Source organism: Bufo gargarizans, chromosome 1, assembly GCF_014858855.1.
Source record: "Bufo gargarizans isolate SCDJY-AF-19 chromosome 1, ASM1485885v1, whole genome shotgun sequence".
NCBI classification, from domain to species: Eukaryota; Metazoa; Chordata; class Amphibia; order Anura; family Bufonidae; genus Bufo; species Bufo gargarizans.
Window position 1 is genome coordinate 249,331,755 of NC_058080.1, and position 72,089 is coordinate 249,403,843.

The 72,089-nt window shown below is 51.6% G+C and overlaps 4 protein-coding genes across 4 annotated transcripts in view; 3 read left to right on the plus strand and 1 right to left on the minus strand.

Annotated features, from left to right (window-relative positions):
• The first annotated feature begins 26,284 nt into the window (after positions 1-26,284).
• On the plus strand, positions 26,285-27,858 carry FBXO46 (F-box protein 46). Its single transcript, XM_044276337.1, has 2 exons — positions 26,285-26,442; positions 26,520-27,858. Exon 2 carries the CDS (start codon positions 26,532-26,534, stop codon positions 27,810-27,812), a length of 1,281 nt encoding a protein of 426 aa, XP_044132272.1. The 5' UTR covers positions 26,285-26,442; positions 26,520-26,531; the 3' UTR covers positions 27,813-27,858.
• Positions 27,859-34,394: 6,536 nt separating this feature from the next.
• Positions 34,395-56,509, plus strand: QPCTL (glutaminyl-peptide cyclotransferase like). The gene is made up of 7 exons (XM_044276348.1): positions 34,395-34,610; positions 36,957-37,097; positions 38,296-38,583; positions 39,433-39,588; positions 55,685-55,784; positions 55,860-55,976; positions 56,053-56,509. Exons 1-7 carry the CDS (start codon positions 34,422-34,424, stop codon positions 56,196-56,198), a joined length of 1,137 nt encoding a protein of 378 aa, XP_044132283.1. The 5' UTR covers positions 34,395-34,421; the 3' UTR covers positions 56,199-56,509.
• A 5,467-nt stretch (positions 56,510-61,976) lies between these two features.
• On the minus strand, positions 61,977-69,658 carry LOC122924860 (peptidoglycan-recognition protein SC2-like). Its single transcript, XM_044276365.1, has 6 exons — positions 69,459-69,658; positions 69,319-69,379; positions 65,940-66,141; positions 65,740-65,858; positions 62,510-62,706; positions 61,977-62,044 (listed from the first exon to the last, which is right to left on the minus strand). Exons 2-5 carry the CDS (start codon positions 69,365-69,367, stop codon positions 62,528-62,530), a joined length of 549 nt encoding a protein of 182 aa, XP_044132300.1. The 5' UTR covers positions 69,368-69,379; positions 69,459-69,658; the 3' UTR covers positions 61,977-62,044; positions 62,510-62,527.
• Positions 65,729-72,089, plus strand: part of LOC122924862 (peptidoglycan-recognition protein SC2-like) — a 31,715-nt gene continuing 25,354 nt past the window's right edge. The window contains exon 1 of the mRNA XM_044276379.1: positions 65,729-65,863. The gene's annotated coding sequence lies outside the window, so the exon portion shown is untranslated. The remainder of the gene's footprint in view (positions 65,864-72,089) is intronic.

A 72,089-nucleotide genomic window follows, 5' to 3' on the forward strand; every position in this document is an offset into this window, starting at 1 on the left:
ACTAATACGGTATTAATACATACACACATATACAGCCCCTCACTGCAATACTAATACGGTATTATATACACACACACATATACAGCCCCTCACTGCAATACTAATACGGTTATATAATACAACACATATACAGCCCCTCACTGCAATACTAATACGTATTATATACACACACATATACAGCCCCACACTGCAATACTAATACGGTATTATATACACACACATATACAGCCCCTCACTGCAATACTAATACGGTTTATATACACACACACATATACAGCCCCTCACTGCAATACTAATACGGTATTATATACATACACACATATACAGCGCCTCACTGCAATACTAATACGGTATTATATACACACACACATATACAGCCCCTCACTGCAATACTAATACGGTATTATATACATACAAACATATACAGCCCCTCACTGCAATACTAATACGGTATTATATACACACACACATATACAGCCCCTCACTGCAATACTAATACGGTATTATATACATACACACATATACAGCCCCTCACTCCAATACTAATACGGTATTATATACATACACACATATACAAGCCCCTCACGGCAATACTAATACGGTATATATACACACACACATATACAGCCCCTCACTGCAATTACTACTACGGTATTAGATACATACACACATATACAGCCCCATCACTGCAATACTAATATGGTATTATATACACCACATATACAGCCCCCTCACTGCAATACTAATACAGTATATATACACACATATACAGCCCCCTCACTGCAATACTAATACAGTATTATATACACACATATACAGCCCCTCACTCCAATACTAATCCGGTATTATATACATACACACATATACAGCCCCCTCACTGCAAATACTAATACAGTATATATACATACCACACTATCTACAGCCCCTCACTGCAATACTAATACGGTATTATATACATACACACATATACAGCCCCCTCACTCCAATACTAATACTGTATTATATACATACACACATATACAGCCCCTCACTGCAATACTAATACAGTATTATATACATACACACATATACAGCCCCTCACTCCCAATACTAATACAGTATTATATACACACACACATATACAGCCCCCTCACTGCAATACTAATACAGTATTATATAACATACACACATATACAGCCCCTCACTGCAATACTAATACGGTATTATATACACACACACATATACAGCCCCTCACTGCAATACTAATACGGTATCTATATACATACACACATATACAGCCCCTCACTCCAATACTAATACGGTATTATATACATACACACATATACAGCCCCTCACTGCAATACTAATACGGTATTAATACACACATATACAGCCCCTCACTGCAATACTAATACGGTATTATACACACATATACAGCCCCTCACTGCAATACTAATACGGTATTATATACACACATATACAGCCCCTCACTCCAATACTATACGGTATTATATACACACATATACAGCCCCTCACTGCAATACTAATACGGTATTATATACACACATATACAGCCCCTCACTGGCAATACTAATACGGTATTATATACACACATATACAGTCCCCTCACTGCAATACTAATACGGTATTATATACACACATATACAGCCCCTCACTCCAATACTAATACGGTATTATATACACACATATACAGCCCCTCACTGCAATACTAATACGGTGTTATATACATAGACACATATACAGCCCCTCACTGCAATACTAATACAGTATTATATACATACACACATATACAGCCCCTCACTGCCAATACTAATACGGTATTATATACACACACACATATACAGCCCCTCACGCAATACTATACAGTATTATATACATACACACCTATACAGCCCCTCACTGCAATACTAATACGGTATTATATACATTACACACATCTACAGCCCCTCACGCAATACTAATACGGTATTATATACATATACACATATACAGCCCCTAACTCCAATACTAATACGGTATTATATACATACACACATATACAGCCCATCACTGCAATACTAATACGGTATTATATACATACACACATATACAGCCCTCACTTCAATACTAATACGGTATTATACCTATACACATATAAGCCCCTCACTCCAATACTAATACGGTATTATATACATACACACATATACAGCCCCTCACTGCAATACTAATCCGGTATTATATACCTACACACATATACAGCCCCTCACCGCAATACTAATACGGTATTATATACCTACACACATATACAGCCCCTCACTCCAATACTACTACGGTATTATATACACACACACATATACAGCCCCTCACTGCAATACTAATACAGTATTATATACACAACACTATACAGCCCCTCACTGCAATACTAATCCAGTATTATATACATATACACATATACAGCCCCTCACTGCAATACTAATACGGTATTATATACATACACACATATACAGCCCCTCACTGCAATACTAATACAGTATTATATACATACACACATATACAGCCCCTCACTGCAATACTAATACAGTATTATATACACACACACATATACAGCCCCTCACTGCAATACTAATACAGTATTATATACATACACACATATACAGCCCCTCACTCCAATACTAATACGGTATTATATACACACATATACAGCCCCTCACTGCAATACTAATACGGTATTATATACACACATATACAGCCCCTCACTGCAATACTAATACGGTATTATATACACACATATACAGCCCCTCACTCCAATACTAATACGGTATTATATACACACATATACAGCCCCTCACTGCAATACTAATACGGTATTATATACACACATATACAGCCCCTCACTGCAATACTAATACGGTATTATATACACACATATACAGCCCCTCACTGCAATACTAATACGGTGTTATATACATATACACATATACAGCCCCTTACTGCAATACTAATACGGTATTATATACACACATATACAGCCCCTCACTGCAATACTAATACAGTATTATATACATACACACATATACAGCCCCTCACTGCAATACTAATACGGTATTATATACATACACACATATACAGCCCCTCACTGCAATACTAATACGGTATTATATACATATACACATATACAGCCCCTCACTCCAATACTAATACGGTATTATATACATACACACATATACAGCCCCTCACTGCAATACTAATACGGTATTATATACATACACACATATACAGCCCCTCACTTCAATACTAATACGGTATTATATACATATACACATATACAGCCCCTCACTGCAATACTAATACAGTATTATATACATACACACATATACAGCCCCTCACTGCAATACTAATACAGTATTATATACACACAACATATACAGCCCCTCACTGCAATACTAATACAGTATTATATACACACACATATACAGCCCCTCACTCCAATACTAATACGGTATTATATACATACACACATATACAGCCCCTCACTGCAATACTAATACGGTATTATATACATACACACATATACAGCCCCTCACTGCAATACTAATACAGTATTATATACACACACATATACAGCCCCTCACTCCAATACTAATACGGTATTATATACATACACACATATACAGCCCCTCACTGCAATACTAATACGGTATTCTATACATACACACATATACAGCCCCTCACTGCAATACTAATACGGTATATATACATACACACATATACAGCCCCTCACTCCAATACTAATACGGTATTATATACCAACATATACAGCCCCTCACTGCAATACTAATACGGTATTATATACACACATATACAGCCCCTCACTGCAATACTAATACGGTATTATATACATACACACATATACAGCCCCTCATTGCAATACTAATACGGTATTATATACACACATATACAGCCCCTCACTCCAATACTAATACGGTATTATATACACACATATACAGCCCCTCACTGCAATACTAATATGGTATTATATACATACACACATATACAGCCCCTCACTCCAATACTAATACGGTATTATATACACACATATACAGCCCCTTACTGCAATACTAATACGGTATTATATACATACAAACATATACAGCCCCTTACTGCAATACTAATACGGTATTATATACATATACACATATACAGCCCCTCACTGCAATACTAATACGGTATTATATACATATACACATATACAGCCCCTCACTGCAATACTAATACAGTATTATATACATATACACATATACAGCCCCTCACTGCAATACTAATACGGTATTATATACATACAAACATATACAGCCCCTCACTCCAATACTAATACGGTATTATATACACACATATACAGCCCCTCACTGCAATACTAATACGGTATTATATACATACACACATATACAGCCCCTCACTCCAATACTAATACGGTATTATATACACACATATACAGCCCCTCACTGCAATACTAATACGGTATTATATACATACACACATATACAGCCCCTCACTGCAATACTAATACAGTATTATATACATATACACATATACAGCCCCTCACTGCAATACTAATACAGTATTATATACATATACACATATACAGCCCCTCACTGCAATACTAATACGGTATTATATACACACATATACAGCCCCTCACTGCAATACTAATACAGTATTATATACATACACACATATACAGCCCCTCACTGCAATACTAATACGGTATTATATACATACACACATATACAGCCCCTCACTGCAATACTAATACGGTATTATATACATACACACATATACAGCCCCTCACTGCAATACTAATACGGTATTATATACATACACACATATACAGCCCCTCACTGCAATACTAATACGGTATTATACATACACACATATACAGCCCCTCACTGCAATACTAATACGGTATTATATACACACATATACAGCCCCTCACTGCAATACTAATACGGTATTATATACACACATATACAGCCCCTTACTGCAATACTAATACGGTATTATATACACACACACATATACAGCCCCTCACTGCAATACTAATACGGTATTATATACATACACACATATACAGCCCCTCACTGCAATACTAATACGGTATTATATACACACATATACAGCCCCTCACTGCAATACTAATACGGTATTATATACACACACACATATACAGCCCCTCACTGCAATACTAATACGGTATTATATACACACATATACAGCCCCTCACTGCAATACTAATACGGTATTATATACATACACACATATACAGCCCCTCACTGCAATACTAATACGGTATTATATACACACATATACAGCCCCTCACTGCAATACTAATATGGTATTATATACACACATATACAGCCCCTCACTGCAATACTAATACGGTATTATATACACACATATACAGCCCCTCACTGCAATACTAATATGGTATTATATACACACATATACAGCCCCTCACTGCAATACTAATACGGTATATATACACACATATACAGCCCCTCACTGCAATACTAATACGGTATTATATACATACACACATATACAGCCCCCTCATTGCAATACTAATACGGTATTATATACACACATATACAGCCCCTCACTCCAATACTAATACGGTATTATATACACACATATACAGCCCCTCACTGCAATACTAATACGGTATTATATACATACACACATATACAGCCTCTCACTCCAATACTAATACGGTATTATATACACACATATACAGCCCCTCACTGCAATACTAATACGGTATTATATACACACATATACAGCCCCTCACTGCAATACTAATACGGTATTATATACATACACACATATACAGCCCCTTACTGCAATACTAATACGGTATTATATACATATACACATATACAGCCCCTCACTGCAATACTAATACAGTATTATATACATACACCACATATACAGCCCCCTCACTGCAATACTAATACGGTATTATATACACACATATACAGCCCCTCACTGCAATACTAATAAGGTATTATATACATACACACATATACAGCCCCTCACTGCAATACTAATACAGTATTATATACATATACACATATACAGCCCCTCACTCCAATACTAAAACAGTATTATATACATATACACATATACAGCCCCTCACTGCAATACTAATACGGTATTATATACATACACACATATACAGCCCCTCACTGCAATACTAATACGGTATTATATACATACACACATATACAGCCCCTCACTGCAATACTAATACAGTATTATATACATACACACATATACAGCCCCTCACTGCAATACTAATACGGTATTATATACATACACACATATACAGCCCCTCACTGCATACTAATACAGTATTATATACATACACACATATACAGCCCCTCACTGCAATACTAATACAGTATTATATACATATACACATATACAGCCCCTCACTCCAATACTAATACAGTATTATATACATACACACATATACAGCCCCTCACTGCAATACTAATACAGTATTATATACATACACACATATACAGCCCCTCACTGCAATACTAATACGGTATTATATACATACACACATATACAGCCCCTCACTCCAATACTAATACGGTATTATATACATACACACATATACAGCCCCTCACTGCAATACTAATACGGTATTATATACACACATATACAGCCCCTCACTGCAATACTAATACAGTATTATATACATACACACATATACAGCCCCTCACTGCAATACTAATACAGTATTATATACATACACACATATACAGCCCCTCACTGCAATACTAATACGGTATTATATACACACATATACAGCCCCTCACTGCAATACTAATACGGTATTATATACACACATATACAGCCCCTCACTGCAATACTAATACGGTATTATAGGGACCAGGCCAGGTGGTAGGTGAGGTGCCCTGGGTGTTGCAGGTTTAATGTGCCGGTGGCAAGATCCCTTTAAATTCGTGATGCCAGTGCCGGTAACGGTGGCACACTGATTTATAGTAGTAATAATTGAGGAACAAGAAGTTGCAGTGAACCAGAACTTCCTTTACTGAAAACAGTTCAACTATTTACAGTCTTTGGTCAGTTCCACGTGTAAAGAGGTTGTCACAGGCAGGCTTGATATAACAATGGAAGGCAATGTCTTTGCAAGATGCTCAGAGGGAATAACACTTACAGATCAGGCTGCACTTTTCCTCAGAATCCTGTCTGTCTTTCTCCAAGGCCCGTATGCCCTATAGCTGGCTTTATCCTTGGGTGGGGAAGACTTCCTCTGGTATATGTCTCCTTGCTGTAGAAATATCTTTCTGCCCTTCAGCTCTCTGTTTGGCTGGGAATACACTTGGCTCTGCACTGCACCTTTAAGGGAACTTGGTTTTCTCAGGAGGTAAACCCTTCTCTTGGTGGCAGCTTCTGAGCTTTTTTTCCTCAGGACCCTCAGGCAGGCTAGACTGCACTGACTAGCCTCCTGGACTAAACTACACTCCCCCTTTCCTGTCTGGACCTGACTATATAAACTAGGGGTTCCCTAGCTCCCTCTACTGTCTAGGAGGAGGAACTACACCCTACCAGGCCTGATACACAGATAACAGGAAAAACACATACAAACATCATATAAAATACAATGACCATGTTCCACAGGATGTGGACAATGACGTGGCCATACTGACCCTTGTGTAGTGCCCATATTTACCTAGTGGGACACTACACTTGGACATAAACGGGGTCCCTTGGTCCATCAGAACCTCCTTAGGCAGACCCACGCGAGAAAACATCTCCATTAACACCTTAGCTATGAGTTTGGCTGATGTATGCCGTAGCGGCACCGCCTCCAGGTACCGAGTGGCGTAGTCGAGGACGACCAAGATGTGTTGGTGCCCTCTAGCAGACTTCTGTACTGGGCCTACGAGATCCATAGTGATCCGCAATAATCGGGAGAGGTACTAGGGGACTACGGAAATGTGGCTGGGGGCTGGTTATCTGGCAGGTTGGGCAAGACTTACAATACTCTTCCACCTCTCTGAACAAACTGGGCCAGTAGAATCGCTGTAGAATCCGGTCCTGGTTTTTTTTCATCCCCAGATGACCCCTGAGAACATGTTGGGCTAACTCTAACACGAGTTTGCGATAAGCCCGGGGCACCACCAACTGTTCAATGGATTCACCTCGCAGCTGAATTACCCGATACAACATATCCTGATGGACCACAAAACGGGGGAACACCGACTCTGCCCCTGGTTGTTGTGGTTCCCCATCTACTATTAATACATTTTCCCAGGCTCAGGATAGAGTCGGGTCCTGGTGCTCTGCAGTACTAAAACTATCCCCGGAGACATTGAGGTCGGCCAGCTCCAGATCTGGCGGCAAGTCCTCCACGTCTCCCACCATCACACTTAGCGGGGTTGTCTCCCCCTCTTTCACCGAAGTGGTGGTCACCCCTACCGCTGGCCCTTCGGACTCAGGTTCCCAGGGTTCTGGTCTCCCCCCTGAGCCAGGCCACACTGGTAGGGTCACATCTGTCTCGCAGGTATCGGTAACTTTTATATCCAGCTCGGAAACCGGGGAAGTCTCTCACAATTATGAGTTCATACTGTAATTTTGTGGGGACGGCCACCTCATTAGTCCACCTGCCGGCCATTGTTGATATAGAGACCAGGGCGGTGGGATAGTCCTTTAAGTCCCCATGAATGCACACAATGCCGATCCTTCGGCCAGTAAATTCGTCGGGCCGCACCAGGGTAGCTTTTACCAGGGACACCAGACTCCCTGAATCCAGCAGAGCCACCGCCAGAGTGTCCTCCACTTCCACCTGGCACAGGTGGCTATTGTCTATAGTCTCGGAGGTTCCTGTGGCACACAACTTCCCGGCATACAATAAGTGGCGGCAGCCATAGTTAGTGTCCATGGGTTCACCCTGATGGGGACAGTCGGCCCTTATGTGTCCCGGCTTGTGACACCGCCAGCAGACCACCGGGGCTGGGTCTACAGGGGCTACGTCTAGGCTGGGACTGGGGTGGAGATTTCTGTGGTTTGACTGGCCCCCATCCAAAAGATCCCCCCTGCAGATTTCTGGTGGCCTCGTAGCGCTCCACCAGGTCGATCATCTCCAAGGCATTACTGGAGAAACCTGGCTGATCCAGTGCTGGAGGGGGGACGGCAAAGCCCTCCAAAACACATCCACTAACAGACGGTCCAGCCCAGCAGTGGGAGTCAGTACGTCAGGCTGCAGCCATTTTTGCAACCGGTCTAGCAGGTCATAATATTGTGGTTTGGCGGGTTCAGCCGGGTTAAATTCCCACTGATGCACCCGGACCAATACATTCATCCCCTCGTCTCGCCAGGATCTCACCTTTTACGGTCAGGTAGTCGGATGCTTGATCATTGGGGAGATCGAAAAACACTTGCTAGGGTCCAGACGCCAGGAACGGAGCGACGACCTCAGCCCACTGGTCTTGGGGTAACTTCTCCCTCACGGACACCTTTTTAAACACCGCCAGATAGGTCTCGACGTCATACGAGGGGGAGATCTTGGGGATCGCTGCACGGACAGCTTTCCGGGCATCGTGGATGTTCTGGGATGCTCCAGCTGCCTGCAACGCCATCACATGTTGCAATAGTAGCTGGTTAGCCTCCCGCTGCTGCAAGTTAGCCTCCACGAGGGCTTTCACGACTGCCTCCATTTTGTCAGGGGACACGGGTCGGAACCTTGCCGGCTTGATATAGGACATGCACTTGTGTCGGGGAAAAACTTTTCGGCCTTCAGGCCTGTCTCACTGCGTTTGCCCACATCTGACACCAATTGTGGGGTTTCGCTCTGGCAGACAGGCTGCGGACGCAGTACAGAGGCAACCACAATGTCTTTAACAGTTCAGTGTTTTATTCACACATAAGGAAAAACAAAAAGTAACGGTTCACAGTCTTGGTGTTTGTTCCCACCATGAAATGTTCACAGAACAAAAGCCGCCACCTGGTCGGCAGTTTTTCCACCCGCAGTCCCCAGCAGGCGTCTCTCAGGAAAGTTCTCAGTTCCCAAACACACAGAGAGGAGAAAACCACATCCCGCTGATACTGCTGGCCCGGTTTAATATAGGCGAGGAAAGACCCAGCCTGGAGCGTGGGGAGGAGCCACCCACCCAGCACTTTGGCTGCTCCCAGTAAGAGCCGGCCCGGATCAGCTTTACAGCCACACTAACAACAAACAGTGTCAGTCAGCACTAGCTGCCGCTGACACTCGGAACTACCGGCTCTTACCTCACCGAGGCCAGGAACCTCTGCGACACGTACCTTCCATCAATGACGGACCCCTGCGCCTTCCTACACACCCTACACCAATTATATACAACTGTACATACACAATACCCGCCCCACCATATAATATACATACACCGGCCTCATCATATTATATACAAACACCGGCCCCATAGTATTATATACAAACACCGGCCCCATAGTATTATATACATACACTGGCCCCATAGTATTATATACATACACCCGCCCCATAGTATTATATACATACACCCGCCCTATAATATTATATACATACACCCGCCCCATAGTATTATATACATACACCCGCCCTATAATATTATATACATACAGCGGCCCCATAATATTATATACATTCACCCGCCCTATAATATTATATACATACACCGGCCCCATAATATTATATACATACACCCGCCCTATAATATTATATACATACACCCGCCCTATAATATTATATACATACACCCGCCCTATAATATTATATACATACACCGGCCTCATATTATTATACACATACAATAATATTATATACATACACTGGCCCCATAATATTATATACATACACCGGCCCCATAATATTATATACATACACCCGCCCCACCATATAATATATATACACCGGCCTCATAGTATTATATACATACACCGGCCCCATAGTATTATATACATACACCCGCCCCATAGTATTATAAACATACACCCGCCCCATAGTATTATAAACATACACCCGCCCCATAGTTTTATACACATACACCCGCCGCATAGTATTATACACATACACCCGCCCCATAGTATTATACACATACACCCGCCCCATAGTATTATACACATACACCCGCCCCATAGTATTATACACATACACCCGCCCCATAGTATTATACACATACACCCGCCCCATAGTATTATACACATACACCCGCCCCATAGTAATATACACATACACCCGCCCATAGTATTATACACATACACCCGCCCCATAGTATTATACACATACACCCACCCCATAGTATTATACACATACACCCTGTGGCAAACATCGCCACTTATCGAATGTCTTTCTTGTCTGTACCTCTTCCTCCCCCCCTCAACCTCCCATCGGCCCTTGCTATTGTCTGACCCCACCTCTCCTTGTACCATAGTAATCTATGTATTGTATGTAAATGAGGCTGTTGGGGGTTTGAATCCAGGTGCACATGCCTAGTGACGTCAGTGACTCCCAAACTGTGTGTCGTCCAGTCACTGGGGAAATTGTCTCTTGAATATTGACCTGTTTCTTCAGCTACAAGGGGATTTAAGTGAAGATATTGAGGGTATATCTTCAAGCTCCGCAACAATTGGTGGCAGCGGCGGGATTCAAACCGCACAGCAAAGCAGCAGTTCGTTGAAACAGCCATTCGGATATACCGGAGTTCAAGAATATGTGCAGTCATTCGAACGAACGGTGAATGGAGACGAATTATGCAACATTGAAACGAACTGCGTTAAAGGAATTATTGGAAGCAAGGGGAAGAAAAGCCAGCAACAAAACCAAAGCTACTCTTGTGGCCGAACTCATGGAGGGGGACAGAGCGACCACTGCGGCAACTCCACAGGAGACAGAGCCAATGGAATTTGCAAGAGAGCTCAATAGCAGGTTAGCTTTTTACCCAAACACCCCCTCCGTGGAGACACTAGAAAGACTGATAGCAGATGTACACGAGTACATTGTAGCTAAGCAAAACGCTATTCAGCGAGTCGGGGAAGGAGCCCCAGCGCCCACCAGCACTACCCAGGGAAAAGCTAAGATTCCCTACCAAGCTTTTAAAAATTACACAGAAGGAGAAAGTGATATTGACGAATACCTACAGGATTTCGAAAGGTTGTGCCAGCTACACGACATCAGCCCAGCCGACCAAGTACCCCTGCTGGCAGGTAGATTGTCAGGCCGCGCCGCAGAGGCATACCGAACCATCCCAGACGAAGACATCAGGAATTATCACAAAGTCAAACAAGCCATCCTAGCACGGTATGCCATTACCTCTGAGGCATACCGACTCAAATTCCGGGACATCAAGAAACAAACAAAAGACACACTGAATGGGCACACCAACTACAACGAGCCGCCAAGGGGTGGATGGAAGCGACACGGGTCACCACTATGGAAGAGATGTTTCAGTTAATAGTAATGGAGCAGTTTTTTAATGGACTAACCACAGAACTGCAAAATTGGGTACGAGATCGCAAACCCCGTACCCTACCAGAAGCAGCCAAGCTAGCTGACGAGTTCCAAGACACCAGACGAGACCAACGCACACCACACCGGACCACGTATGGATCTACCACCCCTCTGCCAGCAGTGACTACCTTGGCTCACCCACGACCAGCCGCGAGCCACAACCAGTACCCTCCTAGGTACAATACCCGACCACCGATCCGCTGCCACACCTGCAACCAACAGGGGCACATCCAGAGAGACTGCCCACGTAACCGACCTCGCCAGAACTGGAACTACCAGGGTCCTTCTCCCCCCAATCGGGCTGCAGTACACTGCTGCCAAAGAGAATCTGTGCTCCCAACATCCACAATCACCTCAATAGAAGAGCCTCTGGGGATCCTACACGAGGTAAACCCCATACAAGCCGCCTCAGACAACCGTCAGGGGCACCGCCAGGTGGTACACATGGAGGGGAAGAGTATACAAGGATTACGTGACTCTGGGGCCACGTTAACCCTGGTCCGAAATCATTTGGTGCCTAAGCACACCCTCACCGGAGACTGTGTAGCTGTACGGGTGGCAGGGGGAGCAATTTACAAAGTTCCCACTGCCAAGGTGCATTTGAATTGGGGGGCAGGGCATGGAAACGTGGAGGTGGGAATTATGCAGGATTTGCCCGCTGATGTTATTTTGGGCAACGACTTGGGGGAGCTCACCTCTGCTTTTGTCCCTCAACCAACTATCCAAGAGGCCTACCCGGTTGTTACCCGGCAGCAAGCACGCACCACGGCTCCATCCGATCACTCTGAGGCTCAGGTAAACAATATGCCACACACCCCTCCTATTCTCCCCTGGGATGCCCCCCTGGAATTTGGCAGTGAGGTGGCCCTAGATCCCTCCCTGCAGGTATATAAAGATAGGATTAACAAGGACCAAGGAGGGTTGGAGGGAGAGAGATATGCTTGGGATAAAGGTCTCATATACCGCTATGCAGAGAAGGTAGTAGCAGGGTCCATACCCGTGCCCACTAAGCAGTTAGTGGTACCCCGAAAGTATAGACAAGAGTTGCTGCGCATCGCGCACGATATACCATTATCAGGACATTTAGGAATCAGCCGAACGAAACATCGGCTGACACAGAACTTCTTCTGGCCAGGTATCTCAAAGGATATTAGACAATACTGTCAAATGTGCGATACCTGCCAGAGGGTAGGGAAGAGAGGGGATCGCTATAAAGCCAAACTCAGATCCCTGCCCATAATTGAAGAACCCTTCAGTCGAGTAGCCGTAGACATAATAGGACCCCTAGCGAAACCCAGTCCCTCCGGTAAGAAATACATCTTGACCGTGGTGGACTACGCCACTAGATACCCAGAGGCAGTGGCGTTGACCAATGTACATGCAGAGACTATAGCCGATGCCCTTATGCAAATATTCTCCCGTATGGGATTTCCCCGGGAGATTATATCGGATAGGGGCACCCAGTTCACTGCAGAGGTCACCCACCAACTATGGAAAGTGTGTGGGGTGAAACCGATCTTAAACTCCGCCTACCACCCCCAGTCCAACGGGCTCTGTGAACGGTTTAACGGAACACTTAAACAGATGATCCACACGTTCATAGACACTCAAAAAGACTGGGAACGGTTTTTGCCCCACTTGCTCTTTGCCTATAGGGAAGTACCCCAAGAATCCACGGGATTCTCCCCTTTTGAATTATTGTTCGGGAGGAGAGTGAGGGGTCCCTTAGACCTTATCAGAGAACACTGGGAGGGAGGGGTAACTACGAATGGTACCCCTATTGTTCCATACGTGCTGGAGTTTAGGGAACGCTTGGAGGCTCTGACCCAGGCGGTACGTACTAACCTCCAAGCGGCCCAACAACGACAGCGCAGATGGTATGATAAGGGGGCCAGGGACCGCAGCTTTCAGGTCGGGCAGAAGGTGTTAATCCTACGGCCAGTCCCTAATGACAAGCTTCAGGCCTCCTGGCAGGGCCCATACAAGGTGGTGGAGCAAATCTGTGATACCACCTATGTGATCGGCCCGTGCGCTGGAGCAGGGGGCAGACGCATGCTCCATGTGAACATGCTGAAGCCCTACTACGAGCGCATAGAAGAGGTGACTGCTATTTGCGCCTCTGCCGCAGAGGACTTTGACAATTTACCTCTCCCAGACCTCCTAGAGAAAGAGGGCCAGAAAGAGGACCTGGAAGAGGTTCAGTTAGGTGAACGGCTGAGTCCCCAGGAAAGGGCGCAGGTTTATAGTCTAATAAGGGAAAAAGGAACCACGTTTTCTAATCTCCCCGGGTACACCCCGTTAGCCACCCACAGAGTAGAAACACCAGGGCAGACCCCTCTCCGCCAACCTCCTTACCGCATACCTGAATCTGTAAAGGATAATATGCGCAAGGAAATTGAAGAAATGCTAAAACTAGAAGTTATAGAGCACTCTGAAAGCCCTTGGGCCTCCCCAGTAGTTCTGGTGCCGAAGCGGGATGGGACTACCCGCTTCTGCGTAGACTACCGGAGGCTTAATGATAAGACCATATCCGATGCCTACCCTATGCCCCGGATAGACGAGCTCCTGGACAAAATGGCCAGGGGCCAATACCTCACCACAATAGATCTTTGTAAGGGGTATTGGCAGATTCCCCTAGCCGAAGACGCCATCCCTAAGTCGGCGTTTGTCACCCCGTTTGGCCTGTACCAGTTTAAGGTCATGCCATTCGGGATGAAAAACGCTCCGGCTACTTTTCAGAGGATGGTGGATCGGCTATTGGATGGGTTCCAGGAGTACGCTTGCGCCTATCTAGATGATATAGCGATCTTCAGCCACTCCTGGACTGAACACCTGACCCACATAGGAGCCGTACTAGACCGTATTAGGGAGGCAGGATTAACTCTGAAACCCAGTAAGTGCCATATAGGGATGGCAGAAGTCCAATACCTAGGACACCGGGTAGGGAGTGGCCAACAAAAACCTGAACCGGCTAAGGTAGAGGCTGTAGCCAAATGGCCAACCCCTCGGACCAAAACTCAAGTACTGCCATTCCTAGGTACCGCAGGATACTACCGTAAATTTGTACCCAACTACAGTACCCTGGCCAAACCCCTCACCGATTTGACCCGCAAGAATCTTCCTAAGATAGTAGTCTGGACCCCAGAGTGTGAGCAGGCATTCCAGCAACTAAAAACGGCTCTTGTGAATGCACCTGTACTTGCCGCCCCTGATCCAACTAAACGCTTTCTCGTCCACACAGACGCTTCTATGTTTGGATTGGGGGCAGTACTGAGCCAAGTCGGAGAAGATGGCGGCGAGCATCCAGTGGCTTACTTAAGCAGAAAACTTTTACCCCGGGAAGTAAGCTACGCCGCCATAGAAAAAGAATGCCTGGCCGTGGTGTGGGCCCTTAAAAAGCTGCAGCCCTATTTGTATGGACAACCCTTTTCCTTATTCACAGATCACAACCCGCTGGTGCGGCTGAACAGGGTGTCAGGAGACAATGCCCGGCTGCTGCGCTGGAGTTTGGCGCTGCAGTCTTTTGACTTTACCATCCACTACCGCCCTGGGAAGCAAAATGGCAACGCCGACGGGTTATCCAGACAAACTGAACTTGAAAAGTGATCTGTGAGCGCTCCTCCGGACATCCCCAAGCCGATCCGTTGGGATCAGACTGTGTATGCCGGCTTGGTTCTGGGGGAGCATTGTGGCAAACATCGCCACTTATCGAATGTCTTTCTTGTCTGTACCTCTTTCCCCCCCCCCCTCAACCTCCCATCAGCCCTCGCTATTGTCTGACCCCACCTCTCCTTGTACCATAGTAATCCATGTATTGTATGTAAATGAGGCTGTTGGAGGTTTGAAAGCAGGTGCACATGCCTAGTAACGTCAGTGACTCCCAAACTGTGTGTCGTCCAGTCACTGGGGAAATTGTCTCTGGACATTGACCTGTTTCTTCAGCTACAAGGGGATTTAAGTGAAGATATTGAGGGTATATCTTCAAGCTCCGCAACACACCCGCCCCATAGTATTATACACATACACCCGCCCCATAGTATTATACACATACACCCGCCCCATAGTATTATACACATACACCCGCCCCATAGTATTATATACATACACCCGCCCCATAGTATTATACACATACACCCGCCCCATAGTATTATACACATACACCCGCCCCATAGTATTATATACATACACCCGCCCCATAGTATTATACACATACACCCGCCCCATAGTATTATATACATACACCCGCCCCATCATATGTTCCGTAGATGAGGGAAGGGAAGCAAACCAAACACAACTAAATTAAACAAAACAGCAGGCCAGGCCCCACAGCTAGGGAACAGGGAAAGGTCTCCTCCTGACAATCCCTGACTGCTGCCAACATGAACAAAGATGAAGGAACCCGCGTCTACCTGAGGCCTAGCCAGTACAAACAGCAGAAGGAGGACTTTACTGAAGACGGACTGGGAGCAGGAGATCCACCAAACACCAGCAGAGATCTCCAGGAGAAACTATAAACCGCAAGGGCAATAGTGAGAGGCAGGAAAAGCATCACTGACTGATGAGCAGAACCTCTGCGGGGTGGGATCTGCTCAAAGCCACAGCAAAGCAATCTGTCAGATAGACTCACGCGCAGCAAGTCTGACAGATCTCCTCAGATCACTCACAGGGCAGGCGTGACAGTACCCCCCCCCCCCCCACGGGTGACGTCCGGGCACCCAGGACCAACTTTATCCGGGTGTGCCCTGTGAAAGGCAAGCATTGACATCAGTCTCCTGAACCCACATTCTTTCCTCAGGACCGTATTCCCTCCAATGCACCAGGTACTGGAGGAAACGCCGAAGAACACGCGAGTTGAGTATTTTGGAGATCTGAAACTCCATATTACCATCTACCAAGACAGGAGATGGTTCAGCAGGTTCCACATACTTCTTCAACAAGGACCTGTGAAACACATTATGGATCTTCCAGACCTGCGGAAGTTCCAGACGAAACGCCACCGCATTAATAATGGCCGAGTGTCACGGAAGGTGTACAGGAAACTAGAAGACACAAAATGAATATTCGACTCACTGGATCCAAAACTAAGGAACAAAAAGGGAGACCCCTGCATCAGACCTGGCTCTCTCCCTGACTGCTCAGCCTATGCGAAAATACCAATGGTAGATGATCGCATATCCTCGTACCTCGACTGTATAACACCTGAACACCCTATAATAGTGAGGGGACACGGCCACCGGCTCCTTACACTTGATACGGAGGGAGTCAGGGTCACCTGGGATCCAGCAAACAGAAAAACACAAATGAATGAACAAAACTTATCTGTAGAAGACTCAGAAGTAGGATCAGCATGCACACACTCCAGGAAGGAATATAAACCGCAAAGTGAAGCAGTCTGGGAAGGGATTTAAAGGGATGCAATCAGTGCAACTACATGACAGCTGAGAGAGGCTAACGAGATGAGAAAATGAAAGCAAAACAAAGGGAAGCTCAAGGAGGAGGTTCTGAAAGGCATCTGTCAGAGCTTCTCAGATGTCTGGTGGTGACAGTACCCCTCCTTCTACGAGTGGACTCCGGACACTCAGAGCCCACCTTCTCAGGATGGGACCTACGGAAAGCCCTGATGAGACGAGTGGCCTTAATGTCCATCACTGGGACCCACATCCTCTCCTCAGGACCATAACCCTCCCAATGAACGAGGCACTGGAGAGAACCGCGGACAACACGAGAATCCACAATCCTAGAGACCTGAAAATCAAGATTACCATCAACCACAATCGGAGGAGGAGGCAAAGAGGAGGGTACAATGGGTTGGACATAAGGTTTTATTAAGGACTTATGAAAAACATTATGGATCTTCCAAGTCTGAGGAAGATCAAGACGGTAGGCAACAGGATTGATGACAGACAAAGATTTTGTAAGGCCCAATAAACTTAGGACCCAACTTCCAGGAGGGAACCTTCAATTTGATATTCTTGGTAGACAACCACACCAGATCACCAACATTCAGGTCCGGACCAGGCACACGTCTCTTATCTGCCACACACTTATATCTCTCACTCATGCTCTTTAGATTATCCTGAATCTTTTGCCAAATAGATGACAAAGACGAGGAGAATCTCTCCTCATCTGGTAAACCAGAAGACCCCTCGCCAGAGAAAGTCCCAAACTGCGGATGAAACCCATATGCACCAAAAAATGGTGACTTATCAGAGGACTCCTGACGATGGTTATTTAAAGCAAACTCAGCAAGGGACAAAAAAGAACATCAATCCTCTTGATTCTCCGCCACAAAACAGCACAGATATGTCTCCAGATTCTGATTGACGCGCTCTGTCTGGCCATTCGACTGCGGGTGGAAAGCAGAAGAGAATGACAACCGAACCCCCAAGCGAGAACAGAAAGCCTTCCAGAATCTGGAAACAAACTGCGTGCCCCTATCAGAGACTATGTCTTAAGGAATACCATGCAATTTAACAATGTTATCAATAAATGCCTGCGCCAGCGTCTTAGCATTGGGCAAGCCAGGAAAAGGGATGAAATGCACCATTTTGCTAAAACGGTCCACCACCACCAGAATTACAGTCTTCCCCGAGGAACGAGGCAGGTCCGTTATGAAGTCCATGGACAGATGTGTCCAAGGACGGGAAGGAATGGGTAAGGGAAGGAGAGGACCTGATGGCCGTGAATGAGGAACTTTGGCACGAGCACAGGTCTCGCAGGCTGCCACAAAACCCTCAACCGACTTACGAAGCGCAAGCCACCAGAATCTCCGAGCGATGAGATCCAGTGTGGCTCTTGCCCCCGGGTGCCCAGCAAGGACAGTATCGTGGTGTTCCTTAAAAATCTTGTGTCTTAAAGCGAGAGGCACAAACAACCTCCCAGGAGGACAAAGATCAGGAGTCTCTGACTGGGCTACCTGAACCTCTGCCTCCAATTCAGGATAAAGAGCAGAGACCACCACACCTTCAGCCAGAATGGGACCCGGGTCTTCAAAATTCCCACCTCCCGAAAAACAACGTGACAGGGCATCCGCCTTCACATTCTAAACCCCAGGGCGGAATGTGACAACAAAATTAAACCTGGAAAAGAACAAAGACCATCTGGCCTGTCTCGGGTTCAGACGCTTGGCTGACTCCAAGTAGGCCAGATTCTTATGGTCAGTAAACACAGTAATAGGGTGTCTGGCTCCCTCTAGCCAATGGCGCCATTCCTCAAAAGCCAACTTGAAGGCCAACAACTCCCTATCTCCCACATCGTAATTTCTCTTTGCGGAGGAGACTTTCTTCGAGAAAAAGGCACATGGTCGCCATTTGGCAGGAGAGGGACCCTGACACAAGACAGCACCCACACCCACCTCAGAAGCATCAATCTCAACTATGAAGGGTAGAGAAATATCAGGTTGTACCAAGATGGGAGCGGAAGCAAAACTCTCCTTGATATTAGAAAAGGCCTTACGCGCCTCTACCGACCAGGAGGAAAAATCTACCCCCTTTCTGGTCATATCAGTGAGTGGTTTAACAATAGAAGAATAATTCAAAATAAACTTCCTGTAATAATTGGCAAAGCCCAAAAAACGCATCAGCGCCTTCTGATTCTCAGGAAGCTCCCACTCAAGCACAGCGCGGACCTTCTCGGGGTCCATGCGAAAACCAGAAGCGGAGAGAAGAAACCCCAGAAATTGAATTTCTGGAACCGCAAACACATTTTTCCAGTTTCGCATATAATTTATTCTCCCGCAGGATGAGCAAGACCTGACGTAAATGTTCCTTATGAGTTTTTAAATCAGGAGAAAAAATCAAAATGTCATCTAGATACACTAATACAAATTTCCCCATTAAATGATAAAAAAATGCTGTTCACAAAATGCTGAAAGACGGCTGGAGCATTCATCAAACCAAAAGGCATAACCAAATTCTCAAAATGGCCCTCAGGGGTATTGAAGGCCGTCTTCCATTCGTCTCCTTCTCTGACCCTGACCAGGTTGTATGCCCCTCTTAGATCTAATTTGGAAAAGACTTTAGCCCCAACAACCTGGTTAAACAGGTCCGGGATTAGAGGAAGTGGATAAGGGTCACGAATTGTGATATTGTTCAGCTCCCTGAAATCCAGACAAGGTCTTAAAGAACCATCTTTTTTCTTAACAAAGAAAAAACCAGCGGCAACAGGTGACTTTGAGGGTCGTATGTGTCCCTTTCTCAGACTCTCAGAGATATAAGCACGCATAGCGATCCTCTCAGGTTGGGAAAGATTGTATAAACGAGATTTAGGCATCTTGGCGTCTGGGGTGAGATTAATAGGGCAATCGTACTCCCTGTGTGGGGGCAAATCCTGAACACCACTCTCAGAGAAGACATCCGAAAATTCAGAGAGAAAAGATGGTACAGTCTTAGTAGAAACCTCATAAACAGATGTCGTGAGGCAATTCTCTCTGCAAAAATCACTCCAACCATTTATTTGCCTCGCTTGCCAATCAATGGTGGGGTTATGTTTAGTGAGCCAGGGCAGCCCCAACACCAGAGGGGTAGGTAAACCGCTAAGGACGAAACATGATACATCCTCAACATGAGCATCACTCACAATTAAACGGATATTGTGAACTATGCCCTTTAATGATTTCTGAGAAAGTGGAGCGGAATCAATAGCAAAAACAGGTATATCCTTTCCCAAAGTGCGCACCTGGAAACCATGAGTTATCGCAAAATGATTATCAATGAGATTGACAGCTGCTCCACTATCCACAAAAATCTCACAAAAAATGCTCTTGCTCTCTAGCACCCCCCTGGCAGGTAGGACAAAACGGGAACTACAAGCAAATGGAAAACCTTCAATTTCCGCCTCAACCCTGCCAATAGTAACAGACGGAACATTTTTAAAGGATTTTTTTCTTTTAGTCTCTTTATTACTCCCAGAAAACTGCCTGAATCTCCTAGAGGGACAAACATTTGCCAAATGATTTATACCTCCACAACAAAAACAAACCTTCCTATGAGGACTGAATCTTCCACTGTCAGAGGCAATCAAACCGAGCTGCATGGGCTCCTGCTCAGAAGGGATTGAGAGCGACTGAGACCCCTGCGCACAGAATGAGACCGCCGCACTGTCCTGGGACTGAGTATGACAGGAAGGAGTGATCTCTCCTCTCTCTGTAAGACGCCTGTCAATACAAACAGCCCGAGACATGGCAGAGTCCAAGGAGGTAGGCCTCTCATGAAAAGCAAATGCATCTTTCAATCCCTCTGAAAGACCATGGCAAAATTGACTTCTGAGTGCAGCATCATTCCAACCAGTATCAGCTGACCATCTCCGAAATTCTGACCAGTATATCTCTGCGGATTGTTTACCCTGGCATAAAAGACGTAGTCTAGACTCAGCCAGAGAAACACGATCCGGATCATCATATATCTGACCCAGGGCTAAAATGAATTCATCCACTGAACGGAGGGGCCGTGCCCCCACCGACAGCGAAAAGGCCCAGGACTGAACGTTACCCCTGAGCAGCGATATAATGATCCCCACCCTCCGCTCCTCATCACCAGAGGAGTGGGGAAGTAGGCGAAAATGGAGTTTGCAAGCCTCTCTAAAACGCACAAAATTCTCACTACCCCCGGAGAACGTATCCGGGAGCGAGATCTTAGGCTCAGAACAAACTCCATGAACGCAAGCTGAACCGGTCACTAGAAACTGAGAAAGAGTCTTACGGAGATCAGCTACCTCCAATGAAAGACCCTGAAGGCGTTCAGCCAAAAGTGAAACCGGATTCATGCTTGAGACGGTTTTGGCGGCTTATAATGTCACGGAAGGTGTACAGGAAACTAGAAGACACCAAATGAATATTCAACTGACTGGATCCAAAACTAAGGAACAAAAGGGAGACCCCTACATAAGACCTAGCACTCTCCCTGACTGCTCAGCCTATGCGAAAATCCCAATGGTGGATGATCGCATATCCTCGTACCTCGACTGTATAACCCCTGAACACCCTACAATAGTGAGGGGACACGACCACCGGCTCCCTACACTTGATACGGAGGGTGTCAGGGTCACCTGGGATCAAGCAAACAGGAAAACACAAATGAACGAACAAAACTTATCTGTAGAAGACTCAGTAGTAGGATCAACATGCACACACTCCAGGAAGGAATATAAACCGCAAAGTGATGCAGTATGGGGAGGGATTTAAAGGGATGCAATCAGTGCAACTACATGACAGCTGAGAGAGGCTAACAAGATGAGAAAATGAAAGCAAAACAAAGGAACCTCAAGGAGGAGGTTCTGAAAGGCATCTGTCAGAGCTTCTCAGATGTCTGGTGGTGACACCGAGATTTTGTAAGGACCAATAAATCTTGGGTCCAACTTCCAAGAGGGTACCTTCAACTTAATGTTCTTAGTGGACCCCACACCAAATCACCCCCACACAGGTCCGGACCAGTCATACGTCTCTGGTCAGCCATCCCTTTATATCTTTCGCCCATCTTTTTCAAATTAACCTAAATCTTCCGCCAGATAGAAGACAATGAAGAAGAGACTCTCTCCTCTCCAGGTACACCAGAGGATTCAGTCCCAGAAAAAGTACCAAACTGGGGGTGAAAACATATGCGCCAAGAAATGGTGACTTATCAGTGGACTCCTGTCTACGGTCATTCAAGGCAAACTCGGCCAAGGACAAAAATGAGGACCACAAATCCTGATTCTCACCGACAAAACACCTCAAATAGGTCTCCAGGTCCTGGTCAGTGCGCTCAGTTTCTCCATTCAACTGGGGGTGGAAAGCCGAAGAGAAAGACAACTCTATACCCAATTATACAGAGTGAAGTACTATGCAGTATTATACACGGTACAGTATTACACAGTATTATACAGGGTGTAGTATTATACATTATTACACAGTGCAGTATTATACATTATTACACAGTGCAGTATTATACAGTATTATACAGGGTGCAGTATTATACAGTATTACACACGGTGCAGTATTACACAGTATTATACAGGGTGCAGTATTATACACAGTGCAGTATTATACATTATTACACAGTGCAGTATTTTACAGTATTATACACAGTGCAGTATTATACAGTATTACACAGGGTGCAGTATTATACAGTATTATACAGGGTGCAGTAATACACACGGTGCAGTATTATACATTATTACACAGTATTATACAGGGTGCAGTATTATACAGGGTGCAGTATTATACAGTAATACACAGGGTGCAGTATTATACATTATTACACAGTATTATACAGGGTGCAGTATTATACAGTAATACACAGGGTGCAGTATTACACAGTATCATACAGGGTGCAGTATTATACATTATTACACAGCATTACACAGTGCAGTATTTTACAGTATTACACAGTATTATACACAAGGTGCAGTATTATACAGTTTTACACAGGGTGCAGTATTATACATTATTACACAGTATTACACAGTGCAGTATTTTACAGTATTACACAGTATTATACACAGGGTGCAGTATTATACAGTTTTACACAGGGTGCAGTATTATACAGTATTATACACGGTGCAGTATTATACATTATTACACAGTATTACACAGTGCAGTATGTTACAGTATTACACATTATTATACACAGGGTGCAGTATTTTGCAGTATTTTACAGTATTACACATTATTACACGGTGAAGTATTCTACAGTATTATACAGGGTGCAGTATTACTCAGTATTATACAGGGTGCAGTATTATACATTATTACACAGTGCGGTATTTTACAGTATTACACAGTATTATACACAGGGTGCAGTATTTTGCAGTATTACACAGTATTATACACAGTATTGCACAAGGTGCAGTATTCTACAGTATTATACAGGGTGCAGTATTATACAATATTACACAGTGCAGTATTTTACAGTATTACACAGTATTATACACAGGGTGCAGTATTATACAGTATTATACAGGGTGCAGTATTATACATTATTACAAAGTATTACACAGTGCAGTATGTTACAGTCTTACACAGTATTATACACAGGGTGCAGTATTATACAGTATTACATGGTGCAGTATTATACATTATTACACAGTGCAGTATTTTACAGTATTACACAGTATTATACACAGGGTGCAGTATTTTGCAGTATTACACAGTATTATACACAGTATTGCACAAGGTGCAGTATTCTACAGTATTATACAGGGTGCAGTATTATACATTATTACACTGTATTATACATTATTAAACAGTGCAGTATTTTACAGTATTACACAGTGCAGTATTACTCAGTATTATACGCGGTGCAGTATTTTACAGTATTACACAGTAGTATACAGGGTGCAGTATTTTACAGTATTACACAGTGCAGTATTACTCAGTATTATACAGGGTGCAGTATTACTCAGTATTATACAGGGTGCAGTATTTTGCAGTATTACACAGTGCAGTATTACTCAGTATTATACAGGGTGCAGTATTTTGCAGTATTACACAGTGCAGTATTGCTCAGTATTACACAGTGCAGTATTATACAGTATTATACAGGGTGCAGTATTTTGCAGTATTACACAGTATTATACAGGGTGCAGTATTTTGCAGTATGACACAGTGCAGTATTACTCAGTATTATACGGGGTGCAGTATTTTACAGTATTACACAGTGCAGTATTACTCAGTATTATACGTGGTGCAGTATTTTACAGTATTAGGGCTCATGCACACGACAGTATTTTGCGTTCAGTATACTGGACGTTTTTTGAGCTCAGTATACGGAACATATACTGAACCATTCATTTCAATGGTTCAGCAAAAAATACTGAAGTGTCTCCGTGTGCATTCCGTTTCAGTATTTCAGTATTTCCGTGCCGTGAAAAGATAGAACATGTCCTATTCTTGTCCGCAAATCACGGTGCTTGGCTCCATTCAAGTCAATGGGTCCGCAAAAAAAACGGAACACATACGGAAATGCATCCGTATGTCCTCCGTATCTGTTCCGTTTTTGCTGAACCATCTATTGAAATTGTTATGCTCAGCCCAATTTTTTCTATGTAATTACTGTATACTGTATATGGCATACGGAAAAACGGCACGGAAAAACGGAAAGGAAACGGAAACACAACGGAAACAAAAAACGGAACAACGGATCCGTAAAAAACGGACCGCAAAACACTGAAAAAGCAATACTGTCGTGTGCATGAGGCCTTACTCAGTATTATACAGGGTGCAGTATTTTACAGTATTACACAGTGCAGTATTACTCAGTATTATACGTGGTGCAGTATTTTACAGTATTACTCAGTATTACACAGTGCAGTATTTTGCAGTATTACACAGTGCAGTATTACTCAGTATTATACAGGGTGCAGTATTTTACAGTATTACACAGTGCAGTATTACTCAGTATTATACGGGGTGCAGTATTTTGCAGTATCACACAGTGCAGTATTACTCAGTATTATACGTGGTGCAGTATTTTACAGTATTACTCAGTATTACACAGTGCAGTATTTTGCAGTATTACACAGTGCACTATCATGTGTCACATGAAGCTCCTCTGACCGCTGGGTGTTGACGGCAGGTGATACATTGTAACATGTGACGTCACACTTCAGTGTCTCAGGGACTGTGGGAGATACAATGTAACCACCGTACGAAGCCCCGCCCCTCCTGTCACACTGTCTGGGCTCCTCCGTCTCTGCGCTTCTCCCAGAACTCGCGCTTTCCCCCCGCTCCCTAACCTTGCCGGGGAGTTTCCATATAAGGAGATGCCCGGATCCGCGGCTGCTGATTGGCTGCCCGCCGCTGCCCGTCACCGGAGCGCATTCAGCCCGGGCTCAGGGGCGCCTGTCCCTTTAAGAGGTCAGGTGACTCCGGGCTGAGCGCCGTCTCCTCGGGTGTGCAGGGCGTCCGCGGGCGAGCGCCGGGGGCTCAGCAGGTGAGTCCGGGCCCTGCACCTGTGGGGTGGCCCCGCACTATCACCCCCATCATTGCTGCCTCTTCTTCTGTTCGCAGGCCTGTGACGTCATGGAGCCCCAGCTTCCGTCCCCGCTTCACCTGTGGAGGCCTTACTCTGAGGGGAGGGGCATGGAGAGCGGTGAGAAGGCCCCGCCCCCGGAGAGCGCGGCGTGCCCCCGCGGCAGCGACGACCCCGTGCTCCTGGACACCTGGTACGTCATCAAGCCCGGAAACACCAAGGAGAAGGTGGCCTTCTTTGTGGCGTATCAGTGCGCGGGCAGCGGCCCCTCCCCCCGCCCCGGAGGGGCCAAAGTCAAAGGTCGCTGGAGCGCGGGGGGCAGTTCCCGGGCCAAGCGGCGTCGGCACACCTTTGATATTGAAGCTCCTCCCTCTGTAGCGGAGATGGTGGCCCGAGCCGAGAGCCGGGGGCCCGAGCCTGCCCCAGCCCGACCTCCGCTGGTCCTGGTGACGTCCTCAGAAGACGGGGGGGAGGGCCGCTGCTGCAGCGTGGCCGAGGCCGTGGCGCAGTACGAGGCGGAGCGGGCAGGCCGGGAGGTCCGCATCGCCTTCCGGGTGGCGGAGAGGCCCGGAGACCCCATCACCTGTGACCTGTACCAGCTGCTGAGTCCGGACCCGCACCACGTCTGCGTCCTGCTGGAGAAGATGGAGGCGCAGCAGGCGGAGGAGGCGCAGGCGGCCGACTCTGGCTTCCACGTCGACCTGGTGCTGACCGGAGCCGTTGACCGCTGTGTCTTCTACGGGGGGGAGGCCGATGAGACGGAGCCGCTCCCCGGACAGCTCTTCTTTCCCGTCATCTCCGCCCCCCCTCCCCCACCACCTCCCCCGCCGCCGGTCCCTCCGCTCTGCCGCCTCTACCGCCACGTCTCCCATGACTTCCTGGAGATCCGGTTCCAGGTTCAGCGCCTCCTCCAGCCGCGACTCTACCTCCCCTCGCTGCCGGACCAGGTCCTCCTGGCGGTCTTCAGCTACTTGTCCACGCAGTCGCTGGCGGCCATAAAGTGCACGTGCCGCCGCTTCCGGGCGCTGATCGAGGACTACGGGGTGCGGCCGTGTGACTCTCGCTGGAGCCAGCACCCCCTCTACCGGGACGACCCCTGCAAACAGTGCAAGCGGATCTACGCGCGCGGAGACGTGTCCATGTGCTGCTGGCACCCCAAGCCTTACCACCACGACCTGCCCTATGGACGCTCCTACTGGATGTGCTGCCGCAGGGCCGAGCGGGCAGCGCCAGGGTGCCAGCTGGGCCTCCATGACAACAACTGGGTGCTGCCAGGAGAAGGGACCCGCGGGAGGGGACGGGGGTACAGGGAAGGGGATGAGGGGAGGTGAGACGGCGAGAACCAGTGTCCGAATAAAAGGGATTATTTATGAAGTGCTCCCGTGTCACTGAGGGGTGAGGGTCAGTGGTGGCGCGGAGCACCGAAGGGGCCTCACCCCCCCCCTCCACCCGTGCTTTGTGTGTGTCACTCAACATGGCCGCTGCTGTGCGAGTAGGAGGAACATCGGTACAGAGTAACATGGCTGACAGGGACTGGCCCCGCCCCTGAGGATCCGTCACTGCAGAAAAGACGTGCTGACGGCGGCTGTGTGGGTCACCCAGCTTTCCCAGGAGAGGGTCCCCCAAAAACTGCACCTGGGGGGCTGGAACCTGGTCCATAAGTGCAGGAGGAGGCGACTGCACAGATGGGGTGCAGTTATGGGGGACAGTCCACGTGTCTGTGCTGCACCCTCCTCTGCAGTTATGGGGGACGGTCCACGTGTCTGTGCTGCCCCCTCCTCTGCAGTTATGGGGGACGGTCCACGTGCCTGTGCTGCCCCCTCCTCAGCAGTTATGGGGGACAGTCCACACGTCTGTGCTGCCCCCTCTGCATTTATGGGGGACGGTCCACACGTCTGTGCTGCCCCCTCTGCATTTATGGGGGACGGTCCACGTGCCTGTGCTGCCCCCTCCTCTGCAGTTATGGTGGACGGTCCACGCGCCTGTGCTGCCCCCTCCTCTGCAGTTATGGTGGACGGTCCACGCGCCTGTGCTGCCCCCTCCTCTGCAGTTATGGGGGACAGTCCACGTGTCTGTGCTGCCCCCTCCTCTGCAGTTATGGGGGACGGTCCACGCGTCTGTGCTGCCCCCTCCTCTGCAGTTATGGGGGACGGTCCACGCGTCTGTGCTGCCCCCTCCTCTGCAGTTATGGGGGACGGTCCACGCGTCTGTGCTGCCCCCTCCTCTGCAGTTATGGGGGACGGTCCACGCGCCTGTGCTGCCCCCTCCTCTGCAGTTATGGGGGACGGTCCACGCGCCTGTGCTGCCCCCTCCTCTGCGGTTATGGGGGACGGTCCACACGTCTGTGCTGCCCCCTCTGCAGTTACGGGGGACGGTCCACACGTCTGTGCTGCCCCCTCTGCAGTTACGGGGGACGGTCCACGCGCCTGTGCTGCCCCCTCTGCAGTTACGGGGGACGGTCCACGCGCCTGTGCTGCCCCCTCCTCTGCGGTTATGGGGGACGGTCCACGCGCCTGTGCTGCCCCCTCCTCTGCGGTTATGGGGGACGGTCCACGCGCCTGTGCTGCCCCCTCCTCTGCGGTTATGGGGGACGGTCCACGCGCCTGTGCTGCCCCCTCCTCTGCGGTTATGGGGGACGGTCCACGCGCCTGTGCTGCCCCCTCCTCTGCGGTTATGGGGGACGGTCCACGCGCCTGTGCTGCCCCCTCCTCTGCGGTTATGGGGGACGGTCCACGCGCCTGTGCTGCCCCCTCCTCTGCGGTTATGGGGGACGGTCCACGCGCCTGTGCTGCCCCCTCCTCTGCGGTTATGGGGGACGGTCCACGCGCCTGTGCTGCCCCCTCCTCTGCGGTTATGGGGGACGGTCCACGCGCCTGTGCTGCCCCCTCCTCTGCGGTTATGGGGGACGGTCCACGCGCCTGTGCTGCCCCCTCCTCTGCGGTGTCCTTTGCGCCTGACTCTGTGCTGTCTCCCTCGCTTGCACAGGGCGCTCCCGCTACCTCTGCTGTGTTTGCTGGAGTAAGAAACTCCCTTTTGTGTTTGGTTTCCTGACTGATCTCTGCTTGCTGGATCTCTGCTTGCTGTCAGTTACTGAGGACATAGGCTGGAAATCAGTCCTGATCCAGTGGCATTCCGTCTGGTAAACTCCCTGCACTGATACATTGTAACAACTTCCTGATCATATGAAACTGACACATGCATCACTTGCATCAGCAATTGTCAGTTTCCGCTCACTGCCTGCAAGCAGAGGTCGTGATGATTCTGAGGGGGGATAATGTCTTCATTTACTGCAGCTTCACCCGCCATGTCGGGGCCCGCAGGGTCAGAGCTCACTGCAGACCTCGGCCCGCGTAAATGTAAATATAGACAGTCTATAGACCCGTGTGTTTTCAAGATCTCTGCTTGCTGTCAGTGAATAGAAACTGGGCTGAAATCTTGTCTTACTCACACATGAGGCTTTATTCCAGTGGACAGGCGCAGCGTCTCATCAGCGGGTTTCCTGTGGTGACGTTGTGTGGATCCTCTGGTGATCTACTGCAGCATTCCTGATATCACCATGCTGTGCCCTGCTGCATCTCTCACTAGACTACACATTCACAGCTGAAATTTCCCAGGATATGGAAAGGCTTCACTCTGATTGGCTGCCAGGAAGAGCTGACAGAGGGAGCAAAAGCAGACCATGGCCGGAAGCTGCTCACAGATATGGGGGATACAGCAATATGGGGACAGGAGGCCGGGGTGTGTACAGGAGGTGTTGGGGGGCACAGGAGGCTGGCGTGTGTACAGGAGGTGTTGGGGGGCACAGGAGGCTGGGGTGAGTACAGGAGGTCTCGGGGGCACTGGAGGCTGGCATGTGTACAGGAGGTGGGGGGGGGGGGGCACAGATGGTGCCGGGGGGGCCACAAGAGGCCGGGGTGTGTACAGGAGGTGTCGGGGGCACAGGAGGCCGGGTGTGTACAGGAGGCAGGGGGTACAGAAGGTGTGGGGGGCACAGGAGGCCGATGTGGGGGGCACAGGAGGCTGGGGTGTGTACAGGAGGCCGGGGGTACAGAAGGTGTCGGGGGCACAGGAGGCCGGGGTGTGTACAGAAGGCGTCGGGGGCACAGGAGGCCGGGGTGTGTACAGGAGGCCGGGGTGTGTACAGAAGGCGTCGGGGGCACAGGAGGCCGGGGTGTGTACAGAAGGCGTCGGGGGCACAGGAGGCCTGGGTGTGTACAGAAGGCGTCGGGGGCACAGGAGGCCTGGGTGTGTACAGAAGGCGTCGGGGGCACAGGAGGCCTGGGTGTGTACAGAAGGCGTCGGGGGCACAGGAGGCCTGGGTGTGTACAGGAGGTGTCGGGGGCACAGGAGGCCGGGTGTGTACAGGAGGCAGGGGGTACAGAAGGTGTGGGGGGCACAGGAGGCCGGTGTGGGGGGCACAGGAGGCTGGGGTGTGTACAGGAGGCCGGGGGTACAGAAGGTGTCGGGGGCACAGGAGGCCGGGGTGTGTACAGAAGGCGTCGGGGGCACAGGAGGCCTGGGTGTGTACAGAAGGCGTCGGGGGCACAGGAGGCCGGGGTGTGTACAGAAGGCGTCGGGGGCACAGGAGGCCTGGGTGTGTACAGAAGGCGTCGGGGGCACAGGAGGCCTGGGTGTGTACAGAAGGCGTCGGGGGCACAGGAGGCCTGGGTGTGTACAGAAGGCGTCGGGGGCACAGGAGGCCTGGGTGTGTACAGAAGGCGTCGGGGGCACAGGAGGCCTGGGTGTGTACAGAAGGCGTCGGGGGCACAGGAGGCCTGGGTGTGTACAGAAGGCGTCGGGGGCACAGGAGGCCGGGGTGTGTACAGAAGGCGTCGGGGGCAGAGGAGGCCGGGGTGTGTACAGAAGGCGTCGGGGGCACAGGAGGCCGGGTGTGTACAGAAGGCGTCGGGGGCACAGGAGGCCTGGGTGTGTACAGAAGGCGTCGGGGGCACAGGAGGCCGGGGTGTGTACAGGAGGCGTGGGGGGCACAGGAGGCCGGGGTGTGTACAGAAGGCGTCGGGAGCACAGGAGGCCGGGGTGTGTACAGGAGGTGTGGGGGGCACAGGAGGCCGGGGTGTGTACAGAAGGTGTCGGGGGCACAGGAGGCCGGGGTGTGTACAGGAGGTGTGGGGGGCACAGGAGGCCGGGGTGTGTACAGAAGGCGTCGGGAGCACAGGAGGCCGGGGTGTGTACAGGAGGCCGGGGGTACAGAAGGTGTCGGGGGCACAGGAGGCCGGGGTGTGTACAGGAGGTGTCGGGGGCACAGGAGGCCGGGGTGTGTACAGGAGGTGTCGGGGGCACAGGAGGCTGGCGTGTGTACAGGAGGTGTGGGGGGCCACAGGAGGCCGGGGTGTGTACAGAAGGTGTGGGGGGCACAGGAGGCCGGGGTGTGTACAGGAGGTGTGGGGGGCACAGGAGGCCGGTTCATGTACAGGAGGCCGGGGTGTGTACAGGAGGTGTCGGGGGCACAGGAGGCCGGGGTGTGTACAGGAGGTGTCGGGGGCACTGGAGGCCGGGGTGTGTACAGGAGGCCGGGGTATGCACAGGAGGCTGGTTCATGCACAGGAGGCCGGGGTGTGTACAGGAGGTGTGGGGGGCACAGGAGGCCGGTGTGTGTACAGGAGGCCGGTGTGTGTACAGGAGGCCGGTGTGTGTACAGGAGGTGTGGGGGGCACAGGAGGCCGGGTGTGTACAGGAGGTGTGGGGGTCACAGGAGGCCGGTGTGTGTACAGGAGGCCGGTGTGTGTACAGGAGGTGTGGGGGGCACAGGAGGCCGGTTCATGCACAGGAGGCCGGGTGTGTACAGGAGGCCGGGGTGTGTACAGGAGGCTGGTTCATGCACAGGAGGCCGGGGTGTGTACAGGAGGTGTGGGGGGCACAGGAGGCCGGTTCATGCACAGGAGGCCGGGTGTGTACAGGTGGTGTGGGGGGCACAGGAGGCCGGTGTGTTTACAGGAGTGGGGGGCACAGGAGGCCGGTTCATGCACAGGAGGCCGGGTGTGTACAGGAGGTGTGGGGGCACAGGAGGCCGGTTCATGCACAGGAGGCCGGGGTGTGTACAGGAGGTGTGGGGGGGCACAGGAGGCCGGTTCATGTACAGGAGGCCGGGGTGTGTACAGATGGTGTCGGGGGCACTGGAGGCCGGGGTGTGTACAGGAGGCCGGGGGCACAGGAGGTGTCGGGGGCACTGGAGGCCGGGGTGTGTACAGGAGGCCGGGGTATGCACAGGAGGCTGGTTCATGCACAGGAGGCCGGGGTGTGTACAGGAGGTGTGGGGGGCACAGGAGGCCGGTGTGTGTACAGGAGGCCGGGGTGTGTACAGGAGGTGTCGGGGGCACTGGAGGCCGGGGTGTGTACAGGAGGCCGGGGTGTGTACAGGAGGCTGGTTCATGCACAGGAGGCCGGGGTGTGTACAGGAGGCCGGGGGTACAGAAGGTGTCGGGGGCACAGGAGGCCGGGGTGTGTACAGGAGGTGTCGGGGGCACAGGAGGCCGGGGTGTGCACAGGAGGTGTCGGGGGCACTGGAGGCTGGCGTGTGTACAGGAGGTGTGGGGGGCCACAGGAGGCCGGGGTGTGTACAGAAGGTGTGGGGGGCACAGGAGGCCGGGGTGTGTACAGGAGGTGTCGGGGGCACAGGAGGCCGGTGAGTGTACAGGAGGCCGGGGTGTGTACAGGAGGTGTCGGGGGCACTGGAGGCCGGGGTGTGTACAGGAGGCCGGGGGCACAGGAGGTGTCGGGGGCACTGGAGGCCGGGGTGTGTACAGGAGGCCGGGGTATGCACAGGAGGCTGGTTCATGCACAGGAGGCCGGGGTGTGTACAGGAGGTGTGGGGGGCACAGGAGGCCGGTGTGTGTACAGGAGGCCGGTGTGTGTACAGGAGGTGTGGGGGGCACAGGAGGCCGGGTGTGTACAGGAGGTGTGGGGGGCACAGGAGGCCGGTGTGTGTACAGGAGGCCGGTGTGTGTACAGGAGGTGTGGGGGGCACAGGAGGCCGGGTGTGTACAGGAGGTGTGGGGGGCACAGGAGGCCGGTGTGTGTACAGGAGGCCGGTGTGTGTACAGGAGGTGTGGGGGGCACAGGAGGCCGGTTCATGCACAGGAGGCCGGTTCATGCACAGGAGGCCGGGTGTGTACAGGAGGCCGGGGTGTGTACAGGAGGCTGGTTCATGCACAGGAGGCCGGGGTGTGTACAGGAGGTGTGGGGGGCACAGGAGGCCGGTTCATGCACAGGAGGCCGGGTGTGTACAGGAGGTGTGGGGGGCACAGGAGGCCGGTGTGTGTACAGGAGGCCGGTGTGTGTACAGGAGGTGTGGGGGGCACAGGAGGCCGGGTGTGTACAGGAGGTGTGGGGGGCACAGGAGGCCGGTGTGTGTACAGGAGGCCGGTGTGTGTACAGGAGGTGTGGGGGGCACAGGAGGCCGGTTCATGTACAGGAGGCCGGGGTGTGTACAGGAGGCTGGTTCATGCACAGGAGGCCGGGGTGTGTACAGGAGGTGTGGGGGGCACAGGAGGCCGGTTCATGCACAGGAGGCCGGGTGTGTACAGGTGGTGTGGGGGGCACAGGAGGCCGGTTCATGTACAGGATTCCCTGTTACCACACAACCAATATGGCGGCTGATGTTGCCTAGCAACTACAAGCAAGCTACAGTTGTGCGGGATGTTTACGATGAGCTGTCACTGGGAGGCCCCGCCCCACTCTTCTCATTGGTCAGTGCTGCAGCGACTTCCTCACACTGCTTCTCTTGCGAGTGGGTTAAGCCGCCCTCTTGTAACACCGCCCCTCATTAGCCCGTCAGGCCCCGCCCCCTGCGCTGTATGGCTAGATTCTGGCCAGGTGCCTGCGGCTCCTGAGGGCTGACTCCTCCCACTGCTGCTGATTGGCTGTGTGAGAAGCCGCCGCTCTCTGATTGGCTGAAGTCTCACTAGGCATGCTCTTCTTCCATGTGTCCCCGCCGCGCCGCCCGCATCCACCGGAGCCCCGGGGGCCCCTCCAGCCGAGCGTGGAGCTCGAAGCACCGCTCCCTGCTGATGCTCGGGCTCGGGGTGCTGCTGGGAGCCGGAGTACTACTGTGGGAGCAGTGGGGCGAGAATGAGACGCGGGCTGAGGAGCCCGTCAGAGGAGGGCAAGAGGTGCGGGAGTGCGGCTGCGCAGCCGGCGTGCCCTGCGGGGGGAGGGGTCACATGGGGGGTGAGAGGTCACATGGGGGTGAGAGGTCACATGGATGGTGCACAGGGGAGGAGGTGACGGGTCACATGGGGGTGCGGCGGTGGAGGTGACGGGTCGCATGGGGGTGCGGCGGTGGAGGTGACGGGTCGCATGGGGTGTGAGGTGACGAGTCGCATGGGGGTGCGGCTGAGGAGGTGACGGGTCGCATGGGGGTGCGGCGGAGGAGGTGACGGGTCGCATGGGGTGCGGCGGAGGAGGTGACGGGTCGCATGGGGGTGTGGAGGTGACGGGTCGCATGGGGGTGCGGCTGAGGAGGTGACGGGTCGCATGGGGGTGCGGCGGAGGAGGTGACGGGTCGCATGGGGGGTGCGGCGGAGGAGGTGACGGGTCGCATGGGGGGTGTGGCGGAGGAGGTGACGGGTCGCATGGGGGTGCGGCGGAGGAGGTGACGGGTCGCATGGGGGTGCGGCGGAGGAGGTGACGGGTCGCATGGGGGGTGCGGCGGAGGAGGTGACGGGTCGCATGGGGGTGCGGCGGAGGAGGTGACGGGTCGCATGGGGGTGCGGAGGAGTGACGGGTCGCATGGGGGTGCGGCGGTGGAGGTGACGGGTCGCATGGGGGTGCGGCGGTGGAGGTGACGGGTCGCATGGGGTGTGGAGGTGACGGGTCGCATGGGGGTGCGGCTGAGGAGGTGACGGGTCGCATGGGGGTGCGACGGAGGAGGTGACGGTCGCATGGGGGTGCGGCGGAGGAGGTGACGGGTCGCATGGGGGTGCGGCGGAGGAGGTGACGGGTCGCATGGGGGTGTGGAGGTGACGAGTCGCATGGGGGTGCGGCTGAGGAGGTGACGGGTCCGCATGGGGGTGCGGCGGAGGAGGTGACGGGTCGCATGGGGGGTGCGGCGGAGGAGGTGACGGGTCGCATGGGGGTGCGGCGGAGGAGGTGACGGGTCGCATGGGGGTGCGGCGGAGGAGGTGACGGGTCGCATGGGGGGTGCGGCGGTGGAGGTGACGGGTCGCATGGGGGTGCGGCGGAGGAGGTGACGGGTCGCATGGGGGTGCGGCGGTGGAGGTGACGGGTCCGCATGGGGGTGCGGCGGAGGAGGTGACGGGTCGCATGGGGGTGCGGCGGAGGAGGTGACGGGTCGCATGGGGGTGCGGCGGTGGAGGTGACGGGTCGCATGGGGGTGCGGCGGTGGAGGTGACGGGTCGCATGGGGGTGCGGCGGAGGAGGTGACGGGTCGCATGGGGGTGCGGCGGTGGAGGTGACGGGTCGCATGGGGGTGCGGCGGAGGAGGTGACGGGTCGCATGGGGGTGCGGCGGAGGAGGTGACGGGTCGCATGGGGGTGCGGCGGAGGAGGTGACGGGTCGCATGGGGGTGCGGCGGTGGAGGTGACGGGTCGCATGGGGGTGCGGCGGAGGAGGGTGACGGGTCGCATGGGGGTGCGGCGGTGGAGGTGACGGGTCGCATGGGGGTGCGGCGGTGGAGGTGACGGGTCGCATGGGGGTGCGGCGGTGGAGGTGACGGGTCGCATGGGGGTGTGGCGGTGGAGGTCACGAGTCGCATGGGGGTGCGGCTGCGTGGCCGGCGTGCCCTGCGGGGGGAGGGGTCACATGGGGGGGTTAAGGGGTCACATGGGGTGAGAGGTCACATGGGGGGGAGAGGTCATATGGAGGGTGCACAGGGGGGGAGGGGTCACATGGGGGGAGAGGTCATATGGATGGTGCACAGGGGGGGAGAGGTCACAGAGTGTATGAGAGGTCACATGGGGGGTGCGGAGGAGGTGACGGGTCACATGGGGGGTGTGGCGGAGATGACGGGCCACATGGGGGGTGCGGAGGAGGTGACGGGCCACATGGGGGGTGCGGCGGAGGAGATGACGGGCCACATGGGGGGTGCGGAGGAGGTGACGGGCCACATGGGGGGTGCGGCGGAGGAGGTGACGGGCCACATGGGGGGTGCGGCGGAGGTGACGGGTCACATGGGGGGTGCGGCGGAGATGACTGGTCACATGGGGGGTGCGGCGGAGGTGACGGGTCACATGGGGGTGCGGCGGCGGAGGTGACGGGTCACATGGGGGGTGCGGAGGTGACGGGCACATGGGGGGTGCGGCGGAGGAGTTGACAGGGTCACATGGAGGGTGCGGCGGAGGTGACGGGTCACATGGGGGGTGCGGAGGAGGTGACGGGTCACATGGGGGGTGCGGAGGAGGTGACGGGTCACATGGGGGTGCGGAGGAGGTGACGGGTCACATGGGGGGTGCTGCGGTGGAGGTGACGGGTGTAGAGTAACTCTTGCTGTTCCTCAGGTGCGCCCCAGGCCTCTGTCCTCCGCCCGGCTCAGGGATCTGATGTCAGCGGTCAGCGTGGATCGCATGTGGTCATCATTCTTACGGCCGATGCTGGTTGAGCGTTCTCCCGGGACCCCCGGAAACCGCCTGATGAGAGAGGTGAGAGCTGCGGTGACGGATGTGTGGGGGTGTGGTCTCTGATCGGTGACTACCTTCCTGCTCTCTGGTTGTGGGGGGGCGTGGTCTCTGGTCGGTGACTACCTTCCTGCTCTCTGGTTATCTGGGGGCGTGTTCTCTGGTCGGTGACTACCTTCCTGCTCTCTGGTTGTCAGGGGGCGTGGTCTCTGGTCGGTGACTACCTTCCTGCTCTCTGGTTGTGGGGGGCGTGGTCTCTGGTCGGTGACTACCTTCCTGCTCTCTGGTTGTGGGGGGGCGTGGTCTCTGGTCGGTGACTACCTTCCTGCTCTCTGGTTGTCTGGGGGCGTGGTCTCTGGTCGGTGACTACCTTCCTGCTCTCTGGTTGTTTGGGGGCGTGGTCTCTGGTCGGTGACTACTTTCCTGCTCTCTGGTTGTCTGGGGGCATGGTCTCTAGTCAGTGACTACCTTCCTGCTCTCTGGTTGTCGGGGGGGCGTGGTCTCTGGTCGGTGACTACCTTCCTGCTCTCTGGTTGTCTGGGGCCGTGGTCTCTGGTCTGTGACTACCTTCCTGTGGTCTGGGGGCGTGGTCTCTGGTCGGTGACTACCTTCCTGCTCTCTGGTTGTGGGGGTGTGGTCTCTGGTCGGTGACTACCTTCCTGCTCTCTGGTTGTCTGGGGGGCCGTGGTCTCTGGTCGGTGACTACCTTCCTGCTCTCTGGTTGTCTGGGGGCGTGGTCTCTGGTCGGTGACTACCTTCCTGCTCTCTGGTTGTCTGGGGGCGTGGTCTCTGGTCGGTGACTACCTTCCTGCTCTCTGGTTGTCTGGGGGGCGTGGTCTCTGGTCGGTGACTACCTTCCTGCTCTCTGGTTGTCTGGGGGCGTGGTCTCTGGTCGGTGACTACCTTCCTGCTCTCTGGTTGTCTGGGGGCGTGGTCTCTGGTCGGTGACTACCTTCCTGCTCTCTGGTTGTCTGGGGGCGTGGTCTCTGGTCGGTGACTACCTTCCTGCTCTCTGGTTGTCTGGGGGGCCGTGGTCTCTGGTCGGTGACTACCTTCCTGCTCTCTGGTTGTCTGGGGGCGTGGTCTCTGGTCGGTGACTACCTTCCTGCTCTCTGGTTGTCTGGGGGGCGTGGTCTCTGGTCGGTGACTACCTTCCTGCTCTCTGGTTGTCTGGGGGCGTGGTCTCTGGTCGGTGACTACCTTCCTGCTCTCTCATCCGCAGCTCATCTCCCGTCACCTGCGCTCGCTGACTGCCCAGTGGACGGTAGAATTTGACCTGTTCGATGCGCTCACCCCGCGGGGCTCCCTGCGTTTTGGAAGTGTTGTGGCCACCCTGGACCCCGGGGCCCGGCGCCGCCTGGTGTGTGCCTGTCACCTGGACTCCAAGTGGTTTCCTGTGGACGGGAGGGGGCGTCCGTTTGTCGGGGCCACTGACTCTGCCGTGCCCTGCTCCCTGATCCTGGAGGCGGTGACTGCACTGGACGCCCAACTGCGACGACTGAAGGACAAGGTGAGCGCCGCGTCCGTCATCCTCCTCCAGATGTGTCAACCAATCAGAGCTCAGCAGAAGACTGGAGCGCCGATCCTGATTGGTTGCTGGATGAAAACAGCTGGATGATGGCAGAGCCGTAAAAGTCTGTATGTTTGCTGTATATGTAGCCTCCTATATACACCGGCCTCCTGTATATGTCGCCTCCTATATACACCGGCCTCCTGTATATGTCGCCTCCTATATACACCGGCCTCCTGTATATGTAGCCTCCTATATACACCGGCCTCCTGTATATGTCGCCTCCTATATACACCGGCCTCCTGTATATGTCGCCTCCTATATACACCGGCCTCCTGTATATGTCGCCTCCTATATACACCGGCCTCCTGTATATGTCGCCTCCTATATACACCGGCCTCCTGTATATGTCGCCTCCTATATACCCCGGCCTCCTGTATATGTAGCCACCTTTATACACCGGCCTCCTGTATATGTAGCCTTCTATATTCCCTGGCCTCTTGTATATGTAGCCTCCTATATACACCGGCCTCCTGTATATGTAGCCTCCTATATACAACGGCCTCCTGTATATGTAGCCTCCTATATACAACGGCCTCCTGTATATGTAGCCTCCTATATACAACGGCCTCCTGTATATGTAGCCTCCTTTAAACACTGGACTCCTGTATGCCGTATATATTTAGCCTCCTATATACATCGGCCTCCTGTATATGTAGCCTCCTATATACCCCGGCCTCCTGTATATGTAGCCACCTTTATACACCGGCCTCTTGTATATGTAGCCTCCTATATACCCCGGCCTCCTGTATATACAGACTCCGCTCACCGTTTCATCCGTTTCTCCAGGGTTCCCCGCTGACGCTGCAGCTCTTTTTCCTGGATGGTGAGGAGGCATTCGGTGATTGGACAGAGACCGATTCCCTGTACGGTGCCCGGCACTTAGCGCAGCGCCTGCACAGTGAGCCTGCACCAGGAGGAACTGGAACCAAGCTGGATGCTATGGTGAGAGTCTGGCTGCATGCAGCCTCCACATACAGAAAGCATAGAGTCCTCGCAGGTTGTCAGAAACCTCCACTGAGCGGTGTCATAGAGACCTGCCTGCACACTGTGTGACCGCCATACATCTCCTGCCTGCACACTATGTGAACGCCGCCGACACTCCACAGCTCTGCTTGCCTCCTCTTCGCGGTCAGGACATAGTGCGAGCTTACATGCACTATGTCCTGATGATGTGTGTACGTCAGGATCCAGTGCAGCGCGGTGACGGTGGGAGACCACAGAGCCTGAGTAATAGCAAGCGCTTCACTGACGCTCCGTGGTCACGTGGTGCAATCTAATCCTCAATGGCAAAAATTAGCATTGAGGATTTTTCTGTGTCGAGTTACTCAAATTCATCGAGTAATAGTTGCAGCCCTAGTCCTGTCACTTTACCCCCCTTCCACAGGGGGAGTAGTTACTCTACCTTAGGATACCATATATCTTGTCGTGTTACCCCCCCCTTCCATAGGGAAGCCATTGCACTACCACTGGTTGCTGTCCATCTTGGAGTAATTGTGTTTCTACTGGATACTCTACATCCGGTATTACCCTTCCTCCAACAAGAGGATTACTTGCGCTACCACTGGAAATGTTACATCTTATTGCGTTACCCCCTCTCCGGGTGGAGTAATTACACTACCATTGTCTACTGCGATTCCTCCCCCACTACGTCTTTGTCGCGATACCCCCCCTTTCCACAGGTGGAAAATTTGCAAGAGACAGTACCTACTATTGCCTTCCCCCCTTTAACAGGTGGCATGTGGGCACTACCAGTGATACTGTGATTACTATCGCACTAGTCCCTTCGTCGGGTAGTCCCTACTACTAGGCTACTACTGTGTGACCCCTTCTCGGGGGCAGTATTTGTGCTGGCTCTAGATGCCCTGGATACTACTGTGTGACCCCTTCTCGGGGGCAGTATTTGTGCTGGCTCTAGATACCCTGGGTTCTACTGTGTGACCCCTTCTCGGGGGCAGTATTTGTGCTGGCTCTAGATGCCCTGGATACTACTGTGTGACCCCTTCTCGGGGGCAGTATTTGTGCTGGCTCTAGATACCCTGGCTTCTACTGTGTGACCCCTTCTCGGGGGCAGTATTTGTGCTGGCTCTAGATACCCTGGCTTCTACTGTGTGACCCCTTCTCGGGGGCAGTATTTGTGCTGGCTCTAGATGCCCTGGATACTACTGTGTGACCCCTTCTCGGGGGCAGTATTTGTGCTGGCTCTAGATGCCCTGGATACTACTGTGTGACCCCTTCTCGGGGGCAGTTTTGTGCTGGCTCTAGATACCCTGGATTCTACTGTGTGACCCTGTAACAGATTACCTGGCACCCCCACTGAGTACCTCCGTTGCTGGATGCTCCTAGCGTTTCCTGAGGTCTCCAAGCACTCTGGCAGACACCACCATCACCGAACCGAAGAAGCAGATAAATCCTCTCAAGCATATGAATGCTGTAGACAGTGGAATAGGAACCATACGAATAGGTTTACACTCCTAGCAGTCAAACTGGGACAGCATACCATAAATCCTCCCCCAAGAATGAGACGACACTTCACCTTGAGGGTTAAAACAGGAACTGACTGTACTTGCACGTACAGCCTCTTTTATTCACAAACCACCAACATAGTACTGCCCACAGGGTTTTGAAATACAACCAATCAATATATTACAACACATACAATATAAGTACAGCAACCAATCGTTCACGCCCCTAGGGGACCAGAAGGGAGACTGCGACACAGGACAGATACAACATATCCCCACAATGCATCATGGTTTCCTCCTCTCTGCCCTGGAGACAACCGAGGAGCAATCCAATTATCTCTCAGGACAAAGGGAAATCGCCAATACACATGTGGAGACAACAGGACAGACATCACCATTTAAACACACAATGGGACAATAGAAACACACCCAGCATATTCCTCCCCTCTGCTTAGGAGATAATTGAGTCAATTTCTGTATCTACCCAACCATCTCCTACGCTGAAAAGTTACACCTCTCATAAATTGCCACAACTTTGTGAGCCTACATTGTACATACACATAACCCACATGAACCCAACCAGTATAACTTGGGGACAAACCCATCCAAAATTCACTTGAATAGGTTCAGGGGTTTAAAAGTTAGTAAAAGTATCTTAAAGGGCCGTAATCCTGAGGCAAGAGGCTGGTAAACAGGCCTCTCCAAAACCCAGTGGCGAGGTTGGTTTTGCCATACATCTCCCCCTCCCAGGGAAGACTAACCAGATACCTGACCTCACGGTCAGTACCTGAGAAGTCTGGCAGTCCAACCACAACCCAATACTGGACCTGTTGAATCTTGGGGCCTGGCTCTGTTCTGTATGTCCCCAGCTGTTGAGTAGCGAATCTGCTACTCCTTGCTTCCTTGTAGTTCTCCAGCTTGGAGATGTAGGTACTTGGTGGGCAGAGGCCGACTGCGCTCTGCCCAGATGCCAGCTCTTCCAGCTGGGGTAGCCTAGTGGGGAGTCAGCCTCTGGACAAGAGGATAGGGGAGGGCAGAGGCCAACTGCGCTCTGCCCAGATGCCAGCTCTTCAGCTGGGGTAGCCGGTGGGGAGTCAGCCTCTGGACAAGAGGATAGGGGAGGGCAGAGGCTGACTGTGCCTCTGCCCTGATGCCAGCTCTTCTGCTGGGGTGAGGGGGGTACAAGCCAGTCCTGTAACAAGGGGGTTGGTGGAGCAGAGGCTAGCGGCTCTCTGCCCTGATGCCAGCTCTTCCGCTAGGAAGAGATCAGTGGGTATTGCAGGCTCATCCCCTGCCCCCAGAACTCAGTTGGAGAGATCAGTGGGTATCGCAGGCTCATCCCCTGTCCCCAGAACTTGGTTGGGAAGGGGAGGGCTCGCTTACCTCCTCCTCCTGGCATCCCTGTGGAGATGGCTGGAGATCTGGACCAACCGTCCAGCATCCCTGTGGGACTGGCACCGAACCCACGGTCTCATCTTCGCCCGTGTAGAGGGGTTTGTGTTCCCTTTTCCCGGTATCTCTGGCTGCTGTTGGAAGGTGAGGCCGGTTGCCTCTCCTCCCCAGGACTCTGGTTGCTGTAGGGCAGAGGGACCCAGCATCTCCTCCCCCTGGAACTCAGGTTGCCGCTGGGGAGAGAGACCGGTTGTCTCCTCTCCCTGTGATATGCACTGCCGTTGGAGATCTGAGCAGGCGGCCCAGCATCCTTGTAGGGGCCGGTAGAGAGACCTCAGTCCCATCTCCACCTGCCATCTGTAGGTCATCCCAGGACCAGTCTGTGAGATCCCTCAACATTTTGCGAGTAAGGACCACCTGTGTCCACACCTGGCAACTCCGGCTGCTGTTGAGGGTCTGGGCCAGCTGCCCAGCATCCCGGTGGAGAGCCCTCGGTCCCGTCTCCACCTGCCTGTTGTGGTTCCTCACAGGACCAGTCTATGAGGAACCCCTACTTCAGGTTTCTCTGGCCGCCTCAGGGGGAGACTGCTAACCTCCTCGGATGCAGCCTCTGCTCGGCTGCTGTAACACTCCTTCCACTGGGCAATTTCTCTCTCTTTTGCCAGTCGGAATTCTCGTTCAATCCTTGCGTGTCGCTTGGCTGTGACCTGGTTCCAGATGGCCTGGCATATATCCATGGACACATTATCTCCATACTGGGCCACTCGCTGCCTCACCTCAGCCAGCCAGTCATCTTTAGAGCCTTCCATACTTGTCTGCTCCAAGTCGCTGGATACCTCTGCTCCCAGGGGCGCTGCACGAGTGCTAGCGTTGCCCTCAATTTGTAACTCCACATGTTACCGGTGTCTCTGAGCTGCTTCTCCTCGCACTAGGACGCCATCCATTGGTGGCACTGCTTGCCACCAATGTAACAGATCACCTGGCACCCCGACTGAGTACCTCCGTTGCTGGATGCTCCTAGCGTTTCCTGAGGTCTCCAAGCACTCTGGCAGACACCACCATCACCGAACCGAAGAAGCATATAAATCCTCTCAAGCATATGAAGGCTGTAGACAGTGGAATAGAAAACCATACGAATAGGTTTACGCTCCTAGCAGTCAAACTGGAACAGCATACCATAAATCCTCCCCCAAGAATGAGACGACACTTCACCTTGAGGGTTAAAACAGGAACTGACTGTACTTGCACGTACAGCCTCTTTTATTCACAAACCGCAAACATAGTACTGCCCACAGGGTTTTGAAATACAACAATCAATATATTACAACACATACAATGTAAGTACAGCAACCAATCGTTCACGCCCCTAGGGGACCAGAAGGGAGACTGCGACACAGAACAGATATGTAGCAATTCAGGATACAGACACAACATATCCCCACAATGCATCATGGTTTCCTCCTCGCTGCCCTGGAGACACCCGAGGAGCAATGCAATTATCTCTCAGGACAAAGGGAAATCGCCAATACACATGTGGAGACAACAGGACAGACATCACCATTTAAACACACAATGGGACAATGGAACAATAGAAACACACCCAGCATATTCCTCCCCTCTGTCTAGGAGAAAATTGAGTCAATTTCTGTATCTACCCAACCATCTCCTAAGCTGAAAAGTTACCTCTCATAAATTGCCACAACTTTGTGAGCCTACATTGTACATACACCTAACCCACATAAACCCAACCAGTATAACTTTGGGACAAACCCATCCAAAATTCACTTGAATAGGTTCAGGGGTTTTAAAAGTAAGTAAAAGTATCTCAAAGGGCCGTAATCCTGAGGCAAGAGGCTGGCAACCAGCCCCCTCCAAAACACTGTGGCGAGGTTGGTTTCGTCACAGACCCCTTCTCGGGGGCAGTATTTGTGCTGGCTCTAGATACCCTGGATACTAATGTGTGACCCCTTCTCGGGGGCAGTATTTGTGCTGGCTCTAGATGCCCTGGATACTACTGTGTGACCCCCTTCTCGGGGGCAGTATTTGTGCTGGCTCTAGATACCCTGGATACTACTGTGTGACCCCTTCTCGGGGGCAGGTTTGTGCTGGCTCTAGATGCCCTGGATACTACTGTGTGACCCCCTTCTCGGGGGCAGTATTTGTGCTGGCTCTAGATACCCTGGATACTACTGTGTGACCCCTTCTCGGGGGCAGTATTTGTGCTGGCTCTAGATACCCTGGCTTCTACTGTGTGACCCCTTCTCGGGGGCAGTATTTGTGCTGGCTCTAGATACCCTGGATACTACTGTGTGACCCCTTCTCGGGGGCAGGTTTGTGCTGGCTCTAGATGCCCTGGATACTACTGTGTGACCCCCTTCTCGGGGGCAGTATTTGTGCTGGCTCTAGATACCCTGGATACTAATGTGTGACCCCTTCTCGGGGGCAGTATTTGTGCTGGCTCTAGATACCCTGGCTTCTACTGTGTGACCCCTTCTCGGGGGCAGTATTTGTGCTGGCTCTAGATACCCTGGATACTACTGTGTGACCCCTTCTCGGGGGCAGGTTTGTGCTGGCTCTAGATGCCCTGGATACTACTGTGTGACCCCCTTCTCGGGGGCAGTATTTGTGCTGGCTCTAGATACCCTGGATACTAATGTGTGACCCCTTCTCGGGGGCAGTATTTGTGCTGGCTCTAGATACCCTGGCTTCTACTGTGTGACCCCTTCTCGGGGGCAGTATTTGTGCTGGCTCTAGATACCCTGGATACTACTGTGTGACCCCTTCTCGGGGGCAGGTTTGTGCTGGCTCTAGATACCCTGGATACTACTGTGTGACCACCTTCTCGGTCCCTGTCTCTCTCTGGTGACGGGGTCCACGTTCTTCCTTCTCACAGGTCGCATTGCCACTCGGTACTGGATGGGTAGTTTTGCGCATATTGCCTTCTGCTCTGCGCTGACATTGCGTGCGGTGGCCGTTCACCCTTCCGCTGGTCCTAGGTGTTGGACTCTACATTTGCTTCTTCCGCAGGTGGAGCTTTTGCCCATGTTCTGCTAGCAATGGCGGCTGTGGCTCCCACAGGTTTGTCTTGGCTCTTGATACGGTTGCCGATAAGTCCTTTTTCCCCTGAAGGCACTGATCTGTTGCGTGATGGGACGGCTTCTGGTGTGAACTGGTACTGATTTCCTTAGCTGACATAACCTGCTCGTTTCTCTGGCACTTGTCTACCCCATTGTCCCATCACAGGTTGGGCATTGGCGCTGCCAGTGGATGCTGGGGTGGTATTGACATAGCCTCTTTTAGGAGATTGAGTAATTGCATACGTGGTTCACTTCTGTGAGTCGTCTGCATCGCTCCCCGCACCAGACGGAGTGGTGGTACTGTCTTGTCACCAGTAATGGTTTATTCGTCGCTAATGAGCAACACCATATCAACATGTTGGCGCTCGGGGCGATTCTTCTAGCTCTGACTCTGCACTCAGATGTTGGTAGCCCAACCAGTCTGGATTCAGTCTGGCAGGGTGGTGGCCTACCTAAATCGCCAAAGAGGGACTCGCAGCCATGTCTAAACAGAAGAGACGCCAAAGATCTTCAAGTGGGCAAAGGAGGCACTTCCAGCTCTGTCAGCAGTCCGCATCCCAGGGGTGGACAAATGGATAGCGGACCTCCTCAGTGGGGAACGTGTGAAGCCCAGAGAATTGTCCCTGACATTTTCGACAGTCTGCAACAACTGGGGGGACACTGGACGTTGAGCCAATGGCATCCAGGTTGAAAAACACGGTGCCAAACTTCATTGTCCGATCTGGAACCCCTAGTGCAGGTTCATACTCATGTACATATATATACACATGTATATTCCACCCCAACGCCCCTCCCCCCCGCTCCCTAGGGTCCTCAATAAGATTACAGCAGGGGAGGCCCAGCAATCGTCCTCGTTTCTGATATTTATTGGTCTAGATAGACGGTCATGGCACACTGATCTGGTGGCTCTGCTATCAGACATCACATGGCCACTTCCCTCCAGGAAAGATGATCTCTCCCAAGATCCGTTCTTCCACCCGCATTCAGACACACTTTGTTTAATGGTTTGGAATCTGACCACTGGTAGGAAGCAGACTTCCTCCAAGATATGCTATCACGCATGTTTGGTCTGTCTTTTATGGGTGGGTGTAACGGATTACCTGGCACCCCGACTGAGTGCCTCCGTTGCTAGATGCTCCTAGTGCTTTCCGAGGACTCCAAGCACTCCACTTGACACCGTACGCCCTGCAGACCCCACGAACCGCCGCAGCTTGGTTGGGGTCTCACCGTCCTCCACCCACGCTGGACCTACGACAAGGCTCCAGGCTCCAGTGGGTGAACCTCTCCTACATCCAGAGAGCAGGAACAGCTCTTACAAGAGCTAGTAGTTATGCCAGGGGAGTATAGCAAATCTTGAGCGTATAGCAATCCCCCAGTTTGATCAGTTATCCAAGCACCAGTCTCAACATGATGAAGGATAAAACAGGAACCTTTATTGAGGGCTACCCGCCCGTATTTATGCAGGTCCCCATCTGGTGGACACGCCCCCAGGGGACCAGAATGGAGACTGCGACACACCGAACAGATACAACACATCCCCACAATGCATCATGGTTTCCTCCTCTCTACCCCAGAGACAACCGAGGGATAATCCAATTATCTCTCAGGACAAAGGGAAAACACCAATACACATGTGGAGACAACAGGACAGACATCACCATTTACACACACAATGTCACACCCTCCCAGCAACCACAGACATTTAACATATCCCCAGATAGCTCAAGTCTGAGTGCATATCATTAGGTGAATGGCACTCAGACCACACGAATACAATTAAACTAGCCATCTGGGTGCCCTCACATGACAAAATACAATTCCAAAGACAGATTTAAGCTGTGCGGCCGGCCTGTCTTCTTTAAAGTTAGTATGGGCCATAATCCTGAGGAAAGAGGCTAGCAACCAGCCCCCTCCAAAACACCGTGGCGAGGTTGGTTTCGTCACACATCTCCCCCTCCCAGGGAAGACTAACCAGATACCTGACCTCACGGTCAGTACCTGAGTTAGTCTGGCAGTCCAACCACAACCCCATACTGGACCTGTTGAATTTTGGGGCCTGGCTCTGTTCTGTATGTCCCCAGCTGTTGAGTGGGCATCTGCGACTCCTTGCTGCCTTGTGGTTCTCCAGCTTGGAGCTGTAGGTACTTGGTGGGCAGAGGCCGACTGGGCTCTGCCCATATGCCAGCTCTTCCGCTGGGGTAGCCTGTGGGAAGTCCGGCTCTGGAGAAGAGGATAGGGGAGGGCAGAGGCCGACTGCGCTCTGCCCAGATGCCAGCTCTTCCGCTGGGGTAGCCTGTGGGAAGTCCGGCTCTGGAGAAGAGGATAGGGGAGGGCAGAGGCCGACTGCGCTCTGCCCAGATGCCAGCTCTTCCGCTGGGATGGGGTCAGGAAATCCTATCCCCAGGACCTTGTTGCAGATCGGCTGTGGAGAGGAGGAATCGCTTACCTCCTCCTCCTGGCATTCCTGCAGGGTTGGTGGGGGATCTGAACCGGCCATCCAGCATCCCGGTAGGCCTGGTGCAGAGACCGCGGTCCCATCTGCACCATCAAAGTTAGGGGTGCTGTCCCCCTGTGGTTGGGGATAGAGACCGGTTGTCTCTTCTCTCTTTACAACACACTGCTGCTGGGGAGTCAGACCGACTGTCTTAACTCTCTGTAACGCTGCCTGGTGCTGGGTAGTGGGTGCGACCATCTCCACTCCTAGTAATGCTGGTTGCTGCAGGGACGGGGGACTGACAATCTCCTCTCCCTGTGATCCTGTCTGCCGCTGGGGAGAGAGACCGGTTGTCATCTCTCCCTGTAAGTTAAGCTGTCGATGGGAAGTCAGACCGACTGTCTGGACTCCAGATAAGGCTGGCTGTAGTTGGGGATCTGGGCCGGCTACCCAGCATCCCTGTAGGGCCGGTGGAGAGACTTCGGTCCCATCTCTACCTGCCGTCGGGAGGTCTTCCCAGAACCAGTCGATGAAGTTCCCTACTTTGGGAGTTGGTAGGGAAGCAGGGGGTATCGCCGGCAAGTCTTCCCAGTTGTAGGAGGGCAGATCTGGCTCTACTTGTCGAGTAGGTTGGGGATGAACGGAGCTGAGCAGGTGTTGGTAGGTCTGCTCCAGCTCCCACTCCCTTGTTACCAGGTGGGTCATGTCTTTGCTCACCTCCCTTCCGTCAGCATAATCATGCATGCCCATCCGGTAGTCGTAGATGTCCCAAAACCTAGACTCCTCCGTGCTGCCAAGATCAATGTCCTCCTCCAAGGCATCCTATAGTAACCCGGGTCCATCATAATCCTCACCCTCGGGTCTGTCGTGCTCAGCCATCCAGGGGGAATGTTGAATGACATGCCACCTTAGGGCCTGGTAAGCGTCCTCTAGCCAAAGCTCCTTACATACCAGGTTCTGGAGCTCTGTTACCCAGTCATCCAGGGGCTGCTCTCCCAAGAGACCCATCCGCATCGCCACACGCTTCTGTAGCCGCTGCTCATAACTGGGGAGACTCTCACCCCGCCGCCGCTAGGCATTTTCCAGGGCATCATACCAGACTTCCTTTCTGTCTGCATCCCTGTAGTCCGCGGCTGCCTCCTCCTCCTCGTCATAGAACGCTGTCCGAAGACTAGCCGATTCCATCCTGCTGTAGCCAGGGGCGCTGTACGGATACTAGCGTTGCCCTCAATATACTCCACGAACTGTGTCTCCGAGCTGCTTCTCCTCACACTAGGACGCCATCCCACTGCTGCCACCAATGTAACGGATCACCTGGCACCCCGACCGGGTACCTCCGTCGATAGATGCTCCTAGTGCTTTCCGAAGACTCCAAGCACTCCACTTGACACCGTACGCACTGCAGACCCCACAAACCGCTGTAGCTTGGTTGGGGTCTCACCGTCCTCCACCCACACTGGACCTACTACAAGGCTCCAGGCTCCAGTGGGTGAACCTCTCCTACAGCCAGAGAGCAGGAACAGCTCTTACAAGAGCTAGTAGTTATGCCAGGGGAGTATAGCAAATCTTGAGCGTATAGCAATCCCCCAGTTTGATCAGTTATCCAAACACCAGTCTCAACATGATGAAGGATAAAACAGGAACACTTTATTGAGGGCTACCCGCCCGTATTTATGCAGGTCCCCATCTGGTGGACACGCCCCCAGGGGACCAGAATGCAGACTGCGACACACCGAACAGATACAACACATCCCCACAATGCATCATGGTTTCCTCCTCTCTGCCCCAGAGACAACCGAGGAATAATCCAATTATCTCTCAGGACAAAGGGGAGATCGCCAATACACATGTGGAGACAACAGGACAGAAATCACCAGTTAAACACACAATGTCACACCCTCCCAGCAACCACAGACATTTAACATATTCCCAGATAGCTCAAGTCTGAGTGCATATCATTAGGTGAATGGCACTCAGAATACACGAATACAATTAAACTAGCCATCTGGGTGCCTCACATGACAAAATACAATTCCAAAGACAGATTTAAGCTGTGCGGCCGGCCTGTGTTCTTTAAAGTTAGTATGGGCCATAATCCTGAGGCAGGAGGCTGGCAACCAGCCCCCTCCAAAACACTGCGGCGAGGTTGGTTTCGTCACAGTGGGTAACTGCCTTCATCCTTTTAGTTTTTCCATTTCTCACATTCGCGCCTCCAGGAAGGCCGAGATCTGGGGTCTGCCCCAAGGTAACTCAGAGGCCAGTTATTGTCCCTTTCCATTTTCCTCAATGCTTCTTGGCTTACATCTTGGCAGTACATACATCTACCCAGGGAGTTGCACATCTGGTGCCCACTACTGTCAGCCTACCCCTTTGGGACCTCACTTAAGTTCTGGACACTCTGCAACTGTTCCCCTTCGAACCCCTCAGGGAGATTCCTCTCCGCCTTCTCTATTGGTGAGCTGTTCTTTCTTGTAATCATCACATCCATACGGCGACTGTCCGAGCTTGCGGCGCTCTCAACTAGGCCTCTGTCACAGGTAATGGGAGGGGAAAACACCAGATAAAACACAGAAGGAAATAGACCGGAGTCTAGGCCTCAAAGCTAAGGGAGAGGGATGGTGACCTCCTAGGGATCCCTAGACCTCTCCCTGACTCCTGCCAATATAGACCCTGAAGGTGGAAATACTCATACACCGGAACCTTAGCCCTGGAGAACCTGGAAATCCCTAGGAGTGGTGGCAGGGAATGAGACTACTGGTTCCTCCCCAGATGAAGGTACCAGCATCTCCCTGAGGCCTAGACAACAACAAACGCAAGGCAACAACAAAATGCAAAACAAAATGCACTTAGCTTAAAGAAGAATGGAGGAGCAGGAGATCCAAAGGAACAACACACCAGCTCAACCAACTCCAGCAGGAAATATTAACTGCATGGTAAGCAGTGTGAGTCATAACTAAAGAGAGTCTCAGTAATGACCACAAGCTGCACCAGACAAGAGGTGTGGTCATTACCAAACAACAACACTGCAAGGAGAAAACATACCCTCAGGTGCCGCCAGTCTCTCAGATCTTCTCACCTCTGTCATGGGAGGGACCGTGACAGCCTCTTTTTCTGATTCTGCATCGGGACAAGGTCGTCCTGGGTCTAATTCCCTCTTTTCAGCAATAGTCCTCTCTTCTGTCTCTCCAGTCCTGGCCCACACCCAGGAGGAAGCACTTCACACCTTGGGCGCCCTTTCACAAATAGGACCTTCTATTCGTGGTCCCTGATCATCCTCGGCGAGGCGTTGTGGCCAGCAAGTCCATTATCGGTCACTGGATCAGGACAGGTTCAGCTAGGCGTCTCGTTCCGAGGGCCCAGCATCACCGCATCGGTTGGCACCTCTTAGGTGGTACAGCATAAGGTCTTCCCCTTTGCAAGTGTGGAGGGCAGCTACTTTGTCCTCTCTACAAACTTTCTCGAAGTTCTTTAGGTGCATACTGTTGCATCCTCTGATCCGGCTCTTGGTCACAGGGTCATGCTTTGTCTTCCCACCCATAGGGGCTGCTCTGGAACGTCCCGAGGTCTTTGCTATGTCCCCCAATGACGCAGACAAGAAAATTGGATTATTTGTTATTCACTGTAAAATCCCTTTCTGGTCTGGTTTATTGGGGAGGCAGCACCCATACGGTGCACTGTGCATGGTTACCCTTTTTGGGTTGCTTTCCCCTTGGTTTGGATACATTATTGGTTGCATAGTCATTTTCCTTATTATCTCATGTTTTTTCTCTTACTGCTTCCGTAAAAACGGATGCGCTTGGTGTCCGCGGGAGGGGTATAGCTCGGTGCCCACAGGAGGGGTACAGCTGGTGGGAGGGGTACAGCTGGTGGGAGGGGTTTGGCTCTGTGCCCACAGGAGGGATACAGCTGGTGGGAGTGGTATAGCTCAGTGCCCGCAGGAGGGGTACAGCTGGTGAGAGGGGTATAGCACAGTGCCCGCAGGAGGGGTACAGCTGGTGGGAGGGGTATAGCTCGGTGTCCGCGGGAGGGGTACAGCTGGTGGGAGGGGTATAGCTCAGTGCCCACAGGAGGAGTACAGCTGATGGGAGGGGTATAGCACAGTGCCCTCAGGAGGGGTATAGCTGGTGGGAGGGGTATAGCACAGTGCCCGCAGGAGGGGTATAGCTGGTGGGAGGGGTATAGCACAGTGCCCGCAGGAGGAGTACAGCTGATGGGAAGGGTATAGCACAGTGCCCGCAGGAGGTGTATAACTGGTGAGAGGGGTATAGCTCAGTGCCCGCAGGAGGGGTATAGCTGGTAGGAGGGGTATAGCACAGTGCCCGCAGGAGGTGTATAACTGGTGAGAGGGGTATAGCACAGTGCCCGCAGGAGGAGTACAGCTGATGGGAAGGGTATAGCACAGTGCCCGCAGGAGGTGTATAACTGGTGGGAGGGGTATAGCTCAGTGCCCGCAGGAGGGGTATAGCTGGTAGGAGGGGTATAGCACAGTGCCCTCAGGAGGGGTATAGCTGGTGGGAGGGGTATAGCTGGTGGGAGGGGTATAGCACAGTGCCCGCAGGAGGGGTATAGCTGGTGGGAGGGGTATAGCTCGGTGTCCGCGGGAGGGGTACAGCTGGTGGGAGGGGTATAGCTCAGTGCCCACAGGAGGAGTACAGCTGATGGGAGGGGTATAGCACAGTGCCCGCAGGAGGGGTATAGCTGGTGGGAGGGGTATAGCACAGTGCCCGCAGGAGGGGTATAGCTGGTGGGAGGGGTATAGCACAGTGCCCGCAGGAGGGGTATAGCTGGTGGGAGGGGTATAGCACAGTGCCCGCAGGAGGAGTACAGCTGATGGGAAGGGTATAGCACAGTGCCCGCAGGAGGTGTATAACTGGTGAGAGGGGTATAGCTCAGTGCCCGCAGGAGGGGTACAGCTAGTGAGAGGGGTACAGCTCAGTGCCCGCAGGAGGGGTACAGCTGGTGAGAGGGGTATAGCTCAGTGCTGGCAGGAGGGGTACAGCTGATGGGAAGGGTATAGCACAGTGCCCACAGGAGGTGTATAACTGGTGAGAGGGGTATAGCTGGTAGGAGGGGTATAGCACAGTGCCCGCAGGAGGGGTACAGCTGGTGAGAGGGGTATAGCTCAGTGCTGGCAGGAGGGGTACAGCCGGTGAGAGGGGTATAGCTCAGTGCTGGCAGGAGGGGTACAGCCGGTGAGAGGGGTATAGCTCAGTCCTGGCAGGAGGGGTACAGCTGATGGGAAGGGTATAGCACAGTGCCCGCAGGAGGTGTATAACTGGTGAGAGGGGTATAGCTGGTAGGAGGGGTATAGCACAGTGCCCGCAGGAGGGGTACAGCTGGTGAGAGGGGTATAGCTCAGTGCTGGCAGGAGGGGTACAGCCGGTGAGAGGGGTATAGCACAGTGCCCGCAGGAGGGGTACAGCTGGTGAGAGGGGTAAAGCTCGGTGCTGGCAGGAGGGGTACAGCTGGTGAGAGGGGTATAGCATAGTGCCCGCAGAAGGGGTACAGCTGGTGAGAGGGGTATAGCTCAGTGCCCGCAGGAGGGGTATAGCTGGTGAGAGGGGTATAGCTCAGTGCCCGCAGGAGGGGTACAGCTGGTGGGAGGGGTATAGCTCAGTGCCCGCAGGAGGGGTACAGCCGGTGAGAGGGGTATAGCACAGTGCCTGCAGGAGGGGGTACAGCTGGTGAGAGGGGTAAAGCTCGGTGCTGGCAGGAGGGGTACAGCTGGTGAGAGGGGTATAGCATAGTGCCCGCAGGAGGGGTACAGCTGATGGGAAGGGTATAGCACAGTGCCCGCAGGAGGGGTACAGCTGGTGAGAGGGGTATAGCTCAGTGCCCGCAGGAGGGGTATAGCTGGTGAGAGGGGTATAGCTCAGTGCCCGCAGGAGGGGTACAGCTGTACCTAAGGTCTCTGCTGTGTCTGCAAATGAATGAGATGAGAAAGGGATTTTACAGTGAGTAACAAAATCTCTTTTCTCTCCTTCCTCACTCATCGGCCATCTTTTCCGCCGATTGTTCCCCGCCATACCGGTCCTCCGGGATCACATGACTGTCGCTCGTCCTTACCTTCCGCGTCACGTGGTTATTGCTAGTAATTAGGATTTCCTCTGTTCGATACGTTTTCTGGTTTATTCATGGATTTTCAATGTTTATCCTCTTACCTTTGATTTCCGGTTCATGGGGCGTATGATTGCGTAGCAAGATGGCGGAGCGCTGCCGGAACGCGAAACCTGACTTATCTGTGTGTTCAATGTCATTATATCCACTGCAATAAATATTTAATCTAGAAGATTCCAGCGCAGCATGCTGTTCCTTCCGGTTCTTCCCCTGTCTTTTCACCACAGAGCACGCTCACTACACTCCTCCATAGGATGTGATGACGGCTCAGCCCCGCCCCTGTCTTTTCACCACAGAGCACGCTCACTACACTCCTCCATAGGATGTGATGACGGCTCAGCCCCTCCTCCTGTCTTTTCACCACAGAGCACGCTCACTACACTCCTCCATAGGATGTGATGACGGCTCAGCCCCTCCTCCTGTCTTTTCACCACAGAGCACGCTCACTACACTCCTCCATAGGATGTGATGGCAGCTCAGCCCCTCCTCCTGTCTTTTCACCACAGAGCACGCTCACTACACTCCTCCATAGGATGTGATGACAGCTCAGCCCCTCCTCCTGTCTTTTCACCACAGAGCACGCTCACTACACTCCCCCCATAGGATGTGATGACGGCTCAGCCCCGCCCCTGTCTTTTCACCACAGAGCACGCTCACTACACTCCCCCCATAGGATGTGATGACAGCTCAGCCCCTCCTCCTGTCTTTTCACCACAGAGCACGCTCACTACACTCCCCCCATAGGATGTGATGACGGCTCAGCCCCGCCCCTGTCTTTTCACCACAGAGCACGCTCACTACACTCCTCCATAGGATGTGATGACGGCTCAGCCCCTCCTCCTGTCTTTTCACCACAGAGCACGCTCACTACACTCCTCCATAGGATGTGATGACGGCTCAGCCCCTCCTCCTGTCTTTTCACCACAGAACACGCTCACTACACTCCTCCATAGGATGTGATGACGGCTCAGCCCCGTCCCTGTCTTTTCACCACAGAGCACGCACACTACACTCCTCCATATGATGTGATGACAGCTCAGCCCCGCCCCCTGTCTTTTCACCACAGAGCACGCTCACTACACTCCTCCATAGGATGTGATGACGGCTCAGCCCCGCCCCTGTCTTTTCACCACAGAGCACGCTCACTACACTCCTCCATAGGATGTGATGACGGCTCAGCCCCGCCCCCTGTCTTTTCACCACAGAGCACGCTCACTACACTCCCCCATAGGATGTGATGACATCTCTGCGCATGTCTGACAGGGTCACATACGTGTTTTCCTATTGCCCTGACCCCTCGGGGGAGTGACGGTGGCTGGTAATGCATAGATCCGTTTTCACACTCCTGTCCGATGGCCGTGAATATCCTCCTTGGTGGTCGTACCACTTTTGGCACTGTCCTAGATTATTTTTGTTCAGTTACTGCCGGTATTCAGCATTTTTACACATTTCTTAATTAAACATCTGTTGTATGGGAAACAGTCAGCAAGGTTGTGGGTGGGGGCCCCATCCCCTACAGTAGGGTCGGGTAGATGATGTCTTTGCCTCCACTCCAGGACCTCTTTGTTCTTCTGGATCTTCTGGGGGCTCCGGAGCCGCTGATCCTCAGCCACTTCTCGGAGACTCGGGGCCACTTCCTGCGGCTCGTTGGTATCGGTGAGTGCGGGGAGCTGTAGGATTTGGGCTGTGTCTTTGTTCTGTCTCATGCTTTCTCCTCTCTTCTGGTCCCAGAGAAGCGGCTCCATGACCTCGGCCTCCTGGATGCTCATCGAGTGGACAGTCCCTACTTCAGGACAGACTTGTACTTCGGCGCAGTGGAGGACGATCACATTCCGTTCCTGCGGCGAGGTCTGAGCTTCTCCTCCGTTGTCCGTGCTCCGGGTTGCTCCCTTCCCCCACTCATTGCATCTCTCCTCTCACGCAGGCGTCCCCGTGCTCCACGTCATCTCAACGCCATTCCCAGCCGTCTGGCACACTCATGACGACACCGAGGAGAATCTTCATCGGCCGACCGTCACCAACTTATGCCGGATCTTTGTCACCTTCCTGGCCGAGACCCTCGCACTGTGATGTGGACAGATCGCGCCGGACGCCTGCTGAAGACGAGCCGTGATCTAAGAACGGAGACGGAAATCTCAGGGGTGTTAATTCTGCAGCTTCAGAGCTGGAATCTCCCAGGATGCTCTGCTGGGTCGGTGTTTGCACAGAGCTTGCATCCTGGGAGGTGTAGTGTCCCCATCCGCTGAGTGTCGGCACCTCCGGATGCAGAGCCTGGAGCGCCGCGCGTCACGTGTATACTGTATGTTCATTATCGCAATGAGCCGGGGTCACATGACTGTTATATGAGGGGTAACTGCAAAAAGAACACCTTCTACAACCGCCCTGTGCCCCCGTGTGTATTTACTGAGGGCTGACCCCTGGGTACACCCGGCCGCCTCCAGCCCACCCCCACCTGGCAGCAGCAGTGTATGTGCAGAAGTATTCACCCCCCGAACTTCAGCACTTTGTGGAGCCCCTTTTGCTGCAGTACCAGTGCCGGTCTCTCTGGTTACAGCTATAGTGCCGCAGATCTAGACCCAGGATCTGCGCCCGTTCTGGTAGATATTGTGTCCAGCAGTCTCTCAGGTGATGTCTCTATAGTTCAGGACATCTAGACCCGGGATCTGCGTCTGTTCTGGTGGATGTGTCCAGCAGTCTCTCGGGGATGTCTCTATAGCTCAGGACATCTAGACTCCAGGATCTGTACCCGTTCTGGTAGATGTTGTATCCAGCAGTCTCTCAGGGGATGTATCCATAGCTCAGGACATCTAGACCCCGGGACCTGCGCCAGTTCTGGTGGATGTTGTGTCCAGCAGTCTCTCAGGATATGTCTCCATAGCTCAGGACATCTAGACCCCGGGATCTGCGCCCGTTCTGGTAGATGTGTCCAGCAGTCTCTCGGGGTATGTGTCACGCTGGACAGGATACAAGATACACAGAATACAACAAAACAAATGTCTAGGCAAGAAGCTGGGGATAAAGGTCACCTCCTGACAAATCCCTACCAGCTCTCCCTAGACTACTATGCCCACATTCAGACCCTGAAGGTGGGACTGAACGTGTCCTCGTGCCTAGGCTGAAGATTCCCTAAAATCCCTAAGATGGTGAAAGGGGGAAAGAGGCAGCCTGCTCCCTCAGGACCTGGAGGGGGCAGGCGTCTCTCTAACAGCCTAGACAGACAATCACAAGAAAACAAAACCAACTTATCTTGTACTGAGCAGGAACTGCAATCCTTCCCTTCCTCTGACCAAGACATAAGCTATAACCCGCACAGGACACTGGGAGTGGGCGTAATTTAAGCTCATACCAATGACCCCACCCAGTGCACCCGAAGGGAGGCGGATACAGCTCAATTCCAAAACAATAACAAAAGGCTACACATGTGCTGCTAACCTGGCAGACCTCCGCACATGACCTGAGCAGGGCATGACAGTATGTCTCTGTAGCTCAGCACATCTAGACCCCAGGATCTGTGCCCGTTCTGGTAGATGTTGTGTCCAGCAGTCTCTCGGGGGATGTCTCTGTACCTCAGGACATCTACACTCACCTAAAAAATTATTAGGAACACCTGTTCTACTTCTCATTAATGTGATTATCTAGTCAACCAATCACATGGCAGTTGCTTCGATGCATGTAGGGTTGTGGTCCTGGTCAAGACAATCTCCTGAACTCCAAACTGAATGTCAGAATGGGAAAGAAAGGTGGGCTACAACAGCAGAGGACCCCACTGGGTACCACTCATCTCCACTACAAATAGGAAAAAGAGGCTACAATTTGCACGAGCTCACCAAAATTGGACTGTTGAAGACTGGAAAAATGTTGCCTGGTCTGATGAGTCTCGATTTCTGTTGCGACATTCAAATGGTAGAGTCCGAATATGGCGTAAACAGAATGAGAACATGTATCCATCATGCCTTGTTCCACTGTGCAGGCTGGTGGTGGTGGTGTAATGGTGTGGGGGATGTTTTCTGGGCACACTTTAGGCCCCTTAGTGCCAATTGGCCATCGTTTAAATACCATGGGCTACCTGAGCATTGTTTCTGACCATGCCCATCCCTTCATGACCACCATGTACCCATCCTCGGATGGCTACTTCCAGCAGGATAATGCACCATGTCACAAAGCTCCAATCATTTCACATTGGTTTCTTGAACATGACAATGAGGTCACTGGACTAAAATGGCCCCACAGTCACCAGATCTCAACCCAATAGAGCATCTTCGGGATGTGGTGGAACGGGAGCTTCGTGCCCTGGATGTGCATCCCTCAAATCTCCATCAACTGCAAGATGCTATCCTATCAGTATGGGCCAACATTTCTACAGATGCTATCGGCACCTTGTGGGATCAATGCCACGTAGAATTAAGGCAGTTCTGAAGGCAAAAGGGGGTCCAACACCGTATTAGTATGGTGGTCCTAATAATTCTTTAGGTGATCTGCGCCCGTTCTGGTAGATGTTGTGTCCAGCAGTCTCTCGGGGTAATATGAGAATCATTGCGTCCAAAAACACCAGAACTATTAAAATATTTTTCCAATACGATAAATGGCGTAATGGAAAAAAAGGGACAAAATGGCCTATTCTCCATTTTTTTCCGTCGGTACAGGATAAGTAATGTATGTACACAGTGACTGCACCAGCAGAATAGTGAGTGCAGCTCTGGAGTATAATACAGGATGTAACTCAGGATCAGTACAGGATCAGTAATGTATGTACACAGTGACTGCACCAGCAGAATAGTGAGTGCAGCTCTGCAGTATAATACAGGATGTAACTCAGGATCAGTACAGGATAAGTAATGTATGTACACAGTGACTGCACCAGCAGAATAGTGAGTGCAGCTCTGGAGTATAATACAGGATGTAACTCGGGATCAGTACAGGATAAATAATGTATGTACACAGTGACTGCACCAGCAGAATAGTGAGTGCAGCTCTGGAGTATAATACAGGATGTAACTCAGGATCAGTACAGGATAAGTAATGTATGTACACAGTGACTGCACCAGCAGAATAGTGAGTGCAGCTCTGGAGTATAATACAGGATGTAACTCAGGATCAGTACAGGATAAGTAATGTATGTACACAGTGACTGCACTAGCAGAATAGTGAGTGCAGCTCTAGAGTATAATACAGGATGTAACTCAGGATCAGTACAGGATAAGTAATGTATGTACACAGTGACTGCACCAGCAGAATAGTGAGTGCAGCTCTGGAGTATAATGCAGGATGTAACTCAGGATCAGTACAGGATAAGTAATGTATGTACACAGTGACTGCACCAGCAGAATAGTGAGTGCAGCTCTGGAGTATAATGCAGGATGTAACTCAGAATAAGTACAGGATAAGTAATGTATGTACACAGTGACGGCACCAGCAGAATAGTGAGCGCAGCTCTGGAGTATAATACAGGATGTAACTCAGGATCAGTACAGGATAAGTAATGTATGTACACAGTGACTGCACCAGCAGAATAGTGAGTGCAGCTCTGGAGTATAATACAGGATATAACTCAGGATCAGTACAGGATAAGTAATGTATGTACACAGTGACTACACCAGCAGAATAGTGAGTGCAGCTCTGGAGTATAATACCGGATGTAACTCAGGATCAGTACAGGATAAGTAATGTATGTACACAGTGACTGCACCAGCAGAATAGTGAGCGCAGCTCTGGAGTATAATACAGGATGTAACTCAGGATCAGTACAGGATAAGTAATGTATGTACACAGTGACTGCACCAGCAGAATAGTGAGTGCAGCTCTGGAGTATAATACAGGATGTAACTCAGGATCAGTACAGGATAAGTAATGTATGTACACAGTGACTGCACCAGCAGAATAGTGAGTGCAGCTCTGGAGTATAATACCGGATGTAACTCAGGATCAGTACAGGATAAGTAATGTATGTACACAGTGACTGCACCAGCAGAATAGTGAGCGCAGCTCTGGAGTATAATACAGGATGTAACTCAGGATCAGTACAGGATAAGTAATGTATGTACACAGTGACTGCACCAGCAGAATAGTGAGTGCAGCTCTGGAGTATAATACAGGATGTAACTCAGGATCAGTACAGGATAAGTAATGTATGTACACAGTGACTGCACCAGCAGAATAGTGAGTGCAGCTCTGGAGTATAATACCGGATGTAACTCAGGATCAGTACAGGATAAGTAATGTATGTACACAGTGACTGCACCAGCAGAATAGTGAGTGCAGCTCTGGAGTATAATACAGGATGTAACTCAGGATCAGTATAGGATAAGTAATGTATGTACACAGTGACTGCACCAGCAGAATAGTGAGTGCAGCTCTGGAGTATAATACAGGATGTAACTCAGGATCAGTACAGGATAAGTAATGTATGTACACAGTGACTGCACCAGCAGAATAGTGAGCGCAGCTCTGGAGTATAATACAGGATGTAACTCAGGATCAGTAATGTATGTACACAGTGACTGCACCAGCAGAATGGTGAGTGCAGCTCTGGAGTATAATACAGGATGTAACTCAGGATCAGTACAGGATAAGTAATGTATGTACACAGTGACTGCACCAGCAGAATAGTGAGTGCAGCTCTGGAGTATAATACAGGATGTAACTCAGGATCAGTACAGGATAAGTAATGTATGTACACAGTGACTGCACCAGCAGAATAGTGAGTGCAGCTCTGGAGTATAATACAGGATGTAACTCAGGATCAGTACAGGATAAGTAATGTATGTACACAGTGACTGCACCAGCAGAATAGTGAGTGCAGCTCTGGAGTATAATACAGGATGTAACTCAGGATCAGTACAGGATAAGTAATGTATGTACACAGTGACTACACCAGCAGAATAGTGAGTGCAGCTCTGGAGTATAATACAGGATGTAACTCAGGATCAGTACAGGATAAGTAATGTATGTACACAGTGTCTGCACCAGCAGAATACTGAGTGCAGCTCTGGAGGATAATACAGGATGTAACTCAGGATCAGTACAGGATAAGTAATGTATGTACATAGTGACTGCACCAGCAGAATAGTGAGTGCAGCTCTGGAGTATAATAGGGTTAGTTATAGTCTAAGGCTACGTTCACACTTGCGGCAGAGTGATCCGCCAATCGGCAGGCAAACGGACAGCATTTCTAGGCGGATCCAGATGCGGATCCGTCTCACAAATGCATTGCAAGAACAGATCCGTTTCAAATTTTTTTTCCCACATTTTTAAAAGTCTGTGCATGTGCGGTCCGGACGGACGGATCCGGCACTAATACATTCCTATGGAAAAAAGTGCCAGATCCGGCATTCAGGCAAGTCTTCTGTTTTTTTGGCCGGAGATAACACGGTAGCGCGCTGCGGTGTTATCTCCGTCCTGATCAGTCATAAAGACTGCACTGAAGACGTCCTGAGCGGATCGCTCTCCATTCAGACTGCACGGGGAGATGCCTGATCAGTTATTTTCCGGTATTGAGCCCCCAGGACGGAACTCAGTGCCGCAAATAAAAACCACTAGTGTGAAAGTGCCCTAAGTCTCATTCACGCGCAGTATACGGGCACCGGCCGTGTGCCCACCGCGTCACGTGAAGGGGTTCACAATCCTGAAGGTTTCTCTCTGTGCCTCCGCATACCCGGGCATTGTGGAAATCCGGATGAATTACTGAAGCAATACTGATGACAATACAGATGGACTTCAGCGCGCTTGTGTGAATGAGGCCTTACTCAGGTTGGGGCCCCGGACAGAGTGACATAGGGCCCAGTAGCTTCTAGTGTCTGACCCATTGATTATCATGTATACACAGGACAAGTATAAGGTTACCATGCTGACTTTATTTCCGTCACATGCTGGATCCTCTCTGGGGCGAGTTACACAGCGGGATTACAGCTGGAAGCGGGCGAGTTACCCCTCAGGATTATGTCTAGAAGCGGGGCGAGTTACCCCTCAGGATTATGCCTAGAAGCGGGGCGAGTTACCCCTCAGGATTATGCCTAGAAACAGGGCGAGTTACCCCTCGGGATTATGCCTAGAAACAGGGCGAGATACCCCTTGGGATTATGCCAAAAAACAGGGCGAGTTACCCCTCAGGATTATGCCTAGAAGCGGGCATTACCCCTCAGGATTATGCCTAGAAGCGGGCGTTACCTCTCGGGATTATGCCTAGAAGTGGGCGTTACCCCTCGGGATTATGCCTAGAAGCGGGTGTTACCCCTCTGGATTATGCCTAGAAGTGGGCGTTACCCCTCGGAATTATGCCTAGAAGTGGGCGTTACCCCTCGGGATTATGCCTAGAAGCGGGCGTTACCCCTTGGGATTATGCCTAGAAGCGGGCGTTACCCCTCAGGATTATGCCTAGAAACAGGGCGAGTTACCCCCGGGGATTACGCCTGGAAGCGGGGCCAGGTCTTGACTGTGTTGTAGAAGGTGTTTCCGGGGCAGTCGGTGGCGGTGACGTTGCGATGTCCCTTCAGGATGTAGGCAGACTTGATGTATCCTTTGGTGACGCCGCAGCTGATGAGACTCTTGACTGCATTTATGGCTGCGGTGTTGGGGTTACGGCCTAAGAAAAGAACACATCATGTAATAATGTATTACAGACCGGCGCCGATCTGTGCTATTGCCAACAAGGCGTGAGGGCGGCCGGGGTCTGAGCTGCTCCACTGACACCAGCAGCTTCAGAGTCCATCTGCAAGGACACAGAGTCGTCCCTCCTCGTTACAACCCCCCATATCCCTCGTTACAACCCCCAACCTCCCTCTGTATAACCCCCCATCTCCCCTCGTTACAACCCCAACCTCCCTCTGTATAACCCCCCATCTCCCCTCGTTACAACCCCCAACCTCCCTCTGTATAACCCCCATCTCCCCTCGTTACAACCCCAACCTCCCTCTGTATAACCCCCCATCTCCCCTCGTTACAACCCCAACCTCCCTCTGTATAACCCCCATCTCCCCTCGTTACAACCCCAACCTCCCTCTGTATAACCCCCCCATCTCCCCTCGTTACAACCCCAACCTCCCTCTGTATAACCCCCCATCTCCCCTCGTTACAACCCCCAACCTCCCTCTGTATAACCCCCCCATCTCCCCTCGTTACAACCCCAACCTCCCTCTGTATAACCCCCCATCTCCCCTCGTTACAACCCCAACCTCCCTCTGTATAACCCCCCATCTCCCCTCGTTACAACCCTCAACCTCCCTCTGTATAACCCCCCCCATCTCCCCTCGTTACAACCCCCAACCTCCCTCTGTATAACCCCCCATCTCCCCTCGTTACAACCCCAACCTCCCTCTGTATAACCCCCCATCTCCCCTCGTTACAACCCCAACCTCCCTCTGTAAACCCCCATCTCCCCTCGTTACAACCCCAACCTCCCTCTGTATAACCCCCCCCCATCTCCCCTCGTTACAACCCTCAACCTCCCTCTGTATAACCCCCCCCATCTCCCCTCGTTACAACCCCCAACCTCCCTCTGTATAACCCCCCATCTCCCCTCGTTACAACCCCAACCTCCTCTGTATAACCCCCCCATCTCCCCTCGTTACAACCCCAACCTCCCTCTGTATAACCCCCATCTCCCCTCGTTACAACCCCAACCTCCCTCTGTATAACCCCCCATCTCCCCTCGTTACAACCCCAACCTCCCTCTGTATAACCCCCCATCTCCCCTCGTTACAACCCTCAACCTCCCTCTGTATAACCCCCCCCATCTCCCCTCGTTACAACCCCAACCTCCCTCTGTATAACCCACCCTATCTCCCCTCGTTACAACCCCAACCTCCCTCTGTATAACCCCCCATCTCCCCTCGTTACAACCCCAACCTCCCTCTGTATAACCCCCCATCTCCCTCGTTACAACCCCAACCTCCCTCTGTATAACCCCCCCATCTCCCCTCGTTACAACCCCAACCTCCCTCTGTATAACCCCCCATCTCCCCTCGTTACAACCCCCAACCTCCCTCTGTATAACCCCCCATCTCCCCTCGTTACAACCCCCAACCTCCCTCTGTATAACCCCCCCATCTCCCCTCGTTACAACCCCAACCTCCCTCTGTATAACCCCCCCATCTCCCCTCGTTACAACCCCAACCTCCCTCTGTATAACCCCCCATCTCCCCTCGTTACAACCCCAACCTCCCTCTGTATAACCCCCCCATCTCCCCTCGTTACAACCCCAACCTCCCTCTGTATAACCCCCCATATCCCTCGTTACAACCCCCAACCTCCCTCTGTATAACCACCCATCTCCCTCGTTACAACCCCAACCTCCCTCTGTATAACCCCCCATCTCCCCTCGTTACAACCCCAACCTCCCTCTGTATAACCCCCCATCTCCCCTCGTTACAACCCCAACCTCCCTCTGTATAACCCCCCATCTCCCCTCGTTACAACCCCAACCTCCCTCTGTATAACCCCCCATCTCCCCTCGTTACAACCCTCAACCTCCCTCTGTATAACCCCCCCCATCTCCCCTCGTTACAACCCCAACCTCCCTCTGTATAACCCCCCCATCTCCCCTCGTTACAACCCCAACCTCCCTCTGTATAACCCCCCCCCATCTCCCCTCGTTACAACCCCAACCTCCCTCTGTATAACCCCCCTATCTCCCCTCGTTACAACCCCAACCTCCCTCTGTATAACCCCCCATCTCCCCTCATTACAACCCTCAACCTCCCTCTGTATAACCCCCCATCTCCCCTCGTTACAACCCCAACCTCCCTCTGTATAACCCCCCCATATCCCTCGTTACAACCCCCAACCTCCCTCTGTATAACCCCCCATCTCCCCTCGTTACAACCCCAACCTCCCTCTGTATAACCCCCATCTCCCCTCGTTACAACCCCAACCTCCCTCTGTATAACCCCCCCATATCCCTCGTTACAACCCCCCAACCTCCCTCTGTATAACCCCCCATCTCCCCTCGTTACAACCCCAACCTCCCTCTGTATAACCCCCCATCTCCCCTCGTTACAACCCCAACCTCCCTCTGTATAACCCCCCATCTCCCCTCGTTACAACCCTCAACCTCCCTCTGTATAACCCCCCATCTCCCTCGTTACATCCCCCACCTCCCTCGTTAATGCCTACCCCGCCCCCCTCATTCCTTCCCCCACCTCCCTCGTTAATGCCTCCCCCGCCCCCCCTCATTCCTTCCCCCACCTCCCTCGTTAATGCCTCCCCGCCCACCCTCATTCCTTCCCCCATCTCCCTCGTTAATGCCTCCCCCGCCCCCCCTCATTCCTTCCCCCACCTCCCTCGTTAATGCCTCCCCCGCCCCCCCTCATTCCTTCCCCCACCTCCCTCGTTAATGCCTCCCCCGCCCCCCCTCATTCCTTCCCCCACCTCCCTCGTTAATGCCTCCCCCGCCCCCCCTCATTCCTTCCCCCACCTCCCTCGTTAATGCCTCCCCCGCCTCCCTCATTCCTTCCCCCATCTCCCTCGTTAATGCCTCCCCCGCCCCCCTCATTCCTTCCCCCACCTCCCTCGTTACATCCCCCGAGCCCCCCTCATTCCTTCCCCCATCTCCCTCGTTACATCCCCTCATCCTTATGAGACGCTGCGAGCATCCAGTAAGGAGCGATCCCAGACGTACTGATGAAGGAGCCGAAGACGCTGATGCCAATGGAGTTGGAGTTGTAGTTGGGGGCGTGCGCTCCCACAGATGTCCATCCACGCCCCTCGTATGCGTTGCCGTCTTCACCAACAAGGAAGCTGAGGTACAAAACAAGGAGTCAGATTAGCGGCTGATGGGGATGAGGGTGACGCCGCTCCCTGCACCCGCCGCCCTCTCACCTGTAGCCGATGTCGCACCAGGCGTTGCTGTTCATGTGGTAGCTCTGGATGTTCTTAGCTTGGGTGATGCAGGCGGATTGGGTGGTACAGGCGGTGCCCTCAGTGTGGTGGATGACCACGTATGTGACTGGAGTGGCCATGGCTGTCCTGCAGGTGGCGGCACGACCCCCCCACTGAGACTTGGTGAGGATGGTGGGGCAGCCTGGCACAGAAGATCATGGTTAATACCATCACCATCATCACTGAGGAGCGTCATATAAGGAAGGTGTAAATTCACTGCCAGATGTGCGGCGTCCCTGACCTCACTGCATCCACTGGAGAGGAAGCTGCTACACCCTCCACAGCCACTGGGGGCGCTGCCCTCCTGAGGAAGCATCAAGACAGCTCTTAAAGGGGTATCTCAGACAATGAGGGTATATCGCTAGGAGGTGGGACCCGCACCTAACTCGTAAACGTGCCGGCAACGTGAAAGCGCATTGCTCATGTACGGCTACCCTCCATTATTTTTCTATGGGGCTGACGAAAATAGTCAAGCACTGGCTCAGCTATTCCCATTGGCCCCATAGAAGTCAATGGAAGCAGTGGCCACACAAGTGCGACGTGCTCCCATTCATTTCTATGGGGATGTTGAAAATAGCAACGCTCTGTGGTGGCCGGAACACTTTGTTGGCTGCATTTACGAGATAGGTGCTGGTGCTAGAGGTGGGACCTGCACCTATTGGACAAGGGGACATATCCTAGCAATATATCCCCATTGTCTAAGATGGAAAAACCCAGGATACTTGAGGATAAGAGGAGATCACCAATGACATCCAGCTAAGTTATCAATCCAAGGTTACACAGACCACCACTAGAGGGAGCTCACTGCATACAGATTATACAGCCACCACTAGAGGGAGCTCACTACATACAGATTATACAGCCACCACTAGAGGGAGCTCACTACATGCAGATTATACAGCCACCACTAGAGGGAGCTCACTACATACAGATTATACAGTCACCACTAGAGGGAGCTCACTACATACAGATTATACAGCCACCACTAGAGGGAGCTCACTACATACAGATTATACAACCACCACTAGAGGGAGCTCACTACATACAGATTATACAGCCACCACTAGAGGGAGCTCACTACATACAGATTATACAACCACCACTAGAGGGAGCTCACTACATACAGATTATACAGCCCCACTAGAGGGAGCTCCTACATAGATCAGAGGAGCTCACTACCTACAGATTATACAGCCACCACTAGAAGGAGCTCACTACATACAGATATACAGTCCACCACTAGAGGGAGCTCACTACATACAGAGTATACAGTCCACACTAGAGGGAGCTCACTACATACAGATTATACAGCCACCACTAGAGGAGCTCACTACATACAGATTATACAGCCACCACTAGAGGAGCTCACTACATACAGATTATACAGCCACCACTAGGGGGAGCTCACTACATACAGATTCATTACAGTCCACCCACTAGAGGGAGCTCACTACATACAGATTATACAGCCACCACTAGAAGGAGCTCACTACATACAGATTATACAGTCACCACTAGAGGAGCTCACTACATACAGATATACAGTCACCACTAGAGGGAGCTCACTCATACAGATTATACAGCCACCACTAGAGGGAGCTCACTACATACAGATTATACAGTCACCACTAGAAGGGAGCTCACTACATACAGATTATACAGCCACCACTAGAGGGAGCTCACTACATACAGCTATACAGATTATACAGTCACACTAGAGGGAGCTCACTACATACAGATATACAGCACACTAGGGGAGCTCACTACATACAGATTATACAGCCACCACTAGAGGAGCTCACTACATACATGATTATACAGCCACCCTAGGGGAGCTCACTACATACAGATTATACATGCCACCACTAGAGGAAGCTCACTACATACAGATTATACAGCACCACTAGAGGGAGCTCACTACATACAGATTATACAGCCACCACTAGAGGGAGCTAACTACATACAGATTCTTACAGCCACACTAGAGGGAGCTCACTACATACAGATTATACAGCCACCACTAGAGGGAGCTCACTACATACAGATTATACAGCCACCACTAGAGGGGAGCTCACTACATACAGATTATACAGCCACCACTAGAGGGAGCTCACTACATACAGATTATACAGTCACCACTAGAGGGAGCTCACTACATACAGATTATACAGCCACCACTAGAGGGAGCTCACTACATACAGATTATACAGCCACCACTAGAGGGAGCTCACTAATACAGATTAATACAGCCACACTAGAGGGAGCTCACTACAGATTATACAGCCACCACTAGAGGAAGCTCCCTACATACAGATTATACAGTCACCACTAGAGGGAGCTCCCTACATACAGATTATACAGCCACCACTAGAGGGAGCTCACTACATACAGATTATACAGCCACCACTAGAGGGAGCTCACTACATACAGATTATACAGCCACCACTAGGGGGAGCTCACTACATACATATTATACAGCCACCACTAGAGGGAGCTCACTACATACAGATTATACAGCCACCACTAGAGGGAGCTCACTACATACAGATTATACAGCCACCACTAGAGGGAGCTCCCTACATACAGATTATACAGTCACCACTAGGGGAAGCTCACTACATACAGATTATACAGCCACCACTAGGGGAAGCTCACTACATAGAGATTATACAGCCACCACTAGAGGGAGCTCCCTACATACAGATTATACAGCCACCACTAGGGGGAGCTCACTACATACAGATTATACAGCCACCACTAGGGGGAGCTCACAGTGGTCAGACTCCCATCCACTCAGATAGGTGGGTAGGTTCTTATGATGATGTCATCTTTTTTAGAGCTTAGTTCATTAGAACCACATGACAGATGCACCGGGCACTGCTCGTCCTTCCTGCATCAGATGACTTCATTTCTCGTCTCCGTCAGTCAGGTGTATGTTGCTCACAGGCACTGATTAACTTAGGGGCCCCTGAGGCTCTAATCATGAGGCACCTGCCGGATGGCGGTGGTGATGTGGAAAGGGATATCCTGTCAGTAAGATCTGTTTGTAATGGGTTCAGAATGTTGTAAAACTACAAAGATGACACCCGCCACTCCCAGTCTGGTGATTCGGCCCTGCTGGTCCAGATGGGTGGCTGTCAACGACTACCATTCTGAGCTTATTTGATAGAAAACTCACAGGCCAGACAGCCCCTTAATGTTAGAAGAGTTAGGGCAATGATGGGAGTAGTTGTGGAGACTATGTATGGTAGATGCCATCACCGTAGAGTGAAGCCTGGCTAAATGTGACGCATCTTCTGCCCGTGCGTCCTGTACTCACCATGAGCGACTGCGCAGAGGGCGGCGAGGAGAGCGATGAGACGCAGCATGGCGGGATACACCTGCCGGAGAGAAGAGAGGGACCAGGGTGAGGCGGCTTTGGCTGCGGGTGGCCCTGGAGCCCAGGGTTGTGTCACTTACCTGTGGCTGGATTTGTTTGAGTGCCGCTCTGGATCCCTCCGCTATTTATTCTGTTGACGGCGGTCCCGGCGGCCTTGAGGACTGCTGCTGCCAAGGCCGTTATATAACGGGGTGAGACGGGGATTGTGAGGTTCCAGGGCCAATGAGGTGGAGATATGGCGTTCTGATGACCGCAGGGTCACCCCGCAATATGTGCACCCCATGTTTACTGATCAGTGGGGCCCGCACATTACATATTTAGGTGCACAGTGAAAATGCAGAGCATCGCAGCGCCGGCAGCAGAGCGTTTCCCTGGGCTCTGCACTCTGCACTTGGGCTTTGCACCCGGCACGGTGGCCCTGAAGCTCTGATAAGCCGCAGCAGAAATAGTCGCCTCTTTATATTTGGTTGTTTGTGATCAGATGTCGACGTCACAAGCAGTGGCAGGCGGGTAACCCCACGAGATGGGGGCTGCTGTGGAGGCTCCAACATCCAATTTGGCCAGGAGCTGCAAGAGTCCGGGGCCTGTGATACGGGGTCTGGGGTACCAACACTTAGATCCTCCATGTAGATATTAGAGAATCCGCCAGGGCTGATGGCCCCCAGGGTTATAGAGGACAAAACTGAGCACCCGCAGTAGAGAGCGTGTAAGGGGATAGTCACACAGGGCACATCTAATGTAGACATCTCCGTCACTGTTTCAGTCATATGAATGGAAATTGCAGAAGGGCAGCCGTGTCCTAGGTTCAAACCTGACCAAGGACAACAGCTACATGGAGATTGTATATGCTCCCTGTGTTTGCGAGGGTTCCCCCGGTTTCCAACTGTGAGCCCCATTGGGAACAGTGTGATGAGAATGTCTGTACAGCGCTGTGGAATATGTCAGTGATATATAAGTGATGAGAATGTCTGTACAGCGCTGTGGACTATGTCAGTGATTATATAAGTGATGAGAATGTCTGTACAGCGCTGTGGAATATGTCAGTGATATATAAGTGATGAGAATGTATGTACAGCGCTGTGGAATATGTCAGCGATATATAAGTGATGAGAATGTCTGTACAGCGCTGTGGAATATGTCAGTGATATATAAGGGATGAGAATGTATGTACAGCGCTGTGGAAAATGTCAGTGATATATAAGTGATGAGAATGTCTGTACAGCGCTGTGGAAAATGTCAGTGATATATAAGTGATGAGAATGTCTGTACAGCGCTGTGGAATATGTCAGCGATATATAAGTGATGAGAATGTCTGTACAGCGCTGTGGAATATGTCAGTGATATATAAGGGATGAGAATGTCTGTACAGCGCTGTGGAATATGTCAGTGATATATAAGTGATGAGAATGTCTGTACAGCGCTATGGAATATGTCAGTGATATATAAGGGATGAGAATGTCTGTCTGTACAGCGCTGTGGAATATGTCAGTGATATATAAGTGATGAGAATGTCTGTACAGCGCTGTGGACTATGTCAGTGATATATCAGTGATGAGAATGTCTGTACAGTGCTGTGGAATATGTCAGTGATATATCAGTGATGAGAATGTCTGTACAGCGCTGTGGAATATGTCAGTGATATATAAGTGATGAGAATGTCTATACAGCGCTGTGGAATATGTCAGTGATATATAAGTGATGAGAATGTCTGTACAGCGCTGTGGAATATGTCAGTGATATATAAGTGATGAGAATGTCTGTACAGCGCTGTGGAATATGTCAGTGATATATAAGTGATGAGAATGTTTGTAAGGCGCTGTGGAATATGTCAGAGATATATAAGTGATGAGAATGTGTGTACAGCGCTGTGGAATATGTCAGTGATATATCAGTGATGAGAATGTCTGTACAGTGCTGTGGAATATGTCAGTGATATATAAGTGATGAGAATGTCTGTACAGCGCTGTGGAATATGTCAGTGATATATAAGTGATGAGAATGTCTGCACGGTGATGTGGAATATGTCAGTGATATATAAGTGATGAGAATGTCTGTACAGCGCTGTGGACTATGTCAGTGATATATAAGGGATGAGAATGTCTGTCTGTACAGCACTATGGAATATGTCAGCGATATACAGTTGCAAGAAAAAGTATGTGAACCCTTTGGAATGATAGGGATTTCTGCACAAATTGGTCATAAAATGTGATCTGATCTTCATCTAAGTCACAACAATAGACAATCCCAGTCGGCTTAACCTAATAACACACAAAGAGTTAAATGTTACCATGTTTTTATTGAACACACCATGTAACCATTCACAGTGCAGGTGGAAAAAGTATGTGAACCCTTGGATTTAATAACTGGTTGAACCTCCTTTGGCAGCAATAACTTCCCCCAAACGTTCCCTGTAGTTGCAGATCAGACGGGCACAACGGTCAGGAGTAATTCTTGACCATTCCTCTTTACAGAACGGTTTCAGTTCAGCAACATTCTTGGGGTGTCTGGTGTGAATCGCTTTCTTGAGGTCCTGCCACAGCATCTCCATCGGGTTGAGGTCAGGACTCTGACTGGGCCACTCCAGAAGGCGGATTTTCTTCTGTTTAAGCCATTCTGTTGTTGATTTACTTCTATGCTTTGGGTCGTTGTCCTGTTGCAGCACCCATCTTCTGTCGAGCTTCAGCTGGTGGACAGATGGCCTTAACTTCTCC

Excerpts from the sequence above, each read along its gene's own strand:
- LOC122924860 (XM_044276365.1), bottom strand. The coding sequence starts at position 69,367 with ATGCTGCGTCTCATCGCTCTCCTCGCCGCCCTCTGCGCAGTCGCTCAT. Across the intron at positions 66,142-69,318 it reads CCTCTGCGCAGTCGCTCATG|GCTGCCCCACCATCCTCACC; the intron begins GTGAGTACAGGA and ends CTTCTGTGCCAG. Across the intron at positions 65,859-65,939 it reads TGGTGCGACATCGGCTACAG|CTTCCTTGTTGGTGAAGACG; the intron begins GTGAGAGGGCGG and ends TTTGTACCTCAG.
- FBXO46 (XM_044276337.1), top strand. The coding sequence starts at position 26,532 with ATGGAGCCCCAGCTTCCGTCCCCGCTTCACCTGTGGAGGCCTTACTCT.
- QPCTL (XM_044276348.1), top strand. The coding sequence starts at position 34,422 with ATGTGTCCCCGCCGCGCCGCCCGCATCCACCGGAGCCCCGGGGGCCCC. Across the intron at positions 37,098-38,295 it reads GAAACCGCCTGATGAGAGAG|CTCATCTCCCGTCACCTGCG; the intron begins GTGAGAGCTGCG and ends TCTCATCCGCAG. Across the intron at positions 55,977-56,052 it reads CATTCCGTTCCTGCGGCGAG|GCGTCCCCGTGCTCCACGTC; the intron begins GTCTGAGCTTCT and ends CCTCTCACGCAG.